Source organism: Diadema antillarum, unplaced genomic scaffold, assembly GCF_040938485.1.
Source record: "Diadema antillarum isolate AM-2024a unplaced genomic scaffold, OU_Dant_1.0 scf00000008, whole genome shotgun sequence".
Taxonomy (NCBI): Eukaryota; Metazoa; Echinodermata; class Echinoidea; order Diadematoida; family Diadematidae; genus Diadema; species Diadema antillarum.
The window spans coordinates 4,546,743-4,618,831 of record NW_027270897.1 but is presented as its reverse complement, the minus strand read 5'-3'; the positions used below and the strand labels follow the sequence as shown (position 1 = coordinate 4,618,831).

The 72,089-nt window shown below is 38.1% G+C and overlaps 2 protein-coding genes across 2 annotated transcripts; both read left to right on the top strand.

Moving 5' to 3' along the window:
* The first annotated feature begins 11,850 nt into the window (after positions 1-11,850).
* Positions 11,851-48,765, top strand: LOC139718189 (retinol dehydrogenase 12-like). Its single transcript, XM_071629672.1, has 4 exons — positions 11,851-12,037; positions 44,899-45,141; positions 47,932-48,237; positions 48,500-48,765. Exons 1-4 carry the CDS (start codon positions 11,851-11,853, stop codon positions 48,763-48,765), a joined length of 1,002 nt encoding a protein of 333 aa, XP_071485773.1.
* A 6,340-nt stretch (positions 48,766-55,105) lies between these two features.
* Positions 55,106-70,922, top strand: LOC139718178 (uncharacterized). The gene is made up of 7 exons (XM_071629661.1): positions 55,106-55,201; positions 59,693-59,775; positions 61,297-61,470; positions 62,139-62,288; positions 65,055-65,148; positions 66,557-66,875; positions 68,699-70,922. The coding sequence occupies exons 1-7, from the start codon at positions 55,195-55,197 to the stop codon at positions 68,871-68,873; spliced, it is 1,002 nt and encodes a 333-aa protein (XP_071485762.1). The 5' UTR covers positions 55,106-55,194; the 3' UTR covers positions 68,874-70,922.
* Positions 70,923-72,089: the final 1,167 nt, after the last annotated feature.

Genomic DNA, 72,089 nt, shown 5'->3' with positions numbered 1-72,089 from the left:
TCAGAACAGATTCACATCAGCAAGCAAGCACACTGGATATATAACGGGTGGAATTCCGAAGAATCTTACAATCTTCCATCTATCATATTGTGTATCTTTGCAATGACAAGACTTATTATCAACTTATAAAGTCATCATAACTTTAGGTAATTTATATGCGCTTTAATCAATGTCAATTTAAGAGTAAGAGACACGTCTTTAGCTTCAATGACTTTCTTATACACGACAAACTAGATACAACTTGTCATTTTCTAAACTCGAACATCAGAAATTTAAATCCAGTGTCTCATTAAACATTTCGAATTGAATCAAAAAGAAATCAAATTAAAAGTTTCACTTTCAACTGGAAAACGTTTGAAGTATAGTTACAGTATTTCAATTTTTCACCCACCAGCTTTTCACCCACCAGTTGCATGCCCGTTGTCTTCAATTTCACAGATAAATCGAGGGCCGCTAAAGAGGGCTGCAACCTTTAAGCCGCATGAGGATGGCAGGTTCAAGTTCTTTAAATTCCATTTTCGGGGGGTCTCACCTCTTTCCGCTGCGGATCATCGCTCCCCTGACTACGCATCATCCTGCGTATCATTTTCGCAGACGATACACAGGGAGACATCAGTGAAATGGGCGGGAAAACAGAGATGGAGGGACATACTGAAGAGAGATGAAAGTCTTTATCGAGAGAAAGATAGAAAGAAAGAGAGAGAAGATGGAGAACGTAAGAAGTAGCAGTAAAAGAAACTATTTCATCTTCTTATATACGATTCCAAGACAACACCGCAGAGAGATGGAAACGCTGTGAAGAGGAGAGAAAGAGTAACGGTGATAATAAGACGATGAGGTTAAAGAAAAAACAGCAGAGTGATGATGATTAAGGTGAAGGGTAAATGATCTAGAAAAAGAGGCAAGGAACATTTAAGTATTTCCTGCATAACACGTGACACATAACAAAGAATAAGTCAAATAAAGAACGTTGTCAATGCGCAATTGTTCAAATATGAACCGAGAGAGCTGACAGAACGGAGAGAAGAGAGAGAAAGGAAGTAGAGGAAGGGGGGGGGGGGGGAGACAATCAGAAAGGGAGGGGTAGAGGGGTGAGGAGGACGGATGTCGAAACGATACATATTTTCGCGACGTCGTAAATCTGGCTCGTGGTTGCTATTTCACAGTCAGTGAGCGCGAGCCGATAATATTGCATCACCGACTTTTCGTCACGGGTCGGCTGGAGCGTTGACCAAAATGTAATAATGAAATGGATGTTTGGAGAAGACGATGAAGGATAACGATACTCGGAGACTCCGTGATGATTGATTCGAAAGGAATGAGGAAAATGGAGCGGCAGAAACGTGCAGTATAGCTGCAGATGAGATAACAAGCATAATTCAAGGCGATTTTCCTTTGTCATTGCACACTTGCATATTACACATCACTACAACAGAAACAGAGTATTTTTGTTTTCTTCTTCTCCTTCTTTTTAGTACCTTTCTGTTTCGTTTCGTCGGTAAGGTCTCCTTGCTCTGTGGACTTCTGGAAACGGCCTCTAGAATATCAGCTGACTTTTGTGATATACATGCTCTTCCCCAAAACATAGTTTTGAGATTAATTTTCCAGGCTTGATAAGATAGGTAGTATGAAGACATTATATCCATTCCACACGATTAGCCTTGTTTGCTATAGAGATAGAGTACCACTGAGGCTCCATATACAGGCCAAGGTGGTCTCCAAACCTTTGTGACACTCCACACACATTACATTGTGCAACCGAACAAAATCTGACGCAATGTGTGTGTATGTATATAATTATGTAATATGATATGCCACTCTATAATACCTTCACCGTCAATGACATGTATTGCTCCCCGTGCAAAGCTATCAATTAATATTGAAACATGGTGTGACTCTTCCAGATGTTCATGTTAAAGGTATTGTTTAACTTTAGGAGCAGCTATGATTTAAAGAATGTTCGAGTTATGACATTTGATACATATGTGTGGGTTACTTGTATCACAAAACATCCTACCATATAAACATTTCGAAAGAGAGCCCACAACATAAGGAGATATCACTGCTAGTATTTTGCTCAATAAACCATAACTGTAGACGGTTTATTCTAGAAACTTTATCGTTCACAATTTGTATATTTAACAATATTTACCATTAATTATACTGAATAACAATTTTACATTGGGTGTTTTTATCCCTTTACATTTTAAACCATTTTGAAACACTAAAGCAGGGTTTTTGTTTCATCAGCAAATGGTATTAATGCCTTTAAACATGAAAAAAAAATAGTTTTAATAGATTATTCTTAGATATACAGAAATATGAACTTGATTTCATCTCCTCTATTTCCAATGCAGTTTTAAGGTGTTCGGGGTTTACTCTATCATGACTCCACAGGGCATGTCGTTTAGAATTAATGAATAAATTAAAATCAACGCGGGATGCGCGTCCAATGATATTGTTTGATTGACATTTTTTGTGGGACATACGACACAACGACCTATTCTGCTGAAATATGATTCTTCGACAATGAAGTGAAGTATAATGATATTACCGTAGAGGAGAATACTAGGCGAGAGAACAAGGAAAGAGAGGAGAAGAGAAGACAATGGACATGATGATGGTGAGAAGTCAAGGAAAAGTGATGAGGCTCCAGAGTGACGGGGGAAGGAAATTGAGGGAAGGGGTGCTGATGAGACGGTACGAGCAACGCACACTACACAAAAAAAGAACGTCCTGGACGCCTTGTAACCGCACTAGTCATATAGGGCATGTTTTGCGGTGACGACGATGTCGCCAGTGGTAGGACAAAATGCATAAGAGGAAAATGAGGAAACAGACAAGACGGATGGGCAGCCCGTTGATGTATTTATTATCAGATACTTTGGAGGAAACATTTACTGCAAGGTTACGTGTCTACCTATAATGCCAACTTCTTACTTCATTCTGTTTTCTTTGTCTCTTTTTTTTCTCCAACAGTTCAATTCAGTCATTAAAATATATCTTTTGCAAGAGATAAACGAGATGGCTTCGACCGCTGTTACAAAAGTCACTTTTTGAGGGAGGGATGGGAGTGTTTCGTCACATCCCACAAGTGACGTCTGTTTTAACCAAACGAATATTGGTGACTTCCTTTCTAAATTTGGAGATGCTTTGCTTTTGTACAGGTGTTCCACAAATTATGTTACATAATATATTTGAAAGCATGCGGTATTGTGACGTATGCTAAAAGTAACTGCTCATATATCTCTTCATGTCCGGCTCTTTTCACGAGGTTTTCTCTTCGTTTAAATGATAATGATGATAATAATGATAATGATGATGATGATGATGATGATGATGATGATGATAATAATAATAATAATAATAATAATAATAATAATAATAATAATAATAATAATAATAATAATAATGATAATGATAATAATAATAATAATAATAATAATAATAACAATAATAATAATAATTATGAATGAATGAATAGATAACCCTTAATACGAAACAAAGAGATGAAATCTAGACACGGAATACAATTACCAACATTGTGATATACACATTAAAAAAAAAATGGAGAGAGGACCATGTGACCAGAGCCTGAATAGAAAAGGTACCTGGGAATGAAAATAAACTTCAGTTGTTGTGATAACCGGGAAAGCTGTGCGACTATTTGAATAAAATCGAGATATACATGCGCTAGCCATTCAGGTTGATCAGGAATTTGCTGCATGCCTTGTATCAGTGTGTAGGCCCATATGTATAAAAACACATACGAAACATTTTTACCGTCACAATTAACCATGTAGCGCAAAATCCACCATGTTTTTTGTTTTGTTTTGTTTTTAACCTTTTTAGGCTCTGTGTGGCAGTAAAGATGGACTTAAAACAAACGAAGACGAACTACTAGTATCCTTTAAGAAAGATATCGGGGATGTTATAAACTCATACAGTTAATTGAACATTTCTTTGTCGTTGATTTAAAGGCATTATTTACCATTTGAAGATGAAACAAAAACATAGCTTTAATTCTTGAGAATAGTTCTAAAATGTGAGTTAAGGATAGAAACAACCAATGTAAACATTTAGATTAGTATAATCAATGATAAGTATTGTAGATATACAAAATGTGAACAACAGTTATAATAAGATTGTTTCTAGACTAAACCATCTACAGTTACATTTTTTTTTGTTGAGAAAGTAGTGATATCTCCCCATAGTTTAGGCTTTATTGTAAATGTTTTTATATGGTAGGACATTCCGTGATACAACAGACCTATAGTGTATACACATATGCATCCAATGTGATAACTGGAACATTTTCAATCACTGCTCCCAATGGTAAACAGTACATTTAAGGCAAATAAGCCAGAAAAGATTTTCCAGGTCTGCAAATGATGCCGATATGAGGTAAAGCTTAGTAAGGGCAAGTATAATTATAATGATATACTGATAAACGTTTACTGATACAGTTGCGAGTATAATGTGGTCCCGAAAGTGAAAATCAGTTGAAAATTATTGTTATATAATCTTCAAACGAGTAAGCGATCAGTGAGTGAGCGAATTTACAATTCTAACTTTTCACACAGTCAGCAAGTATTGAAATAAAACATGAATTTTTCTTCCACAATTAAATAGCATGGTGATGTGGATTCAAGTATATTTTGATATATAGTGATAGCATAAATTGAAATTTGTGTACAACTTTTACACAAAATCATCGATTCTCTCCAATGAATTATGAATATATAAAAAGTCAAATGAATGAAGCGCATACCACTCTTTGACATATTATTATGGTTATAGTTTTCATTTTTGCGTGACAGCCGAAGTCCAAAAATTTTGAAGATTTCTTCAGATACTGAAAACGTTTACATCAATATGACGTCCTTTTTCTTTGTTTTTTTACTATGTAAGTGTCAGAAGGATTCTTCAACTGACACGAGGAAACTCAATTTCTCATAACTTCAGCTTTGAATGAGCGTGAGCTCAAAAAGAGTAGTTTCAAGTGTGGTGAAACGATGGGAGCGCTGTGGCACAGTGGATAAAGACTTCCGACACCCGATCGGAGGACCCGAATTCGATTCCCGCCCAGCGCTTACGTCTCTGGACAAGATGTTTATACCCACAATGTCCCTCTCGACCCCGAAGTGTAAATTGGTACCTGGCGACGCTAGGGCAATGATAGTAGCAGGGCCCTCTGGAAGAGCAGTGATGGCAACACTAAAGAGGCTTCCCTGGATAATATAAGACTTATCATTATCGTTATTATTATCATTATTATTATTATTATTATTATTATTATCATTGTTATTATTATTGTTGTTGTTGTTGTTGTAATTATTATTATTATTATTGTTGTTGTTATTATTATTATTACTACTACTACTACTACTACTATCATCATCATCATCATCATCATCATTATCATTATTAAATCGTGTTTCAATGCGGTACTTCGCGGACATTTGGATTGTTTTGACTGGACAGCAAAAACCCTGAGTCATAACTGACTGTATAGAGGTGTACTATTGTCGATGTCAAAACAAGATGTTATCAATACATACATATGACTTGGATGCTTCATTAATGGTAGGTCGTGAGATTTGACAACACCTCAATAAAACCTGACAAACACGAAGACACAACGTGTGACTTGATCTATTTTTAAGTTAAAAGAAGAAAAAGAAAATAGAAACGTTAGGGATACACTTCCCTTTACGAACTGTAAGTGAAAATCTAATCCATTCTCAAGTTGGCTTTGATAAATAGAATAAATTCATACAGACAGAACAGAAAAAAAAGCTTCACATTTATTCTCTTAAAAAAGTTTTGGACTCTTCAGGCTTCGTATTCAAAAGTTATCTGATCTAATATGTAGCTTAGTGGTCAACATTTAACTTAAACATTAAACGTCCTGTTTACCTTTGGGAGAAGTGATTTAAAAATGTTCAAGATGTTATTATGTAGGTCAGTTGTATCACAAAACATCCTACCATGTACAATTTTTGCAATAAAGCTTAGAATATAAGGAGATATCACTATTTTTCTGCTTAAACCATAACTGTAGATGGTTTAATCTGGAATATTTTTTATTATAACTATTGTTCACATTTAGTATATTTAACGATACTTAACATCGATTAGACGTGTTCAAATTTTTGCATTGGTTGTTTCTATCCCTAACTCACATTAGTACTACCTTTATTTTGAATCACTAATGCTGAGTTTTTGTTTCATCTGCAAATGGTAAATTACGCCTTTAAGTAATGCATCAAGATGCTGGCAGGTTACTCCAAATGAAAGTGATCGACCAGAAATAATTTAATTTTTGCAGTCCTTCAAGGGTCAGCTAGATGGACTGAAAGAAAGCATAACTCTACTGGCCAATGAAAGCATAACTCTACTGGCCAATGAAAGCATAACTCACTGGCCAATGCAGTGATTGGATGACAGTTAACTCCTCTTATTATTTCTTATTTTGCCTACATGCAATAAGTGAAAATGAGTTGTGTAATCCAAGCTATTAGCTATATTGACTGGAAGTTTGGTATCTTTGCAGACCTGCAAACGATTATCGTTGTTTTGTTTTATTTCATGTTATGGGAAGGAGAAAATGGTGGTTTGCTCATTCAATGTGATCTTTTTATCATTTTCTTCACTGGAACCTATAGCAACTTGACATAGAGAGTACAGTCAGTACATTTTTTAGTTCCTTTCAGTGACACTTGGAAATTGTCCCACAATGTATACAAGTGATCAAACAGTTAGCGCAATCATTGTTCCTCACTGCTTGATATGAAATTCCCAATATACCCAGTAAGAGTTCATACAGGGAGGTGTCTCTCTTCCACCTCCCTGGTTTATAGCAACGGCATAAAGTGTGCATTGTTATCGCTAATGTGCGATTCTTGATTTGGGACAAAACGTCGGTTTACTGTACTGCTTCGGACAGCTATATACCAAAACGCAAGCTCAGAGAAACCTCCTGGGTACGAGAATACACAACTGAGAGTGACAGAACATCCCTCAGAAGTACACCGATAGATGACGTCAGATTAAAAAGTTTCTCACTATGAACCAATCAGAGCCGAACGAAGACGAACTACTAGTATCCTTTAAGAAAGATATCGGGGATGTTATAAACTCATACAGTTAATTGAACATTTCTTTGTCGTTGATTTAAAGGCATTATTTACCATTTGAAGATGAAACAAAAACATAGCTTTAATTCTTGAGAATAGTTCTAAAATGTGAGTTAAGGATAGAAACAACCAATGTAAACATTTAGATTAGTATAATCAATGATAAGTATTGTAGATATACAAAATGTGAACAACAGTTATAATAAGATTGTTTCTAGACTAAACCATCTACAGTTACATTTTTTTTTGTTGAGAAAGTAGTGATATCTCCCCATAGTTTAGGCTTTATTGTAAATGTTTTTATATGGTAGGACATTCCGTGATACAACAGACCTATAGTGTATACACATATGCATCCAATGTGATAACTGGAACATTTTCAATCACTGCTCCCAATGGTAAACAGTACATTTAAGGCAAATAAGCCAGAAAAGATTTTCCAGGTCTGCAAATGATGCCGATATGAGGTAAAGCTTAGTAAGGGCAAGTATAATTATAATGATATACTGATAAACGTTTACTGATACAGTTGCGAGTATAATGTGGTCCCGAAAGTGAAAATCAGTTGAAAATTATTGTTATATAATCTTCAAACGAGTAAGCGATCAGTGAGTGAGCGAATTTACAATTCTAACTTTTCACACAGTCAGCAAGTATTGAAATAAAACATGAATTTTTCTTCCACAATTAAATAGCATGGTGATGTGGATTCAAGTATATTTTGATATATAGTGATAGCATAAATTGAAATTTGTGTACAACTTTTACACAAAATCATCGATTCTCTCCAATGAATTATGAATATATAAAAAGTCAAATGAATGAAGCGCATACCACTCTTTGACATATTATTATGGTTATAGTTTTCATTTTTGCGTGACAGCCGAAGTCCAAAAATTTTGAAGATTTCTTCAGATACTGAAAACGTTTACATCAATATGACGTCCTTTTTCTTTGTTTTTTTACTATGTAAGTGTCAGAAGGATTCTTCAACTGACACGAGGAAACTCAATTTCTCATAACTTCAGCTTTGAATGAGCGTGAGCTCAAAAAGAGTAGTTTCAAGTGTGGTGAAACGATGGGAGCGCTGTGGCACAGTGGATAAAGACTTCCGACACCCGATCGGAGGACCCGAATTCGATTCCCGCCCAGCGCTTACGTCTCTGGACAAGATGTTTATACCCACAATGTCCCTCTCGACCCCGAAGTGTAAATTGGTACCTGGCGACGCTAGGGCAATGATAGTAGCAGGGCCCTCTGGAAGAGCAGTGATGGCAACACTAAAGAGGCTTCCCTGGATAATATAAGACTTATCATTATCGTTATTATTATCATTATTATTATTATTATTATTATTATTATCATTGTTATTATTATTGTTGTTGTTGTTGTTGTAATTATTATTATTATTATTGTTGTTGTTATTATTATTATTACTACTACTACTACTACTACTATCATCATCATCATCATCATCATCATTATCATTATTAAATCGTGTTTCAATGCGGTACTTCGCGGACATTTGGATTGTTTTGACTGGACAGCAAAAACCCTGAGTCATAACTGACTGTATAGAGGTGTACTATTGTCGATGTCAAAACAAGATGTTATCAATACATACATATGACTTGGATGCTTCATTAATGGTAGGTCGTGAGATTTGACAACACCTCAATAAAACCTGACAAACACGAAGACACAACGTGTGACTTGATCTATTTTTAAGTTAAAAGAAGAAAAAGAAAATAGAAACGTTAGGGATACACTTCCCTTTACGAACTGTAAGTGAAAATCTAATCCATTCTCAAGTTGGCTTTGATAAATAGAATAAATTCATACAGACAGAACAGAAAAAAAAAGCTTCACATTTATTCTCTTAAAAAAAGTTTTGGACTCTTCAGGCTTCGTATTCAAAAGTTATCTGATCTAATATGTAGCTTAGTGGTCAACATTTAACTTAAACATTAAACGTCCTGTTTACCTTTGGGAGAAGTGATTTAAAAATGTTCAAGATGTTATTATGTAGGTCAGTTGTATCACAAAACATCCTACCATGTACAATTTTTGCAATAAAGCTTAGAATATAAGGAGATATCACTATTTTTCTGCTTAAACCATAACTGTAGATGGTTTAATCTGGAATATTTTTTATTATAACTATTGTTCACATTTAGTATATTTAACGATACTTAACATCGATTAGACGTGTTCAAATTTTTGCATTGGTTGTTTCTATCCCTAACTCACATTAGTACTACCTTTATTTTGAATCACTAATGCTGAGTTTTTGTTTCATCTGCAAATGGTAAATTACGCCTTTAAGTAATGCATCAAGATGCTGGCAGGTTACTCCAAATGAAAGTGATCGACCAGAAATAATTTAATTTTTGCAGTCCTTCAAGGGTCAGCTAGATGGACTGAAAGAAAGCATAACTCTACTGGCCAATGAAAGCATAACTCTACTGGCCAATGAAAGCATAACTCACTGGCCAATGCAGTGATTGGATGACAGTTAACTCCTCTTATTATTTCTTATTTTGCCTACATGCAATAAGTGAAAATGAGTTGTGTAATCCAAGCTATTAGCTATATTGACTGGAAGTTTGGTATCTTTGCAGACCTGCAAACGATTATCGTTGTTTTGTTTTATTTCATGTTATGGGAAGGAGAAAATGGTGGTTTGCTCATTCAATGTGATCTTTTTATCATTTTCTTCACTGGAACCTATAGCAACTTGACATAGAGAGTACAGTCAGTACATTTTTTAGTTCCTTTCAGTGACACTTGGAAATTGTCCCACAATGTATACAAGTGATCAAACAGTTAGCGCAATCATTGTTCCTCACTGCTTGATATGAAATTCCCAATATACCCAGTAAGAGTTCATACAGGGAGGTGTCTCTCTTCCACCTCCCTGGTTTATAGCAACGGCATAAAGTGTGCATTGTTATCGCTAATGTGCGATTCTTGATTTGGGACAAAACGTCGGTTTACTGTACTGCTTCGGACAGCTATATACCAAAACGCAAGCTCAGAGAAACCTCCTGGGTACGAGAATACACAACTGAGAGTGACAGAACATCCCTCAGAAGTACACCGATAGATGACGTCAGATTAAAAAGTCTCTCACTATGAACCAATCAGAGCCGTCAAACGTATCTTGCGCTGACATCATCGATCCGTTGTCCACTGAGTGGGCGGAGTTTCTCACTACTGTCCACACTTTACAGAGAATCCCGTAGTCTGCGTCATACAGGGGCTACCATCAATAAAGGCGGATGGAGGGCAGAAAGTTATAGCCGACTAGACGGTTTGATGGTCACCTACACTTTGTATCAAAAGATTAGAATATGCGTCATAAGTGCAAAACAGAAGTAAAACTGAAATAATCTGGAAAATTTATCGGAGTGAGGGATAGCTGCGAGAGTTTTCCGTAGCCCCTCGAAACTAACAATAAATACAACTCACGGCTCACGTAACTCACGCTCTCCCTCTTTCTTTTCCTCTCTCGTTTCACACACAACAACAACTCGCACACTCAAACACACACACACATGCGCACTAGCTGAACACCGCTGGTTATTGTTCTCGTTCCCCTACGATGCTTACGACTGTGGACTACGAACCCTCGCGGCTTTATATGTAGCAGAACTTCCCACAGTAATCAAACTAAATTTCCTGTCTTGATCTCCTCAATACCAGTATCACCTCTTATTTCTTTCTTGATCAGCGAAATTTGCGGGCAATTTCACGTCAAGTCGCATCTACGTTGTGGGCATCATCATTGTTGTTGTTGTTTTTGTCTCCGCTGATGTTCAAATTCACTCTCTGACCTTGCTCCACACCTCAAATTAAAGTGTGTGCGCCTGCTGAACCAAAGGACAACATCTGATTGGCCCTCCTCACGATTGTAAGTTAAAGAGTACTATCGAAATGATATATCGCAGGCAGAGCTGCCATAACATCTTCAAGTGAAACGAAGTAGGGGCCAGATTTGATCGACACAAATTAGTTTTATCATTACTGCCCACTCCTCAAACACGGTGTTCTGATTTAGCATTAACCTGTGATCACTCTGACAGGAAGCTACAGCAGTGACTGTTCCAACCAGCGACTTATCTTATGGATGGATTAATGACCGGATGGATTCAGGTTTGTCTTTGGTATAAGTTCCAGTCCAAGTGATCAGATTAGGATTGATCGCAACAGATCGATTACGGACCCTTCCTTCGATGACGGTATAATTATTCGGCGGCCAACCGGGGAGGGAGAGCGTCTGTCCCTTTTGAATCGTCAAGCTCGCTTGACTGCTTCGGAGATCTGTCACTGTCTGTTAATCCCAACCTGTAAACCTGTTACACTACCACTTTTGGGGCTTGTGAATTGTCATCTTTTCCATCAACATTTCCTTTTTTTTTTCTCTCTCTCTGTAGAATTGTGTTCTTTGTTTCGAGATTCCTCATAGGCCTAACAGTTTGCAGAATCACTTCCACTCTGAAGTGACATTTTGTTTCAAACAAACTATTCCTGGACTTGTACAGTCTGTGTGATATCGCTTTTGGGTCTAAACTTCGCGAAAGAATATTGAAGCATCAGATCAAAACGGATAAATTTTGTGTGGATACATTTGCAGTCGTTGGAGCCCTTGTACTTGTTGTTGGTGTCAATAACTGTCAGTTTTGATAGGCCCAGGTAATTAGCCGACATCATGATCAGTTTGAGCACGTTAAGTTTAGAGAGAGTACCCGATTTCGGCCAGCGGGGAGATCTGGAATGGACCACGATCGGACTCATGCTCGTCGTACTCGTAGCCGCAATCTACTACTACGTCGTAAAAGTGGCGGACCGCTGCACCTGTTCGAAGCGGCTGGACGGCAAGACGGTTATTGTCACGGGTAAGTTTGCGGGTCTACACACATGATACCTTACCCCCATTTCCGTGCATCCAACGTTTACAGTCGAGAATGTCTCATTACAAATAGACAACGATGCTAATTAGCCATCAATGGTGGTTAACAGATTGATTTTAAACCTTGCCATATTATGTGTTATTTCTCCAGTGTTGCTGCAGTTGTTTGAATTTCTATACTCTTCGTATAGTAAGTGATATCAATATGAGGTACGTAGTGTAGAGTATGAGGAGTCGCCTCAAAACCGGGGGGAACCCGGCTATACCATCACGATCTCGACATGCAAGAAATATGTGTCATGAATGTGGTTTTGAGTATCCCTCAGTAACGAACCATACACCCTGGTGATAAACAAACACACCATAACAAGACACGTACATACAGCAAATACTATGTGACTTTCAGTATCGTACTGACGTCCCAAAGTATGAAATTTATTGATCTACATGACACGCACAGGGGTTTCCCTCAAATGCAACTTGCACGGTGTACGCCCAAGCGATTACTGAAGATAGAAAGAAAACGGTGCAAAGGAATTTTCATCTTTTGTCGCAATATTAGATAAGGAGGCCACGCAATTTACACATGCCAATTCAATGTGTTTAGTTGTCATCATGTGCAGATGAAAACACAGGAAGTGTGGAGTGGTAACAAAGAGGACAACTGGCTGTGGTAGGTACTGAGTGATGTATTACCGATGATGGTAATTACTTTGACGGTGTAAGGGGTCCTCATTATCCCGCTAATGAATTTCTGGCTCGACTGCAAACCGCCAAAACTGACGGCCACGAAGCTTGAAGGTCCGTGACGGGGATCTAGAGCTGCTGAATGGTCTACTCAATGCCATGAAACAGCAAATAATCTCCATCGAAGTAACATCCAAACATGATTGATAAAAATTCATTATTCATTCAGAGCATTAATGTTGATCAAACATTATATTAGTCCAATAACTCTTGTGGAAAAAATATATGACAAATCACAGAGAAAATTGCTATCATAGTATTTACATAAACTGTAATAGCGTATATTAATGTTTACAGATTATTGATAGGGAATCCTATGAAAACATAGAGACTTGACGTCTTCATGAATATTTGTATTTGTTTGAGTAGATCTTGCAGAAGGTGTGTAGAAACAGATTTTGTTACAGTGCACTGTCTAAAAACAGCGTAAGGTGGTAAACCACGCTCGACTGTATTGAAGTATAAGAAAGACTAAAATCTGGGAAGACTGAATAATTTTAGGGTAATATCAGTCATCTCTCAGCTCCATTTGGAATATTTCTGTTTCTTTTTTTCACGGCTTTTTGTGCCCCTGCTTGTTTCTTCACCCGTTTTCGTTCATCATGACAGACGAAACCACAGCCACAGCCGTCCAGTTTCACAGTAAAGCGTGGCGTATAATGGCGCCCATCCAGTCCTTTATACTGCAGCGGTGCAAGCGATATTACCTCTCCCCAAGTTCGGGTGAGAGGATACGTGAGCTTATACGTTTACCAGTTAAATAATGCTGATCATTTTCAGCATCTTTTTAAGAGATTAGAGATTCAAAGATCAGAAATTGGAGATTAGAGATAAAAGATTAGAGATTAGAGATTTTGGTCAGACATTTGGGTTTTTTGTTTTGTTTATTTTCTTTAATACATATGGGTTGTTTATTTTTCAGTGATGTATTGAAAGAGAATAGCAAAAAATCGGTCATTTTAACAGCCAAGCCTGGTATTAGGTTTTCGTCTCTCCTTCGCGATCGTCGTTTCGTCATTTTTGTCTCTTTTAATGTATTGCTACTGTCCGTGAAGCTTATAGATTTATTTGTGTAAATCAAGTTTAATTGGCATATAGTTTGTATCACTGTTCTATCTAATAATATAGAGACTGCAGGTGGCGAAAAATCGCTCATTGTCAGAATGCTACACCTCCTTGCCCTCCCCAGCCCAGTAATTGCAGGCATTAAATGGCTAGGCATTTGCATTTGTTTGTAAATTACAAGAAAGGCACACACGGACCGACGTAAAATTTCTCTTTTTCGTCCTGTTAAGGTCTTTTAAAGTGAAAGATCTACACTTTACAAGTTAAATGTTACTTTGACATAAAGAATACAACTACAAAAAAAAAGCAAAGTGGTACAAGTTTCGTTGAAATCGGAGATAGAATAAGACAGTTTTATGAACAGTTTAAAGTTTCGTGCTTATGTTTTCATGAATTAACGTCATTGGTCGCAAATTTAAGCGTAAATTTGATTAGAGTGTGACTCAATAATGCCCTCGATCCACTAGTCTCCAAGTATTTTTAAAACAAAATGCTAAGAGTAATAATAACAGAAAATAACTGAAAACAATGAAAGTTATGTAGCAATTAGAACCCATGCCGTTTATAAATCATACATTGCTCAGGTGCTTCTATAACTGTAGGACTACAATATTTTGACGAAAAAACGATCGATATTTTGGTCTCATTTTGAGATACGATATTTGGCGAAGATCTGATGGGGGCAAGTGACGAGTCAAAGGAAAACTTATGACGTTACGACATCATCACCTTCTAATTTGCATAATTCCTCATGGTGATCATGCAATACCAGTGCGCTGTGAAGACATGTGGAGCTGTAAACTTCCTTTTATTATTTCCGTCATGACAAATACTAAGATTCAAACTCAATGACTTTAAAACCTACAAAGAATAAAGCAACTCATATACAATAAAATCAATACAAATATGAAGAAAACACATGGCATTACAAGCTTGACAATCTTATGAATAAAATGCACACAGAATGAAATTAACAAGGACAGGGAAAATGTGAAAAATTTATTGATAAATAAGATAACCCATATTCAGCTGCACTGAGTAGGCCTATATAGTGCTGCTGGTCTTACAAGTATTTATGTTACGTGCGATTTTATGTGACAAGCGTATACCCATCAGTTCCTTTGATTTTACTCATGAGAGTGAACTTGAACTTGAAGGGAAAATTCACTTGAAGGAATGCAGCACTGCAGCGAAGACTTGAGCAATAAAACATGTCACTGGGGTTATCTCTGGAATGATAAAGGGAATATATCTGTAGTTGTATATACAATGAAGAGCAGAGAAGTGCAATCACAACAAACACAACGTATCTAGAGGATGATGTGAGCATTCGACGTCAGATGAAATGTTTTGAGTGCTTTCATAAATCAGGCATCGTTCTTCTTGTTTTTATATTGTTTTTACAATGCGAAAGGACGAAAATACTCCCATAAATCCCATCCCCCGTGTGTCAAAAGAACCACAGGTGTCTCTTATGCTGTCAAGTGACATTGGCACGTCAGTAGTCAAGTGATGTTCTAAATATATGTGATATTAATAGACTATGTCCTCGCATTGTTCATATTCATGCCAAAGGCAAAGAGGATTATATCAAACTGAGGTAGGGATACAATCGAAGACTTTAGTTTAAACACACAGGAGGAAATGAGCATTGATTTTATGTGTCGTTAAAGAAATCCAAGTCATCACTAATGTGCTATATTTGAAAATCAAATGAACCCTCAAATTGAATCTGGATGGGAAAAAATACAAAAGCAGAGTCTACAATAACAACAACAACAACAAATATAGGGTTAATGGTCAGGCGCTTCCCTGACCCTTGTAATAAGTATTATGTACCTATGTCAACTATGCCAGAGTTTGTTTGCTTGATTGTTTGTCATAATACTTACATCCGGTTCTTTGTACTTTATACCTACATGTTTACACTTTGTTTACATCTGCACTTAGACGGAGTGTTTATGATCTTTAACAAGAACATAAAAAACATTTTCTTATCGATTCTGGTCAAAACACAAAGGAGACATGCCGGCAGTGTGTTAGATACATAATCAGATATTTATCCTCTTGGTAAATTAAGATGAAAGTAGAACAGCATTGCATATGATATGTAGTGAATCAGCTATAGGACCTGACGGACACAGTTATGTAATTTCACCCATGGTTGGGCCCACTGCGCTGACAAAGCCGCCTGGATTGAAATCCATGCAGTAAGATTTTGGTACCACACCTACACTCGAGGCGGATGAGAGGCGTTTTCTCTCTGTACAAACCACACGGAGCTTAATTAATTGATGATGATTGCGAATCATTATTGTACATCTGATTTGCAGACGAAAGCCTGATGGCGGGGAAAAAGGATGTTTGTAATTACGCACGAAACTCGGCGTGACCGTCTGCTCAATGATTAAGCGATTTTTGAATTGCCTTGACAAGAATGTATCTCGGCCACTGTCTGGGTGCCTAATCAATTTATACATTATTGAGCTGCAATAGCGCAATGAATTGATGATAATTCCATCAAGTTTACCAGCAGTTCATTTAAATTCAGTGGTACTATGTCTTGAAAGTGTGCGGGGAGCTAATAACATGCGGTTTGTTCATTATTATAGATCATCATTAACCTGGGCGTCGTGTAACTGACAGGGTATAAGTTAACTTCACATCCAGATGATTATTATGAAAAGATTAGACTGTGCCAATTAAAACAGGTCAAATTCTATTAGAAAATGACCCAATAAATGGAAAATGTAATGGCAGAGTTTCACATGTTTTCATGAAACGAAACCATGTTACGAATTGCAACTTCATACGCGCAACTCTTAATTGGTCGAAATATTCTTTTTCTCTCTCTCCCGACAGAAAATAAAGAAACAAATATTTTGGTGGAAGCTTCAGAAAAAAATAACGGAAACATACAGGTTTTTATCTCATGACTAGAAGCATCGTTAGAGTTAGATTTTGGGTCGTGGGAGAATGTTCCTTTCTCGTTGTTGGTCGAGGTAAAACCTGGCAAGTAACTGCAAGCACTGTTGGCAAAGTGTGACAGAAATAAATGAGTTTGGACAGAATTCAGACACAGCAGTCATTCAGTGGTTATTCTTCCAGTGAATTGTTTCCGTGCACCTGCCCGCATGTTCGGAGTGTCCATTAACTCATATATTTGTCATCAGAAGTCTGCCGTACGCCAAAAATGTCGACAAAACTCGGACTAAGATTATCAAAGGGAATGCACAGTGAGAGGTAAAGATCAAGTGTCGCAGGTTATCGAAACTTAACAGGAGCATTTTCACCTCTCCTTTATTCCAAAAGCCTCGTACTCAGATTGGATATCTCAGGACTGCATGCCAGGAGATATCAGTGACACCTATTTGTTTCCAGTTAAAGTGACATATCATTTTATTTCTTCTTTGCTTATGATTTTTGTTTTCCATAAGGAAGAATTTGACACTCAAAAAAGAAGTCAAAATTTCAAGACTCACCATGGTAGTCATGAATATTCGTACGGTGAACTCACATGGTATATAAAGACACATAGTAGTCGTGTCATGGTTATCTTATTCTGTATAGCCGATTAGTTTATGATGCACTCGCTCATTCATTGTCAACTAATACTTCGGGCCCGTAGAGTGTTCTGACCAAGGGACGTGTGAGAGATACACTTTCGTGTTCTGACCTGTATTATGCGTATCGGTCTTAGCAAATTGTTGAAATCAGAACCCATTTCAGTATATTATGGTATCCCGTCTTCGTTTGATGATGTGAGCGTTCTTAGTCGCTCATGAAACCGATATCTTAATTTCCCTTGTCACGAATGATCGATGAATTTCACTCGCATGTAACACAAAGGAAGGATTTCTACAATACATTGATAATCAACTGACTGTCTTGTTTGACCTCCTGTATGTGGCACTTTCAATGATCAGACGAAGACCCGCGATACCCGCTATTGTCGGGTAAGAGCATTTCTTCTGGGTCTCCTTAATAATGGTGGGCCTATATTGGCAAGCATTTTCTCTCCGTACTAACCCTTGTCGAGGATTCTAGATCAGGAGTTGAATAGAACAGGAACAACTGCGTGAATTGAGTGAAAGTGAAGCGATAATGAAGAAGCTCTACGAGATGTAGATAATCTGCTTGGCCACGTCTTGCTTTCTTTCTTCTGACTTGGTACACAAAAAAGCGAGGTTCAATAAGTCGCGACAAGCAAACAAATGAGAGAACAATGTGCCCACTTTTACGAATCAGCGCCCAAGAAACCGCGAGAACGCGTCAACTCAATCCGCTTTACGAAATAGTTTCTTTTCTTTCTTTCTTTCTTTTTAAAGCATAAAATTGTGAACCTTAGAGTAAAATATATCGATAAGCCTTGTGAGTCAGAGGAAAGGTATCCAGAATAGGGGATATATCGTATCTTTTCGAGTTTCATCAGCCCGGAACGCGCTTGTTGATTGGCGGTTCGTTCCTCCTTGAGCTTGCTGTATTATACTGTGGAATCTCTCATTACGACTCTTGTGCACTGTTTTCTTTGTTTTAATAAAAAGCTAATTTTGATTTATAATCTTGGCTCGATGACAGCACCTCTGGTAATGACTAGAATATCGAATGGTTATCTTTACAATTCATCCTTATAACGTACCCCCACCCCCCCCCCCCGAATGTTACACCTAGAGAGGGAAGGTGATTTCCACTAATTACAATTATAATACAGATGTGAAAATCCGACTTCAATAAATCCCTCAACTACCAAGATGGAAATAAGAATTACTTAGTAGTGCACGGGACCCCGGATTTCAAGTCAGTAATGAAAGTCGTGAAAAATCCTTTATAGGTATCATTACGTAAGCGCACATGAAGCAAAAAACCAATTTGTTCTGCTGCACTTTACTTCTAGCAAATATTATAAAATGGATGTGTGAGTGCAGGCCTACTTTTGTTCAATCTCGTCCCAATAAGAAAGAGAAAGACCACCAAAAAAAGAAAATCACATATTTTGTACACCAGTATGAGGACGCGCTATATAACACTACAGGGCTAAATGGGTGACTGCACCAGCGCCCGCAGTACGAATTACTGTCCTTGTTGATCAAAAGTTGATATCTGTCAGACTTGAAAAGCTGACCAATGACCGTGATGGCCGTTCCTTTGTAATGATTGTAAACACTCAGTTGATCGCGAGGTTCTGGTAGCCTTACATTACCCGATGACTCATCAGCTGTTGTTTGCAGCTTTATAGCTCTCACATAAAATCCCACAAGCTCTCATAATCCTTTGCCTTGATTTGTCTCTTCTCGACTTAATCAGTTCCTCCACACCTGGTCGATTCCAGCTAATCCCTCCAGACGACTTCGTCAACTAAAACATTCCTCGCGAGGGAGAAATAGGCACGGGTTTCATTGGATGGGTGATCTCTTCAGTATTATCTCTTCATTTTATCGTTCCCTCGTTGCCTACAACTTCCTTTTGACCAGCGAGTCAAGTCATTATCATTCGCAGGCGTAAGATGTCTACCGGTTGTATAGGTTACACCTTACAATATCCACGGCTGCTGTTTGTGAAAGTGTTTGGCAGGTGATCGATACGTCCGATATCAATCTTATCAGTGATGTGGGAAGACGATATCCGCAACCGGCATTTAGTCATGAGAGACTTTCGGACAGTCGTGTGAACAAAATAAAACAATTCACTGATATCGTCGTTCAAGTACTCGTTATCTGTGACCTTGGTTACAAATGGGTCGTTCGTCATGAGACAGAGATCCCATTAGTTAATTCACACACTAATGAACACAAATTCGGATCACAAGCAATGCGTGCTGTTTGCTTGATTTATACGTTTGAGCTGCGTGATGGCACGTTATCATGATGATTAAACTTAAGTCTCCGCAAGTGAGTGATTTCAAAGCTTCTGAGGTAAACACAGTGAATTAGTTGTCATCTAACAGAACCTGATGTGGAGTTGTTCAGGCAGGCGACTGCAACTCTTTTGCAAAGCTCGAGTAAAGGTTTTGATAGTTGTGTGGACTGCTGTCTCACCGTTTGCTGAAAAAGACTAGTGATAATTTATTCGACAGCATGGCCTAATGGATTTGTAATGTATAGGATACGTAAAACAGTGTTGAATACAATCTTGAGTTATATTGAAAAAGAAAAAAGAAACCAAGTGATACTGGTTCACACACACACACACACACACACAACACCACACACACACAAATATTTTATGCAGGTAAACACCTTATTTATTTGTTGGATGTTTGGTTATGTGCCTTTTAACATTTAACATTCGTTATGGACTATTGTTAGGTCAGCATGCATGCTATCCTTTCGCATTATTAGCCCTGATGTGGCCATTCTCGATGTTTGTTTTGTTTTGTTGAGATGCGTCATGTACACGTTTCCCCATATTTTGCAGTGTCGTTTAGTAGATGTGTGACATAAAAAAAGCCATTTGGTCATTTTAGTCGTCCGTGTCATTTTAAGAAAAAATAGATCACTGTGTAATGTCTGCAATCAATACTATTAAAGGAAAAACTCCGAATGATTTTCCGACTTTTGCATTTGAACATAATATATCAATCGGCTGTACTATCAGGTACAAAGTTACATAATTTAGAGTGATTGGAATAAGGAATAGGAATAATTTCAAAATTTGTAACAAATCACAGTTAGCAAGGATGATGGACATAGCAGCTTCACCATAAGAATGCAGGATGGGCGCTCATGAAAGCAGAAACAAAAGAAAGCATCCATGAATTCTACGAAGATGAAATTGTTAACAAGTGTCATTATCATACATGGAATTACATTGCTACATTACTGGAATGTGTGAGTCTTCTATGTCGTCATCCTTGTTCAGTGTAATTTGTTTTGGGGTTTTCAGAATTGGTTTATCTGCTCAAGAACCACAATAAGTTCCATAAATGTATACATGGCACTACCGATTTATGTACTTCATGATGTGAAATCACGGAAATTGTCCGGAATTCCCCTTTAACATAATCATAACATGAGATCCGATTAACCACTGAGAAAGACTCCTCTTATTGTTATACTCAGCCCTTTGGACCATCTAACGTCAAAGAATAGCAGAGGAAAGACAACAATGAAAAGAAAAATCTAGTCTTTCCCCGATAATTAATCACCTTTCTGTCCATCAATATACTGGTCTGTCTATCTTCCTATCCATCAGTCTTCCAATCCATTTATACCTTCATCCATCTGTTTATATCTGCAATCGCTTCATTAATCTAGATCAGTCAGTTTGCGAAGATAAGACGGAGTCAAAAGGAAAGAAAGAGAAATAGAAATAAAAGAGGCAGAGAAATCCTCACCTATTTTCCCTAGACCGATTTTACTTGAGGCCAGATTTCGCTTCAGACAAGGGTGCAGATATCAATGGGTTTAGGGATTTAAAAGATAAATGATAAGTCAAAACTCATTCGTCTCTTACACGATATCTAGGCTCAGTCTCAGTCACGGAGAGAAAAGTCGCCCTGAATGTCCTTTTGTTCGCAGTTCATAAGGACTAGATGTCCTAACACCAGATATCGTCCCTACGCCTTTTGTGCATGGGTTGTCATTCCCTGGATTTATCATTGCAAACGCGTTGGAGATGCTGATAAAAACTTGGCGTCTTGGGAGGGGGCTAGATGCCACCTCCGATGGGGAGCGCAGCCGGGGTGGTGCACCATCATTTCCCGTCCAAACCTACCAGCGAAACGTGATCCCTCATAAAAGCATCGATGGAAAGTTAACATGTTCACAATATTAAAAACGCACCAATTTTGCTTACGTGAATTATACGAGCTTCACCTGCGATAATTATATGCCTGTTTAGAGAAATGCAGCAATTTGTAAAATTTGTTGTCATTGGATGTGAATATGTCATTGCCATTGATAAAATATGACAGTTTAAAGCTGGTTTTCTGTTATGTATCAAGAGCATCTCGGAAGAATAATAGAGGGGAATCATGCTAGATCTAAAGTCAACACAGAGTAGAAATTTGTAGGTGAATCAAGGCTACAGTCTCTGACGAATGTATAGACTGCCATGCATGAATTATAGTATTTCGTTCCAGCAGATCACAAGAAATGAAAACGATGTTAAGCTTGAAGTAATAACAAATTCAGGATGATTATGCCATTACAAATGAATGACCATCAACGTCAATAAAAACTGATCGATGTGTATTACTTACTTTCACAAGGTTGGTATCTTCAAGTTAGGAATTGTTTTCTAACATAATTCTGAACTAATTTCCTGTCAAAAAACACAGTAATGATTTATAGGAAAATATTCAAATATCCCAAAATCGATGTAACAACCATACACAAAATTTTAAAGGAGATTACTATATCCAACGAAGAACAAAGGACAGTTTCTGAGAAGGATATCGTCAGAAGGTTGGGGATTTACCGACCTTACACGAATAATCAAGGTGCTGTGACAAACGTATGGATCAAATGGACTGCTGCCAAAATTATCTTCCCATTGCTTTGTTGTCGACAGAATCGCGCTCGTTAATAAAGATATTTCCGGGCTGCGCAAATTACATAATCAGGGTTTGACAATTTTAGGTGGACGTAAATCCTTGTGTCTACAAAAGACGACAGGCGCTGAAAGTGTACATGAAACTCGAGTCTCGCCTCAACTTCTTCGAGTCTTAAACGCGTTATCAAGCTCAGCCATCGAAATACAATGAAACAACATAATATATAATGTCTTTGTTGTTATTTTTTTTACTCGTTCATTCAAAATACTTATTGTTTTGGGCGGGGCTAACATTCACTAAGTCCTGATATTATTTATTGTTTTGTCTCTTCTTTTTTTATAGAGCTATAGGCGTTTTCGTTTCGGATTACCGGTATATTTTCATGATATCTCTTGGTCTTTTGCCTTTCAGTGACTCTGTCACGACATATCCCTGAGTCTTAGGACAATCACTTAGGACTGTCAGACTTATGCTCGCAGACACAGACACAGATACTCAAGCACATACAGACATACATGCACCATCCATATACACATACAATAATACATACACGATAATTATGACACAGCACACAATACACACACACACACACACACACACACACTCGAAAAAAACATAGTTAAGTTACATCCTTGTCGTGCAACACTATTCTCATTGTCAGAAGAGGGCCACAATATTGTGGCCAAAAAAGAGCTGTACGACTATACCATGCGACAGTTGAATCACCTTTTCTCTAATTTTGTCGTAAACATACATTACGTAATAATTATAGAGCCTGATACGACAGTGATTGGGAACAGGATACTAGTATGTAGCGAACGTATATAAGATATTGTACATTGATTCACACTAAGGGTGGGGGGGGGGGGGGGGAGGAGACGATCAGAGCACTGGTTGGAAGTCCATGTCAGAGTGCGGAAATTTATAAATCTCCACATTTCTTTCCTAAAAAAACGGCTTCGCAGTCCCGTACGTGAACTGTTGGCTTTGAATAATGACGATTAATACCACTACAATCACTATGAATTTTGCTTAATGTAGATTGTAATAATTGCAGTTTCCTTATAACAACAAATCAGATTCTCACACCTGATTGGTTTTTTCCTGGCTGTCGCCATGCTAACTGCAGCCTGCGTTACTTGCAAAAATATCAAATCTCTGTACAAATTAGAATTGTGAATGCAACAAAAACAACAATTGATAAAGGGAATTAATCTGGGAGAGTACTTATGTTTTCAACACCACTTGTGTCTCTAATGGGAGAGGCAGGTCATTGTTACAGTGACTCATTAATCCTGGTTTCTGCAAAGAGTGACTGAGGACATGGAGTCACTATACCAGCAACCTGACATTCAGAACTTTGTTTTACCAAAAACAATTCCCTCGTCGATCAAGTCAATTGATGCTGTGAGATTGCAGATACACTGACATAGAACAGATGAAAGCCAACCAATTTCAGTTCAGTTCAAGTTTATTCTTTTCATACTATACATAATAGCACAAACATGATAATATCATACTGTGAATAAAAGGAAAGAGATGTCAACATAAGTAATATAAAGTATCAGGGTACATACATTACTTTTGATGAAAATCAAAGGAGTGAACAATTTGATTGTTTTTTTGTTTTGTTTTTTTTTTGAGGGGGGTGGAGATGGGGGAACCAATGAAAAAAGCAAAGCTTGTAGACTGTGGGACCCATCAAGTGCCATATGAATAAATAGGTGAAATGTGAAAGATTATTGAAATCGTGAAAATAAACCCGTTCAATTACTTTGATGCCACCACAAATTTACATTTGATGTGTAAAAGAACGGACCTCCTCTCTGTGGTCCAAAGTACTTCTTCGCTGTGGTTTAATTTTCTTGTCTCTCTTATTCATCACTGGTTTCAAGCGTTTACCTTCGTTCACTGACCCCATCGTAACATAAACCAAAATAATTACATATTAAAGTCCCAAATCGTATTCCATCAATATCAATTTCTTTTCCTTCCTTCTTTTTTTCTGTGCTGTACATACAGCGTTGTTTTTAACACTAAACACTTTCAAGAATTTTGAATGCAACTGTCTTATATCGCACAATTCGCTCTTGTTCTTTTTTACATTCAGTTGTATTTGCCAATGCCTACATAACCAAAAGCGAAATGATATGCCACATCATGTGATACCACAACATAGCACATTAGAATACATAATGATTATGGTGATACATATGACCCGCTCCACTTGTTGTACAACCCATACACGTATCTTTTTAACCTAAACAAAACTTAAACTCTCTTTTTTTTATCAGGTCATCCACGGTCTTTGTCCATACAGTCACAGACCTTATAGCAATCAATGCCACTGAATTAGTCAACTGACTTTTCTATTTCCTGTTTGCTGAAAGAATGATAAAGGACTTGATTGTCTATATGGCAACCTGATATGTTATCTATTGTGATGTTATACCTATTAATTAATCATACAATTAAGGGGCTTTGTGGATCTTTTTTGTTTTGCCCTTATTCAAATTAGCCTTGTGTGGGAGTCACATAAAAAGAGATGATGACACACAATGCACGGAAAATACATCCGATATCAAATTAAGCTGTTTCATATTCATATTTCATGACATCCTAACTTTCTTTATGTGGGGCTGTGGATCTTATGTTAATTAAGTAACTTTATTATCATTTCTGTAAACAAAGACTCCAAATCAATAATAAATTGAAAATCTTCAAATTTTTGTTTCACGTAAAATACTTCCGAGCAGAATCGTAATATAACTATTATTGTTTCTAAACAAACCAAAGTGTATGATGCGGGTTGTGTGTGTGTTTTTTTTTTTCCAGGGGCATAGTTTGAACATTCTTCGCATTTGGCTACTTATACATTGTAAAAACATCGATGTTAGACTTAACACCACAGGTGTTAAATCTAACACCGATCAAGTGTCAATAGAGGACCACACCCACAGGTGTAAAAAGTATGTTGTGATGGTGTTGAAAGGTGTTCACCTGGCACTTAATGGTGTTAATTTGACACTGCAGCTGGTGATATTTTTGACACTGCGCTGTGTATGGTGTTAATCCAACAATGACACCGCATGGTGTTGATTTGATATTGCTGGTGTTAATATCAATGGTATAACACCCGCCCAGCTTCAATAGGAGACCACACTAATTGGTGTTACTGTGGTGTAAATGTGTTCACACCTTTTTTTTTAAAAATCAAGTACTTTATCGGAAAATTCTTGATCGTCTTGTTGAAGTTCAAAATCAACAAGAAAAACAGTAACTAAGAAACTATTAAAAAAAAAATTTTCATATTTTGAAGTGACACCCGGAGGTGTTGATCTAACACCATAAACGAGCACCGAAAATTTAACACCAGCTCGGTGTTTCATATTTAACACCGGACTTTTTGCAGTGTATAAGGTCATTAATGAACCTGATCACCTGATTAGAAGAGCTGATCACGGTTTAAAGTCATACGAGTGCCCAATATCATAAGAATATTTGTATTTACGTGTTTAGGAAAATTAATGACAAAATGAGACAGTCATTCAGAGGATGGGCGGACTCAAAAATACAAACAACTTATGTTGAAACAATTTCCCCGAATTATACGCTGAATGATTAGTCCGTCGCTATTCATAGCGACGTGATTTAGATCAGATTTTGTTCCTACCACCTCCCCCCTACCAAAAAAAAAAACAAAACAAAACAAACAAAACAAAAATAAATGCATAAACCAGGAAAACTCCTCTTTTTTCGAACATACAAACTAGCCCCTTCTATTAACGTTGATTCTTAAACCATCCTTCGAATGGTGCTTGACGCATTTCACCAATCGAGAATTCGTTCACATTTGGAGATGACATTATGGTACAAACACACATGTCCAACACATTTGGGTCTGAAACTCTGTGTTATGAAGAGTGTATGTACTTTATTTTCTTCTCCTCTTCCCAGTAAAACGCCGTGTATTTCCCAGAAAGACATGATTGCAATACAAATGCAGTGACTAATCGCTCGGCGTTGCGGTCTGGCATGATATAAAAAACAAACGACTAAGAATAGACCATTGCCCGTTTTGCATAACATCCATCAACGGAGTACACAAAACGTGAGTCTTCAGACCAAATACAAGGCTGTCTCCTTTTTGTACTGAATCAACTGTCAACAAGAAATCTCTGTTTGTTCCTTCTGTACGTCACTGCATCATACAGGGTTGGTATTGCATGAGTCTCGCTTTGTTCTTTCAAACTGAAAAGAGGGTATAGAAAATAATCCTTGAAATATTGCACTGTACCTGCAACAATCATTGGACCGCGGTAGATAAATCAGCTACCAAAACAGCATTGTATGTGTGTGCCTGTGTTGTGGTGTGGTGGGTACGTATGACAATAAGACGAGTTGGGTTTTGCTTATGAAGTTTAGCGGCGCGGGACAATGTACGGTGTTCAACCATTTACAAGGTATAGGAGATTTTAGTCTTTCTGTGTGTACCTCAACTAATTTTCGTTTATTCCATACTCCCCACCATTTCTTCGTCTCCTCCTTCTCATTCTCCTCCTTCTTTTTCTTCTACTTCCTGTTTTCTCTTTTCTTGTGTTACACCTTGCAAGGAACTTTCCGAACTCGAATAGCCAATTAAGTCCTGATACTTGCCAAAGTCGACCCCTTAGAGCTCTAGATTTGCCCCGTTATGATTTTTTTTTTGTAATAAATAAAACACCGATTCGAAGTTGTCACGATAAATAGCATCAGAACTGCTGCTGCTGATAATTATTATACTATGCTGAATTTATCTGACGCTCGCTAAACATCAACAAAACGAGGAAATGCGGTTGCTTGGATGTCATGCAATGTGTAGCTGTGAATCAATTCATAGGTAAAGTCCCGCGGAGTTTATCCGCTGATATCAAAACATTATGAAATTCCACCCTGATTTAGGAAAGGAGTCTGTGGAATGATAATCGCATCTCCTGGCTTATTTACAGGAATATTAAGAGTGATTGCCTAGCGATGTTGTCTGCCATGGATCCGCGAAGGGGGTTGTCCAATGGACGTGTTGGTTGCGGCCTGCTACCCGCCGAGACGCGACGAGCGGTCGTTACTGTAGCCGGCTTCCTCGGCTCCAGCACTGCGGGATTTCAGAGAAAGATTTGCTCTGACAACACCCTGTCACGACAATCCATAACAGGAATTGCAAAAAGGAAACGTGGAAGACTTGAACACGAACAGAACCTCTATAAAAAGTTTACTCAAACGAACATAATCATGTTAAATAACAAAAATACAAGGGAAGGAGATGGGATAGAACTAGATGACCTGAGAAAATATCAACCTAGAATTTGAAGATGTTGCAGCCGGTCCATGGAAGGAACTGTGGCTGTAGAGGACATTAGCATTAAACTTGATCTTTATACAATTACAGATATGGTGAAACTGGTCGCTCTTACAAGAAATCTATATAGAAAAGTATCACCTAATCGGTGATGTGTTTGTCACCCAGTTTTCCGGAGGCAACAAAAGAGTCAGATCCTGACGGAAAAGAACGAGTCTTGACCATGGTAGGGATAATTTCCCTATTCCGTATAGACAAGATTCTGAGATGTATACATGCCGTCTTTTAAGTGTAATTAACATTCCTTTGAATCAGAAATACAGCCGTACACATTCACTCAAAACACAGGAACAGCTATCGCTTGAGCCCTTGTAATTGGGGAAACCGATGTGTGCATACCAAGAAGAAGGAGCTTATGCTTCGTTTCTTTGCAACAGAAAACTGCTCACAAGATGTACATTCAGGCTTTTTTTTTTCATTTTCCTATTTATGGTATAGGCCGGGGGATGATTCAGTCATCAGTTTATTTCTTTTATTCTGGCCGAATGACCTACGGTATGGAAAGCACATTGCTGTACTGAAAGCAATGTATGACTATATAAATAGACTAAACATGAAGGGGCGATAGTATAGACAACAACAACAACGAGAAAATGCAGTCTGATTCATTTCATTGTTCTTAACTCTACTTTGATAAAAGGAAAATGTGAGAGAATATATAGATATCCGTAATAAGTAAATAATATAGATATAGATGTAAATATATCATTCAAAATCAGTAATATTTCAATTCGTTTGCATTGCATTAGTTTTGTGTTATCTAATTATTAACGCATTAAGTCATCGCAATTTGTTTCATTTCCTATATTTACCCACGATGTCCCAACGAGAAACTCATTTACAACTTCCAGCTCAAGAGCTACCGCACAGGATGTTTTTAGTTGCCGAGTAGGAAGAAGTGAATGAGTTTGTTCTTCACACTCTAGCATGCAATGGGACTCAAACCTAACCGATGAGAGCGTTCAGAGAGATATATCTAGAGAGAGAGAAGGAGTTTCTAAACTTTTCTCGAAGCATTTTACACACTCGAGGGAAATCATCCTCCCAATAATCTATCGCAGCAAAATTTCCGTTTCATATTTTGCCATTAGTGAGTCACATTAAGTCTTGTCACGACCCTGTATTATCCACTTTCTCCTTCCCGCACCCCGAATCCATTTCTTAACGCCTAACGCTGAGAGGTGACTGACGGTGATACTTACAGGAGTCCTGTGATACCTAACGCCGACGAGTTTACTTCCTTCAAGAAGTAAGATGCGAAAGCCACAGCACGGATGTTCGATTCCCCTCCGAAAAATTAGCTTTGACGTCCTAATTCGGGGTTCTGGCTCCAGATGTGAAACGCTGAATTGAAGTTGAAACCCTTCTGTCGCTGCAGCAGGGTTTTACCGCCCTCTCGTTCATAAAAATGTGTTTTACCAGATAATCCCATACATGTGTGCGAATTGTATCGGATGGAAGAAAGAAAGTGGGGGAAAAGAGACTTGGCGAAAAGGTAACTCTCAAAGAGAGTGCCAAGTTTCCTTGACATTGATAAATGGAGAACATGCGACGATTAATGTATTGCGTATTTAGGGCTGATGCTCGACACAATACTTGTTGTAGTGACACATCGCGTCTGTACATCATCGCTGTTGCAAAAACGAATATAACCCAGGACATACGCAGGATGCAGTTGTGTCCATTGCCATACCGCAGAGTACAGATCGAAGTAGCATTCTAGATTTGATATAACTGAACTTGAAACCCGATTTGCACATTGTAAGGGGAATTTGAAAAATAGGTTACCGCTGTGTCATGTTTTGTTTCGTTGTTGCAAGCATACAAAACATCACAGGCGTATCCACACACCCGCATTTGCACCCACACATACAGACACAATCGGCAACACGGTGAAGGGGAGGGAGAATGCACTATATCCATTCGAATGCCCGAACCCTTAACCACACTGACAAGGCTTGATGCGCTGCGTCACCAGCCCGGATGCTTTGTATTTGTCAGACAGAAAGAAAGGATGACACCTCTAGGAGAGAAGGAGTTAGACGCAATCCCCTGCACTCGTGTCCAGGAGACCTCGTCTGGTGAGCTATGAACCTTCAGGACTCATCTACCCATTGCATCCTGATGCTCCGGTTACAGGCACGAGGTCTCGATTGCTAGTAAAGGTTGGAAGACATGACGAAAACGGAGATGAAAGAGGGAAAGAAGGATGAGAACACAACGAATAAACACTGACAATAAAAAGAGCATGAATTATAAAAATGAAGGAAGGATGGAAGTTGTAGATGACCGGATATGAGAAAGGGAGACAGAACGAATTTAAGGAAGACTAAAAAGACTTGGGACCACTTTTGCACAAAGCCAACATTTCTCTCTGGGTATTATTTTACTTATTATTATAGTGCATACAAAGCCTGGATTGTGTTTTAGAATTACATATCAAAACACACCTGCAAACTGAGGGATCCCGTCAGAGAAGTTAAACAAACTCAAACACCATTGCTCAATATACGGCACAGAAGACGTGAAAGCGATTGAAGTGTTTCAATTGATTTTACAAAGGAACAGGTCTGACCACAAGTAATTGCTGGGTATAGAGAGTGGAGGCAACTGAACAATTAAAGGCTTTGTTTCCTAACTTCAACAACCCTGACAGCGACGAACCTTATCCGATTATTCCTTCTTCTTTCTTCTCTCTCCCTTGCTCTTTATCCAGCCAGAAAGAGAAGTGGAGATCGGGCGAGAGAGAGAGCCGCATTGTCGTACCAACCATTGGAAGTACTTGTTACCATTGAAAGTACTTGTTCTTGGCGAATTTAATCTCCAAGCCGAAATGTTATGGGCAGCAACAAATTCCCTATTCTCGGAATGAGATATTGAAAAGAGGGAGGGGAGGGGGCGACCAAACGAATAAAATGTTTATGACGATAAACTTCCGTTCGCATGGGTAATCAATGCCAAGTTTTATGAACATTAAAATAAGAAATAGAGATAAATCATTACCGGTCTTCAATTACCCCGAAAAGAGAAACCCCGAGATGTTTTCATTTGACAAAACTGAAAAATATGGGGTTTTGAAAATCAGAAAACAACCCCAAACAATAGGAATAAAGGTACTTCTTCCCACAGCCTTTGCTCGCTTTGCAGCTTTTTGAAGGCACCATTGCAGACCCAGAAAGACTATCGACACAAACAAAAATATGTTTGACTTTTGTTATTTTTTTCCTTCACTCTGTTGTCGTAGAGTTGGTTGTTGTGGAGTAGTTATTCTTCTGGGACGCGTTTTGTTCGAGGGAAAATGGAGAGCAGAGTGTGCCCTTAAAAGTGCACCGGATTTCTAGCTTTTCATGGACCCAAGGGCTAACTCATGTGATACCGTAGGAGAAGAAAGGAGTCTGAGGTTGACTATACTTTTCTTTTCTTTTCCCTTTTTCTTTTAAACGGCAATGACTGAGTGGCTGAAAGAGACGGAAATTGAGAGACAGCCCATTCGAAGTATACCTTCACGATGTTAAAGGGATCGTATAGTTTTGGTTGAGATGGGGCTTCAGGTTTCCAACTTTGTGTGTATGTGTGTGTGTGTGTGTGTGTGTGTGTGTGTGTGTGTGTGTGTGTGTGTGTGTGATAATGAAAAACCACTTATGACATTATGAAAAGGCATATAATTCTAAAAGGAATTCAAAGTTTATTTGATGAAAATTGGTTTTGAAATGGTTGAGATATCCAAAATCAAAGTGATCCTAATAAAAAGAGGGACACACCTTTTATTAGGATCGCCTTGTTTTACTTTGTTTTGGATATCTCAGCCATTTCAAAACCGATTTTCATCAAATAACTTTGAATTCTTCGTAGAATTGTATGCTCTTTAACATTTCAGAAGTGGTTTCTATGTATCTCACAAAGAGTTAAAAGCTGAATCCTCATCTCAGCCAAAACCATACAATCCCCTTAAACGATTGGGTATAGGGTGTTGCTGAACAAAGTACTAGTATATACGGATGGAAAATAGAAATGTGAATGAATGATTCTCCACGTGGTATAATGCCAAAGAGCCATCCGAGTGTGAATGTAGTGATTTCAATTCTAATTTCAACGAACAAAGTGTTATAATATTATGGTCATTATTCATTATAGTCAACTTCAAATGATGAGACGATATGACGCATATTCTGCCAGAGCAGTGAGGCAAGCTTGGACGAGAGCTATCTGGGTGTGGGGTTGAAAATAAAAGTCCTTAATGTATAATCCAGTTACCACTGAGCTAAACTTTTGTTGGCTATGTATTCATGGCATAGCGCAAAGTACATCAAAGAGCGGTTTAAAAGACTTCTCTATTTATAGTGACATTTAAAAGAGGAATCAAGAATGGTTCGTGGTATTTAATAATTTTACTGGAGTGCTTCCCGTGGTCATCCATTACGGCACAAGGACGTCAATCCGTGAAAATTTGGTGAAGATGTCGCTGGTTTCCTCTTTATCATTACCAAGGCAAGCGACAAAGGACAGAACATTTGCATCCTTCAATATTGAGCATTGAGTGTCCCAAGTTGAGAGGTCGACAACACTAATATATTCTCTCATCCCCCATTGTTGTCACGCATCAGCTCGATATACTGATCTGTTTATCTGCATTCTGACAAACATATTTTCCCGTATTTTTTGTTTTGTTTCCATTTCATTCATTGATATACATACATTCCAATTGAATGACTTGAATGTTTGAATGTGCAAAATAAGCATACAAAACATAACATCTCGTGTCAAAGAATACAATAAACAAACTTAGAATTAAACCTTTTATGGAACCACGACTACCCTATCCTGAATGAACTCCTTTTCTTCAGCGTACCATTTCCCTTGAAAGAATCTTATACTGTGCTTGGTAATGTGATTGGCCTGTAATTCGGAAAGATAGCGGATCTTGTCCATCATTTTTTTTTCAGTGTTACAACGCCTTACTTCTGAGATGTCGATAGATGATAACCCATAACAATCACTTCATTGAAAACCTAAATCATCGATTCGAACTTGACCATTGCACGGAACTACCATTTCGTTCGCCCCTTGATTGACAATACCCTTTTTATTTAGGTATCGAAGGCAGTGTGTAAGGCACTGTTTTTCAAATGCATATGATATCCGATGAGCTTCATATGAGTTTTTTAAAAATGTGATATATGTGTGCCTTTGCATCAAAATCTGCAAGTATTTTTTCCCTCTTTTTTTTTGACGGCCGATATTCAGCGTATAGCGTATCAGACATCGACCAGTAAATGGCAAGAAAATATAGCCCCATGCTCATGATACTGTCGGGAAAGCTTTATATCGATACCGCATACATACAAGGGTGCTGAAAGTTTGAAAGAGCTCACAACACGTCATAACAAATATGATGGGGTCATTAGCACGTTTATAATGGTGCTGATATTATGTAGGAAAGCTTCTGGTAAGATGCCTGGTTCTAATTAGCAGGGAGAGTAATGATTTTGATTTTCTTGCTCACTTTATTCTATTAAATATGTTCACTTATGAGCATTCTCATTGTGTACAACATGGTTTCAGTGTTCCCTGTCTTATATAAGATGTATATAGCAAAGTGTAATATTTTCTGTCCCTCCGCAGACGTATACTAGGCCTACAGTAACTATAATTATCACTAATTTCAGTTCCTTTTGCTTTAGGGGTTATGTTTTTATAACAATGCTTTTTAGTTTAGCTTGATATGATATTATGACTGTCATTAGTATTTTGTACATAATGATTGAAACGTCGTACTGAATTCCCGTATCAGGACAACAGCCTCCCGAGGACAATTACCCCGGCTAAATACCGGTTAGTGATAGGGTTAGAGTAAAGATCAGGGTTAGGTTTAGGTTTAGGATTAGGATTTGGGTTACGGTAAGGATTAGGTTCAGGATTAGGAACATGGTTATAGGTCTAGGGGAAGGGTCTGGGGTAATTGTCCGGTTACAGCTCGTTATTCCGAAGGTTCTTTATTCCGATGGCTCTTTATTCCTAAGATTCCTTATTCCGAAGGTTCATTGTTCCGAATTTCATTTTCAGATTAACCGATCTTCGGAATAACGAACCTTCGGAATAACGCCACAAATTTTCGGATTAACGAACCCTTTTTCATTTTCGGATTAACGAACCTCTAGGTATAGGGAATTTGCGTGTTTCGGATTAACGACCCTTCGCAACAACGAACCTTCGGAATAGCGAACCTTCGGAATAACGAACAGCACCCAATTGTCCAGGGGTTAATTGTCCTAGAACTCTGAATTCTTTTAGGACTAACAAATGTATACATGGGTCGCTATCTTAGGGCAAAACGCGAACAATTTTTTTTTCTCCAAATTCCTCCGCTGCCGCTAGTTTTGACTTTACTGAACTTCCCAACTCCACTTCATGAGCATAGCCTTACATGTGGTAAAGGAACGAAGGAATCAAATATTTTTGGCGTGTGGTTTTTAAACGCGTCTATCGTATAATACTAGTTGGGTCTACCTTACTGTAGTAAAGTCAGCTGGAAGTGGTATTGAAAATAATGGGAGAGTGGGGAACGGGGATGCCACTAAATTTCATGATAAAGTTTTACACCATTAATATCGTCAATATGAACAGGATGTTAGCAAACAAAGTGCTTACCGACCTTCATACTTGCTGAGTGGGAAAAAGTCCATACTATAGCATCATTTTTAATCATCAGGACTTTCAATAAGCAGGTTAATGGTACCTATATTTGAAGCAGAATTGATAGGGCTGCAATGAAACATCAGAAGTTGTTCCACCTGCTTATCAACACAAACACACAAAACCTGGTGGTATCAGGATTACAGACTGCTTAACCCCCCCCCCCCCCCCCCCCCCATTCTCAGTAATACATCATTATATTTCGGTCAAGGATTTGTGTCAATCGCTTTTATTGTACATTTGTGAGGGACTTTTAGCGGGTTCTTTCAATGATAAATGCATTTCATTAGCAACCTATTATGGCTCTCTGAATGACGAGGTCTGTGATCGGTTACAATACCTCGCGAATATCATAGAGAGCTTCTGGCGGCTCAGCGTTTCTGTCAGAATCATGGGTGATGAAGTTTGCGTCTTTTGAGCCACATGGGACAAAAGTAGACCTTCCAATAGCTCGAAATTGTGTGAGCAATTGATATCTTTGGAGAGAACGTCAAACAGTTTCATCTGTTAACATCATCATTCTTGTGCAAGTGCAACAGTCGAGGGTGACATAATTCTAAAATTAAATCATGCTAACATTGACACAATGCATTCTCTCTAAGATGTACGTATGATGATCGTATATAAATCACAAGTCATTTCATTTAGCTGTACAGATGATGAAAACTTCTCTAGAGCAATCTATATAGCCAAGGAGGTAGGCTACTACATGTATTATAGACGAACTCGCCTAGTAGCTCCTCGGGCCCCGTTTGTATGCTCGAATGTGTATTTGTATTGAATTGAGATTATGTTTGTAAATTCCACAAGTTGTCTCAGGAGAGATCCTTCATAATAAGCAAAAATTCAAGTGAAAGTACCGTTTTCAGTCTATGACGTTTGTGCTTCAACGTATTTTACTGATCAACTGAACATTCGGTATCATTAATTAAAAAAAGAATACATAGTTGCACTTATAAACCGTACTTACAAAAAAATCGTACATTGTACTTATGAAAGTGTCAGAAAGTGAGAAGAAGATACCCAAAGTAGCTAAATGTAGTTTAGAAGTGAAAGTAATCTATTTGAAGATACGCTGTACTACATTTTCAACTGGTTTTTAAACTATGAAAAGTATGTATCATTTATGTCGAATGTACCCTGAGCATAAATGGAATTTGATTGAATACGACCCAATCCGCGTCATTTCACCAACATCTATTGTACAGCGAATCTCATTCTTCCAGTACTGCTGTTTAGGCCATACAATCTCTTGTCATCGCTTATTAAATGCAATCACAGCCGGGTGTTGAAGAACGAGAGTCAATTTGAGTTTGACAAATGTAATGATTTTAGCTGAGCTCCTAATAAACTTCACGGCATTTGAGGAATTGTGAGTTGATTGCATGGCGTTGACTCGCTGTCATCACTGCCAGTCAATCGTCGTTTAATTTTGATTCGGGAGTCGGGAGAAAGCTCTCTTTCTCGACAGCATGCAGACATACCCCGAGCCTGTGCCATCATAACATCTCACAGGCACGTACGTTTCAAGAGACTAGGTCACGTAGCGGCATTGACGCTGATATCTGACAGGGAAGATGGAATGTTATTATTGATTATTAACGCTAGGTTAGACACTATGACCTGAATCAAATTTACATTCGTAATAAAACATGAAACACACAAAGCATATCCTTGCCTTACAGAGTGTTTCCCATTTTCTGTGTCTCGATGCCCGTCTAGGTTTCTCATGGGTGCGTGTCAGTTCTCAATAAGCACAAGGCGAGGTAAAATAGTGGTGTTTATTGATGTTTTCCTCAGTGTGTGGTAGACCGTTCTTTGTATCATTTTCATTCGAACACTAAATTTTGGCGCCAGTCCTTTCACAATGTCTGAAACAACTCGTTCTCATTTTTTCATCTGTCGAAGGGCTGTGGTATCAACGCCCAATTGTGCTACGCCCGTTTGTCCCAATCCCCTTGTTTCACGAATCTAGATAAAGTTGATAATAATTTTCAACGCCGATCGACCTATACACTGATTTGACAAGGAAAAATCAATCTGAAATAAGCACTGATAGATAAGCATCAGACCATTGAAAGCTTGATTGTTATCATAATGAGCATCATTCGTATTGCAAATGTGGCCTGTAGGAACGTAAGCCGCCTGATTCGATGAATCTATTATACTACTAACTACGCCATTTCTATTGATAAGAACTATTTCTTCTTGACTTGTATACTTTAGGATATTATACAATGTGTATCATAACCACATCGATATTATCAGGAATGTTTGGACAATCTGTTTAATTATATCGATAATTGTATCAATATATAATTTTACACTTATGCTCGGTAATTTCTTTCTATTCTTCACTCTTTCCAGTCTCTCTCTCTCTCTCTGTGTTCTATACATTGTGCCAATATGTAAGATTTCATACCAAGAATAATATATCTAATGTTTAATACCTGTCTGAAATCCAGGAACATTTGTAAAACAAGGGTATGAGAGAATTTGAAAATATTTTCATCATCTTTTTTATTGATCTTTTCAAGTTGTTTAATATTTCTTTTATTTTAAAGGCTAATTTTTTTTTGGTGTGCTACAGACATTTTTTTTCCTGAAAAGAAGAAAAGTAGAAGAAAATCCTGAGGCAAGGAGGTAGGTATCGGCACAGAGCATGGGACCTGACCTTCGACTTACACTTGAACTCACTCATCAATCGTCTGTGCTCTTGTCAATAATTGTACGATCAGTTTATATTGACTGTTTTTCCTTTTTGAGGGGGGGGGGGGTTGGCGCAGGTTTAGAAGATAGGTATATTATACACAGTATATATCGTGCATTTGACACTGTGTCAGAGGGCTTTAGTATGATAAGAGGGTCTAATCAACCTCCTTGGCAAGGAGGGTGGCGTCTGTATCTGAAGGATCCTATACATACATGTATTTGTCTTTGCCACCATGCTTGCGAGATGATGAAGAACTTGTCATTCCCGCATTTTGCCTTTCTTCATTTATAACCGGAACTCATGGTTATGCAGAAGGAATTCTGGACGCAGCGCAGAGTTGTTCGTATAATTTGCTAGTGAAGTCCATTACACGTATCAGACTGTGAGGAGATGATACAGCGCTTGGAAGGAAAAGCAGTGTAAATAGTGATCAACGACTTTAACATTTAGAAAAGAAAATAGACCACTCACCATTAGAAAATTATGATATGCCCAATGTAACCTCTAAGACATTTTTGCCTACTTATTCATGCATTCAATTATTTTTCCATTTCCAACATTATGCATAAATACATGTACATAGAAGTTTAATGCATAATTTACATTAAACTTAAAAATGAATGAACGAAATGTGTAAGTTTACTTAACAATTTGCATTCATAACAACACTGTGTCATTATCGTGCTGTTGAACGTCTATTGGTGATGTTAACTGAAGAACTCAAGTTGTGGTTTTCTAGTTTTGGATCAGTACCTCCCGTTTTTGACAGTTTATATATAGACTTTACGGCGAAGAACATGCGGGGCAGCGACATTACTGAATTTTCAGAATTTCAGCAAAGACGGAGTCTTGATCACTGATTTTGATAACACGTTATAGGAATTGAACAAGCAGTGTTTTTCAGTTCGCGAAACCCTGCAGTATCTTTCTATGTGGTCGAAACGTGAAAGCCTGCGGGAATAATATTTATGATCTGTGACGTTATTTGTAGTTGAGAATCGGCAGAAATACTGGAACGGGGAGGAGTGAGCGGGTCGTAAAAATTATATAAAACAGACCTTGACATTTGTTAGTCTCTGGAGATATTTCGAAAGTTCATGGCCAAACGATGTTTCTTTCAAAAGCTACCCAACATTTTTCGACAAAGTGTCAGTTGCGCGATGGTTCATGTTTGATTTAGTTGTTTTTCCGGTTAAGAGGGACAAAAGGGCGGATATAGAATAAACAGGTGCTCGTGTGGTTGCATCAGATTTTAATCAGTTTGGAATTTGAAATCCGTGACGGTCTGCTGCATCATGCCAAAAATGGTGATGCAGTTTGTGGTGCTTAAACTATTATGTCCCTCCTGATTCAGATGAATGCTGATCGTCGACTATCATACATCCATAAACATAGCTGAAGGAAAAATCTTGACTCCAGTCTGGTAAACGGTGTGCTGAAACCTTAATACTCTCCCGATGCTGTATGTTGACATCTCTCATTTGAACAACTCTCCGAAGAGCAAACTTTCTTTATCAAATTTATGATTTCTACGGACGAATCTCAAGACATGAATTATATTTGGGTGTCAGTGTTTGTGAGTTTGAAAGTATAATATAAAACTTGGGCATAAAAGCTTCATCTTGGCAAGTTCAGTGAAATCCAAGAGTCCAGATTCCAGGTCCAGATCATGTCAAATGACGGGCTCATCATCAAGTATATATTCTGTCTGCCATCAGCTAAGGTAGCATGCCGGATATCACGCTATTATTTCAGATATGATTTAAAGTAATGTCAGGTTGATTTCTCTGTCCACACCATATCTAATTTTGTTATAATGGGAATATAATATATAAGTGTGCATGGCAATGTAAAGTATATGACAATGTAATATGCGTTGAGTGTGTATGATATAACAATACCTAAAAGAGTTTAAAAAATATAACCCATGAATTATAAACAAACGTATAGCACAAGATTCCTTATGGCAGCCTAGCTTTTGTCGAGTACATTTTGAGCGAGAGAACAATACCAAATGAGCTGATGGGAGATTCGATAATTAAGTCATGTTAGAGTTGTTTTCTGCGAGGAAATAGTTGCCATAATATATGAATATAACAACTTGTGAATCATGGAAGTGATTTATAAGTCTGAGGCTCTTAAATCTCTACGATAGGATGCGAAAATCGCAATGTATTTATTTTCCCCATGATTCAGGATTGATTTTCAAATGAAATGGTTTGATGTTTCATGATGCTTCAAATCGTTTTATTCGATCAAGAGTTTGGGCCATTTTAAATAGTTTTATAATATTTTCTTCAGCAATAATATTGTTCTAGTCTGGATATCTTTGGAGCAATAAGCATTGTCTGTATAGCGATTTGGGTTTCGGAACTGTTTTTATCGGGTTCTCAATTCAGTCGCAGACAGGGATTTTTTTTTTGTTATTTCTTTAATAGAATACGTTATCTGTTTTAAGTCTACCATTAACATCCGGTCTGATAATGATGATTAATAATGATGATGACTGAGCTTCTATAGCGTAAACCAAAATAAATGTTCCCTGTGCGCTTTAGTTATTGTTATCCGTTTTACAAACACATTTATATCACAAAAGCATATTTGCAAATTACATTCAATATAACAATGAAAATAACATGTTAAACATACAACACACAACATAAGCTGGACGCATTAATAATTATACGTAACTTACACAAAATATTTACTTTACAAATAAATAAGTCTTATAATATATATAATATCAATCAATAAAAAACATGATAGCTGAATCTTGCGAATGATCTTGAGTGTGCATTGATTGTGACTTGAAATAGGAATGAGTATATAATCTTCAAAGCGTAAAGCTCTTCTATTCGAAAGTCAACATATTTATCTAGCTGGAAACAGGGTGTGGACCGCTTACTTAGCAGGGCCACTCTGTTGTAGGTGGACGAGTCCTCCTCAAGGCTATGGGTTCAAATATCGTGATTACTTCTGGTGAGCTGTTTACTCTCTAAACTCGAGAGAAAGTGCGAGACGCTGAGGGCACGGACACCGCGTAGTGCCAACGACGCCACTTGAGATGAAGGGGGTAAAACGAAACAAACAAAACGCGTTTGGAGTTTCGAGTAAAAATAACATGAATTCTCCCTGAATTTATCACATTCGATGAGCTAAGAGTGAAGGAATCTTGGGAGGAGGAAGTTGTGTGGTTCCAATTATGAGTAATTCACGTTGTGCGCCCAAAACGTGCAGGGAGCATCATCGGACTAGCTGTAAACTAGGCGCGTCAAAAGTAATTTGGAAAAAAAAATAATGTAACAGATAAAGAAGAAAAGGGTGTGTCCAGTCTAGTTTGGAAAATGTCTGTTTGTTAGGATCCTGTAGGACTCTGTTCGTTTGTGGTTGACGTTTATGTGTTAATGAGATGCTTGCTATGATGGGGCTACATTCTCAGGCGTCTGGACGATTGAATTTTTCGTCTCGAGCTTGGAGACGTTTCCCTTTGAGTCTTAAGGCGTCTGATCATTTTAGATCCATCTCAAATCTTTTTCTTGGTTGTATGTCATGGTGTGGTGGAGGGGGGGGGATGGATAGTCATACCTTTAAATGACTCTAGAAGAAATTTGACAATGTGAACTAATTGATGAGAAAGGGCCATAGTGTACATACAATAATAACCATACCATATAGTGTCAAAAAACCAAGGATTTCGTTATTCCATTTCCATGCTTATGCAAAGTGACAAGATTGAACATATTTTGTATCAATGTGTGTATAGGATCACAAAATAATGGTTGAGTCATTTCTATTTAACACGAATTCAATCACTTTGTGAATTGATACCTGGGATTATACTACTAGATATTTGTGTTACAGGAAGTAAAAGTATCAGTTAAACATACATTAGCCGCCACATGCTGTGTGCGGCCCCCCCCCCCCCAAAAAAAAAGGCCATATTGAAGACCCTGCGTATTGCGGCCACCTGTCTAACTCGGCCAACGGCCAGCAATTTTGTATCGGGGAAGATTTTAACCTGTGTATAGCGACCACAGACCCATACAGAGCCACAGCCGAGTCAATAATTCAGCGTGATGATATACAGCTGTAATCATTAAAACTGTTATCGTTATGTGAAGGTCCGTATATCATCGACTGGTAGATTCCGTTTAGCCGAATCATTTTTATTAATAATTTCTTGTCCAAAATGCGCGTTAAATATCTTATTTATTCTTATGCTTCAGATTTCACAGATTGAATTTTCCCTTTAGAAACATGAGTAAGAACTCTAGACGATGCATTCATGTGAAACAATGTTGCTTTCACTTATACCATTTTCATTCATCCAATACACGCTTGCCCCTCTAAATTTTGGACAAGTTTACGTTTGGGGATCAGAAGGAATGTAAAACGTGATATAAACTTACATGTAAATACTTTAACTTTGGAATCAAAACTCCCTGTTCTCCATCGGCAATTAACCTTTCCCAAACTGCAGCCTTTCTGAGGTGAATTGATGGAAATATTTTTTTCCATAGTTGCAAAATGAAAGGGACTCTCAGGAGAAAGTAGAACGTGATCAGAAGGAATTTGAAGAGAGAAATAAAGACTTGCCGCGAATTTGATAACATTCAGGACTAGGAACCGCCTGCCATTCCTTGCAGCTATTTTCGCATTCCATAACACATCGACGGAAGCCGAGTTGGGGTTTGTGTCGAAAATAAATAATACAACAATTCCGGACCGTCCGTTGAGGTTTGACTTCCACAGTACCAAGAGAGGCGGAGGAGTCTGTGTGCCACACATTTGTTTTTCTTATGATCTTAGTTATATTTAACAGAAGTATTCCTTTCACAATCGTGAATGAATGGGTCCACTGTCAATCACATTCGTTTCTGGATGTATATCAGTCATATTATAGAAGTTAGATTTTAGCAAGGGTTTCGGGGCACCCTCTTCCCTCTTGTCTCGGTCATTACTCCTGGACAGTCATGAATACATCGTGCATACTTTAGAAACTGTGTATATGCAGATCACTGTGAATCATCTACTCACTTCTTTTGTAAGTATCATGAGTATGATATTTTATAAGGCACTTTCAACTTAAATTGAAGCGTTAGAATGTAATGTCAAGTTCAAGTGCTATATGGTTTCAGAAAATCGTTGTGAGTTGCATTATCATCATATGACATAACAATCATGACAATACGCAATGACATCTGTAATGATTAAGCATGTGTAAGCGATAATTAAAATGACAATTTGAAAAAAATTGTTTTTAGGAACAATTTTTATAATGTGCGTAAACTGTTTTACACGATTTCATTTAAAAAAAAGTCAAAGCCGCTCTCTGGGAAGCCAAAAATGTTTGCGTGCTCCTCTTGAGATAGGATACTATCATCATTCGACGCAAATGCCATCATTTCAGCAGCGGTATATTTTCATGAGGAGAGATGGAACGATATCGCTGAATTATTGTTATTTTTTTTCCAATATTGACTGTTCTTCCCAGATGTCGGCTGTTTCTGTGATGCGGAGCAACGAAACACTCCATGCTTATCCATATAGCCAGCAAAATACACGAGGGTACTTCACTTCACCTATTAGTCGCGGGAGTTCGCTCTGAATTGGCCAGTTTTGTTGACTCATCCCACGCTCACACAACAGCCATCATAACAATGAAAAACCAAAGACCGATAATTTCCTGTGATTATCGACCTCCACGACTGAATAAACTTGAGGATTTCTAGTGTTGTATCTTCAGTCGGAATGTTCATTTCCGCGCAGATGTGCTGATGAAACTAAGTAATGCCCACAACAGCAGACGTGAGAGTTATATTCTCTTGTCAAATACCCTTTTGCTACTCAGAGCGTGATGATCGATTTTCGTGTGTAGCTTCCTTGTTATGAAAAGTATGAGAGCCATTTATAACAGTGGACTCCTTGATTCATGTATGTTGCTGCCTTATCTTTCAGCAATACAAATATCAGAAAATGTTTCAAAACCCTTTTTATTCTTTGATATTTGTTATATTCTAGTCTTTCATGTTCAAGTGTCATACTATTCACAGGAATTGTCGAAATACTGCGAAACCTGATTTTCATTAACAATAGAAAATACAATGAACCTAAACAAGCAATCCTCACAACGTGTTCTTGAACCTGACTGCCGGGACTGTGCCCCCCCCCCCCCAAAAAAAAGCACCCAACGACAACAAACAAACAATAAACTAAAATAGAATATGGAGGGTGGGGAGAAACACTGAGAAGCTTGAACGAGGCTCTGCTCTATTAGCCTTGGAAAGTTAGTTATTGAATATTTCTATTTTGTTGGCCCGGTCGGCCCCGAGGGAAAAATTACTTCACAAATTCCTCCCGATCCGGTATGCGTCCGCTGCAGAGTACTTTCAACTACACGAAAATTACATTTTCTTCGGCTTCACTCAACCGTAGGACCAGATTCTTTACGACTTCTATGTGGGCAGGGAAGAGGACAGTGTTTTTGAGGACTTTGAAATGCTTCCAGTGCATCTGTACTTTGAGGTGGAATATCGGCCCCACGGGTATGACCAACCTGGACGCTCGACGTAGCGCACGGGCTGCGTCATCTGTCTGTACTGTGGCAGCTGTATGGACGAAGAAAAGACAGGCGTTATAAGGGCTAGAAGGATTCTTACGAGATTTAGACCAAAAAAAGCGTCACATTCCTTTGAAATAACAAACAATATCAGACCTTGTTTCTCTTCTATATCCCTTTGCTAATACAGGGGTTAGAGGTATTATGCATGAGACCGGTTTTTCTCGTCTTTTTTATGTGCGAAGTATGCTTCGACAATTTTGCTGGTGCCAAGGAGAAAAGTGAATGTTACGGGGTGTTGCTCCTCAAAGACCCACTCAAAGAGAGTTTTTAGAAAAGCTGAAAAAGAGGGAGGCATTTTTGGATTACTTGAACAGGTGCTTGTTTGGGCGTAATTTGGGGTGATAAGGGGTAGCAGAGAGGTGTTAACTAGTTCCGTCTTGTGGGTAATAACGTGTGTCAGCTCCACTTGGCCCGGGGAGATTGAGGCGAACAGGCTCGTCACGTCTCCATCACACGTCGAAGATAGGGGCGATAGCTTGGCGTGGTTTGCCATCCTCGTCATCGCACACCGTTGCAATCGCATGAAATCGGAAGGGCATCGACTGATTGCCATCCACAATCTCGCTACTCCTGACAACTCTAGCTTGGCACAGTTTCCTGCTATCTTGTTGATCGTCTGTGCCGTCACAGCAAATGTGACCGTAATATTTCGGTTTTTGACCACAGAACAATTAACACCTTGTACGAAATCCACAGTAATACTGTTCAGACACAACACAGACGTCATACAGGTGAACGGATTAAAAAAAGTGATGACATATGACAGTTCTCTCCTTGTTTTTGATTTGCTTTCATCCTTTGTGTCTGTTTATCTTAAATCCGGATACATCACTGTACGCCTTGTAAATGTTGTGAGAAAACAATTAACTGGTGTACTTGTGGAGCTTTTGAGCATGCATGTTGTTATACTTATCATTACACGGAATGATATAAGATGATATCACTTTTTCACGATTATTATGATAAAGAATGTCATAGCAATCACCAGTATAATACGGAATTTAAGTGTACGTGCTATTTTGAGGAATGTCGTAAAGTTGATTGTTATCCATTGCCATCATTGCTTTAATCGAGTTGAAAGTTACAAGTCTTTGGAATTATGTTGGGTTATCTTGCAGGGGCTAATACCGGTATAGGGAAGGAGACCGCCCGGGACCTGGCCTGTCGCGGAGCTCGGGTGATCCTTGCGTGCCGTGATGAGCTGCGAGGCCGCGAGGCAGAGACAGATATTCGGCTGACCACAGGCAGTGACAACGTCGTGTTCATGAAATTAAATCTCGCCAGTTTCCAGTCCATCCGTCACTTCACCAAAGAATTCAGCAGCAGAGAGGAACGACTGGATATTCTCGTCAATAACGCGGGTAAGCTGTGTAACAGGGGTGGTATTACATTTATCCATATAACATTCAATCTTCTCTGCTGTGTACATCACAGCCTGCTGGCAATCGGTGATGCAGTAATCGTTTTACAGCATCGTCTGTCGTCGAACCTGTGCAGTAATGGTATAGTTGGTCTTTCGCCAGTGATCTCAGCCATTGCGGACAATATAACTTTCACTATATGCGAACAAATACAAGCTACCCAATTAAACGAACTCTTTCAATTGAAAGTTTCTTTGTGCAACGTTAAAATTCCATCATCTTCACTTTGAATTCAAGTCCAGTTTGAATCAAACTTCTACAACTCTATTATATTATTTCTGTGCATTACAGTCAACTCGAGCAGAGAGTATATATAATACAGTTTCACTTTAAAATGAACGAGCTGCAGCGAAGTGAATACCCCTACATTATTATTTTCATATCTGAGACCTTTACCGGTACTTCGACATAATTACAGATTTTGGACTTGTGATGCTGTCAGTTCTGCTTCTATTTCGAGTCCATTTACTGTTTGTTTTTTTAATAGGTTGACGGTGTAATGATTGATTTACTTTAAAAAAAATTGTTCATGTGTGGCGTCATGGGTTGATATGGAGAATTAAAGAATTTTATAAAGAAATTTCGCGGTAATATCTTTCCGTCTTGCAAAGAGCTGATGAACATAGTTGTGAGTGACACTCAGATACTCTAACATTTAAGCTTTGAAGTATAAAGGTGTACTAGTACACAAGGCTTAATACGGAATTTGATTTAATAGTTTGTTTTCCATTACAATGTAAATCGAATGCATTGTACCAGGTTCTATGTTAAAGATTACAGTCATGTGGCAATTTGTACTAGTCACCGAGAGCACTGTCGCTCACATTAAAACTGACCGAAGACATCATTCGCCAGTGCCTTGACACGATCAAAGCAACTTTCATTTAAATTGACATTATCTACTGTCATTACCATTTTCATCTAAGGCACCAGTCCCTTCTGTTCCAATTTATGAAACCTCTTGGTAGACCTATATATACGTAGCGGTAAATGGACCGCGACACTCGCTTGATTGTTTTACTCTGTAACCAAAATGTTCTGCTCGTCTGGATGAAATTTTGAAGCCTTAGAATTGATGAAGTCATAGCAATGAAGACTGCCAATAGTCTGCTTTGCATCATAGATTATTGGGTGAATCCGCAGGATAGAAATTTAGACCAAAAGATATCCGTCCAAATACACCAACAAGTCCATATTAGCAATCACAGCGGGAAATCTCATTTAGCGGAAAACGTCATGAAACATTTATTGAAGAAGACAAGAGAAAAGGACATAAATTCCTCTTTCTTTTTATCTCTTAGCATCTCAATGTCACAGGACGTAACTTTGAAGGTTTCAGGACCAATCATGTTCCAGATAGCATGAATTAGAAGGGCAACGAGAAACAGACTTTCGATATGAATCACCGTTTCCATCAACCCTGTGATAATATCAGCTCGTAGTTTCACTGTGCTCTTACAGTATCCCGAAGGAGTCAGGAGAAGGAACGCTCTATCCACAACGAAGCCAAGCCACTTAATTCTTTCTCTGCAACACGAACACTTTATAGTGTAAGAACAATGAGATAGGAAGAGAAACAGTATAGTGCCGTCTAAGGTCAAGTGACAAATTCAGGAAGCACTGGTCCAGAGTCCAAACAGTCCAAGGGGTGCCACAAACCGTATCCTCCGATCTTGATCTCTACTCGCCATCCAGATATGGCGATGAGTTAAATAATCCCCTCTTCTGTTCGTCTTTTTCTCTCCCATCATTCCTCTCCGTATTCTTCTCTCCTCTATTTACTTTCCTTCTTATTTCTTTTATTCACTTTCCTTCTTTTTTTTTCTTATCAAGTTCGCTTCGTAACGGCCCCCATAGCCCCTCTCTTCTTTTTCAAGTAAACGGTAAAGGAGCGGACGTTTCCCTGTCAATGTATGAAGTAGGAATAAAAAGATGTCAAAATATATGGTCAGTTTCCATAAATTTGCAACCTGTAGAGATTATAGTCTTATTTCCTCTTTATCAGAGGGTGCTATTTTATATAAGCCGGAATGATGAGGTGTCGCAGGGAAGTTGATCAAATTAAACCATTTAATATAAAAAAAGGAGAAGACGCAAAAATTTATGTCTTCGTCCTTAAGAAAATTGACACCAAAGCAATTAAAAAAAAAAGTGGTTTGAAAATCCCCCCCCCAAAAAAAAAATACCCAAATAGACATTATTGATGATAAGTTGCGCACCATACCACAAGATCTATGTTGAAGAAATACAATAAAGTATTGATTGGCAAGTCATATTCTTAAATCCTAGCTTGTTCCAACTAAATCTGTGCGAATATTCATGATTTTACACCAACGTACCGTAAGATTTTACACCAAGTGTGTAGGGACCCTCTGTGGGTGCTGGAAGCGATGTTGTAGTTCATGTCTTGCAAGGTATAGGCGTGATCATTCTATTTCTCCTACTGAATGTCAAATCTATTCGTTCCTTTCTTTTCTTGCCAAAATCATTCACAATGTGAATGTTACATAGAGATAACCGTACATTTGTTTGTTTGTTTGTTTCATTTATTTTCTTCAACATAATTTGATACATATATCACATTTACATTTTCAGTGTTTTGTTCTGAAAAGGAACGATTCGTTGCTTTATTGTTTATACAAAGTTTGCTTTGTGGGCGTTTGAGTGTGTATAAAATGCCGTGTGTTCCTTAATATTTCACAACTCGTTTTTCCTTTCCTTTTTCAATAGGTGTCATTAATGATGGATCTCTGCGAACTGAAGATGGTCACGAGCTCGTCTTTGGTGTCAATCACCTCGGTCACTTCCTCCTCACCAGCTTACTCCTGGAGAAACTCAAAAAGAGCGCACCATCGAGGGTGGTCAACGTTGCCTCCTCGGCCTACATGTTGGGGGCGCTCGACTTCGAGAAGCTCGACGTGAACGAGGGTCGGGTGAAGTCCTACGCCAGGAGCAAATTGGCCAACGTGCTCTTCACACGGCAACTAGCCCTCAACCTCGAAGGGACTGGAGTGACGGCTTTCAGCCTCCATCCTGGTGAGTACTCTCTCTAGTGGCTTTTGCTTTTCTTTATTGCCACTCAAAGTAATGTCGAAAGGACTTCTGATCAGTTTCTATACTACTAAATTTATGCGTCTGTGAAAATTGTTTATTCTACCCTTTATAACTCATCAGCATTACATGAAGACTTAATACAGAAGAGAAAAAATAATACAAAACAAGAAAAAAACCCAAATTAATGTCATTTATAACAAGAATTCTATCTTTTTTTTCCATGAATACTTCAAACCCTATACAGGCTCCATCAACACCGAGATCAAACGGAACTGGGCCGGATGGTTGCGCGCACTTTCGCCAATCATCTCCTTCTTCTTCTTGAAGTCAGCCAGGTCTGGCGCGCAGACGTCAATCCACTGCTCCGTGTCGGACGACATCATCCCGCTCTCCGGCTCCTTCTTCAAGGGTTGCCAGGTACAGAAGCTGAATCGAACGGCTCGGAGCGATGAGCTGGCCCGCCGCCTCTGGGACGTCAGTCTCGAGATGACCGGTCTCAGGTCTTCGTGATGGCTGTCATGGAAACGTCCTATTGCGCTCGAAGAGTTGTGACATGATCTATAGAGAACAATGCCCGAGGCAGTGCTGCTTGATTAACAGCATTGATTGGCTCCTGAGATATTTCTCTCTGTGTATTAAGACTGCTCATGATCAGACTGATATCGCTTTGATATCGGTGAACATAGTTCGAAGTATTCAACAAAGCATCATTAGTCTTCCATCAATGCTTTTCTTTGCAGAAAGGATATTCATGTAGTAACCCACCAAGCAATGATTTTGTTGAGAATAGACAATGAATGCACGGTAAACATTGTGTATAGAGCTCTACATATAGATTAATGCATATATTACCAACTGAATTGAACAAGCTAAGACCTTTATTGGCAGCTGATGTTGTGCATCTAACCAAAGGTAAAGCTCACTTCTCCCTTACTTCGTTTATATTTTGTTTTTCGGTTATTTACCCGCCCGCAATGAGGGGAATCGTTCCGCTCAACGGCTTGGACTTATACACCCTTAATACTATTATTTGTTCATACTCATTCATAGCATTTGATTTCAGAATCGAAAGGTAAATATTCCGCACAGTAGATTGATTTGACATGAATTCCTCTGTGTTTTAACGTGTTTTTTGTTTATTTATGTGTATTTATTCTACACAAGAAATGTGTAAATAGTATGTATACTTTTGTAAATTATAAGATGGAATTACAAATAAAAATGTTGCAAAGTTATCACATGATTTTTCATCTCCCAACCGCTCAGTTCGTAACCTGATCTCTTCAGTCATTTATTCTTAAAGTTGACGTGACATGAACGCACGAGCATGAAAATATTGAGCACATTTCGAAATGAAACTGAAGGTATTACTCCAATTGTAATGTCTTTATAGCGCTTTTATTACTACTCGCTACTTGCAATGTGTGTAGACTGCTAAACATGCTGTTGGAGACAGTTTTCAGTAGAGTGTTCTCACAACATACAACTTTACATATATTTCTTTGTAAGTCTCATCGCACGTCACTGATTGCGTGTATTCACTTATCTATGTAGCTATCTATCTATATAACATTCACACAAACGTCAATTAGTCAGCTAGCTAGCTAGCTTTTCTGTCTGTCCATCTAGCTGTCTATCTTGCCTGTTCATTCATTCATTCGTTCATTCATTCATTCATTCATTCATTCGTCTCAAGAGTGCATAATGTGTGACAATATTCTTTGCAAACACAATGATAGTACATAGCATGAACTGCCGCAATGGATCGTATCATTTCCTAAGACATGTATTTCAGTTTCCCTGCATGTGTGACTTGTTATGTATCAGGTTTTGTGAAGACTTACACGACTACATTGTGTTTCTTATTGTTTGGGTACACAGTTCTTATCTTTGAACTATAGAAACCTCCACTGAAGATAGCAATTCGTATTGACAATCATGTACTTGCACCATGTACAAACAGAATAATAAAAAATGAAGAGATGAATAAAGAAGGGGGAAACATAAAGTAGAAACATTTTTTTTTTCACAGTGACTCTTCTCACCCAAAATCATGATGTTTATGGTCTTTTTTGTCTTTCGAAACAAGAGGGGAAATTGCATAATATGTTGAAGAATTAATAACCAGCAAGTCAGTTTTTTGCGCTAACGAGACTGGGTGAACTTATCTCTGAACATAATCGATGAGAGTGTATTTCATAGTGACAGTTATCCAGAATAACTACCTATTTATATTTTGTCATTGTGTGTCACTGACTCAAGGGACGTTAATTAGATTCATTGTTCTTTGGGTTTGTTTTCGATTTTTTTTTTCGTGGTGACTTTGCATTCAATAAATTATAAATTCTTCTATAATGTACTCATGCAGTGGTCGGCATCCTTACTTCGTGATACGTCTCTGTGTGTACACACACACACACGCCCCCCCCCCCCCCCACACACACACACATAATACATACACTACTAAAAGCTGCAAAGAATCATATAGCTATGAGGGAGGAAAGCCAGCGGCTGAAACGGATAAATGGTGCACTGTTACTTTGTTGGAATCATTTTAGTCTAAAATAATTTTAAAAAAGCAACTGATGTTTATAGAACAGTGATGTTTGCTTGAAATATTAGAAAGGAAATTCGTCGTTCAACAATATACAAGATGACTGTAATACATCAAGTAAAATTAAACAGCACAGATCGGCGAAAAGTTCCATTGCCGTCGGAAACAGACCAAGAAAGTTAAGGAACTGCATACTTAATAATTAGGCCTATGCTTTCACAGAACAGTAATAAGATCACAATCACGCATGTATTATTTTACTAGAAGTCAAAAGGGGTGATAATTCAATCGCTTTATAAGTCTCACATTGACTTTAATGAGTATTTTGAAAATCATTAAAATCTAATAAATCAAACCCTTCGGTTATTTCACCATTATACCGTACTGGTGACGGAAGAGTCAATTAAGATTGTAATAATATTAATAGTAACTGTGAATTTTAATAACTATTTCTGTAAACAATTGGAAATGGCTTTGTTTGTGTGTTTCGTCTATGAAATTCAATACATACATTATGTGAATGCTGGTATGTGTGTGCGTGTTTGTGAATGTGTGCATTGTTTTCTATTTTTCAGTTCAGTTCAGTCTATTTTTTTTTGTCCATCAAGCAAAAGGTGAAACAAAGTGCAATAACATAGCATAAACCGTGCTTAAAACAATCACATGGTTTGACTAATTTCAATCAAGGAAAAAAGAAATAGAAAACGAAAGTGAATCGCATAGTATAAATTATATTAAGATAAGTAACATAACTGGAACACCTAGGCATGCTTTGAAGGATAACAATAAAGCAAGTGATATTAAAAGGTTTGTCTTTAATGTTTAGTGTAAATCTGACTGAGTTCATTTTTTTCATTTCCTATCTGGAGGCAATGAAAGCACTATATGGATATAAAGAGTTTTCAGTACAAGAGGCTTTTCACCATCAGTTTCACACAAACAGACCAGTTCTTGTTTCGAGTCAGTGGGTGGCAAAAATCTTCAGTTTTGATATAAACCAGTAAGTATTGACTGGTGGTCCCCTCGTTTTTGAGTGAAGGAAGTATGTGATAGCTCAGGGAGACGGAAGAGTATTTCGCAAGTGATGTGTTAGTGAGTGTCATTCAAACGTCTGCATATTACTATTAGGGGTTTGCAAACGAAATGCTTCAAACAGCACTCATGGGGACACAGTGGTGATGATATATATCGTATACTAATATCATCTTGGTATTTTTGAGCTATTTCTAACTGAAACTATAGTTTTTCGTTCGAAAAGTAACATTTATATATATATATACATATATTTTGAAACAAGAAAGGGAAAACTGACCAGAAATAAATAAATAAATAGTGAGAACTTTGAGCAAAGAAAACCCATTTTCTTTGCTCAAAGTTCTCACTATTTATACATATACATATATATATATATATATATATATATATATATATATATATATATATATATATATATTCCACTATTTTATTTAAGGAGAAAAGAAGAAAAAAAAAACTGATAGGAATGGCGGAAATATAAGTAGACAATGGTATAATAAATTCAACAAAGGGACCAGCCCCGCCGACCTGACACGAAGTGTTGAATGCTTTCATGAGGGCGTAGTTCACTGAAGTATAATCAATGCTTTCCACAAAACCACCCGTAGGCAACGAGACGGTTGGCAACAACAAGGCAACAGCGCGGTGACCATGTAAAGAATAATTTCCCAGCTATACTGGTGAAGATTTTAAATAATGCGGCAATTCATTATCTTAATATTCAATTTTCTCTTAAGAATAAGAATCTGTTAATTTCATCACTAAATTTAACAGTACATCAAGAAAATTTGTAGTCATTATTCACCTCACATTAGGCACCTCTGCTATAGCGGATGGAGACTCCCCCCCCCCCCCCCCCCCCCCCGCGATATCTATAACAAGGACAGCTTCAAGCTTGTTAGTTGAATGGAGATCCATGAAAGCTGAACTTCGCTGACGAATGTTCCTGGAAGATAACTTACAACTCATGTAATAATATTTTTTATTCAAAGTGAGTCCACTAAACAACATGATGTTTTTTTTTTCAAATGTTAAAGAAAGGACCATAAAAGACCATAGAATTTCATTAATGTAATAGTTGCACAAAATGGCAATCTCTGTAAGTAAATTTGCTAATTCTTCACCTTAGATGATTATCTATTTTAGAATTTAGATTGATGTTAACTGCCTATATGGTAGGTATACAAGCGAATCAACGTGGCATCTATAACCACGGGTACAGTTCGTCGTTCCGAAGGTTCGTCATTCCGAAAATAAGATATAAGGTGTAACGCCACAAAAATTCGGATAAACTATCCCGTTTTCATTTTCGGATTAACGAATTAGGGAATTTACACTGTATGTGTTTTGGAATAACGAACCTGATTTCATTTTCGGACGAACGAACATTCGGAATAACGAACATAACCAATAACTGGCACAATGGACCAAAGTATAGTAAGGCCTATATAAGAAAGTCCCTAAAAACCGTAGCTCACAATTGCAGCTTTTCCTTTTTCCTGGGCTTGAAAGACGAAAAAACTTATGCTTGACTTGATATCAAAATATATCTACAATTCATAACAATGAGGAAAAATATGTCACCGTGGACGTGACGAAAAAGAGTTATTTTGACCAAACAAAGATTCAAAGTTATTTCCACTTTTCAGCCCTCTTGAAACGTATAGTGCATACAAAATTACGAACAACAGATAGAAAGAACTTAAAGGACAAGTTCACCTTCATAAACATAAGGATTGAGAGAATGTAGCAATATTAGTAGAACACATCATTGAAAGTTTTAGGAAAATCAGACAATCCGTTCAAAAGTTATGAATTTTTGAAGTTTTTGTGCAGTACCCGCTGGATGAGAAGACTACTGCAGTGTATGAATAACTTAGATGTCACATGCGTACAACAATATAAGGAAAATATAAAGAGAATTTCACAAAATTCCATCTTTTGAAAAAAGTACACATTCCCCTGACTCGTTACCGATAAATGTTATGGGTAATATTATCCCTGCCTTTAGAAAGAGGCAAGTCAATTTCTTTATACTGTTGTACGCATATGACTCACAAGCTGTAGTAGTCTCCTCATCCAGCGGTTCCAACACAAAAATTTAAAAAATTCATAACTTTTGCATCGATTGTCCAATTTTCCTCAAAATTTCACTGATGTGTTTTACTAATATTGTTGCATTTTCTCAATCCTTATGTTTATGAAGGTGAACTTGTCCTTTAAAGTTGCCACCTTGAGGAACAGACTCGACACAAAAAAAGAAAAGAACTTAAACAAAAAATTAATCTGGCTTTTCTGTGTTACAGAAATGTTACGGAGATGCTGATATCATGTAGATCCATAATAAGGGCACATTAACCAGACAAAGTTAACGTATATCCCCTATGTATTTATGCAACAGTATAATTAAGATTAAAAACCACCACCAGAACAACAACAGCAAGAACAAAGATCGTACGCAAAATTGACCAAACTAAGGTCTATATACAGTATATAAAAGAACTCTCCCAGTAAGGCTGATCTTTTGGTAGAATGACATCTGCATTGTATTCCACTGATTTAGAATATTATTGTGTTGATTGGAGGATGTTATATTCAAAGATTGTGCGTTAGATGAGTAGCATCAGGGAGGTGGTATCTCAATTATATTAATTTAACAGTTAGAAATACACGTACAATGTATACTGGCAAAAAAAAAATGACCCCCCCAAAAAACAAAAAAACAACAACAACAACAAAAACAAAAACAATTGAAGAAAAAGCATCTGCTCATTGACTTTAAGCATTTTTCCCCTCTCGCATTGGTGATATGAAGATGAGTGTTGACAGACAAGGGACTTTTCACAATAAAGCAGGATCGTGCGTGATCCACGTTATTGAGTACCGGCAGGCTTCCTATGTTTTCCACTGGCCGCATAAGATGTGTGAGCTGAGTGGCCATAGGGTAGGGTTGGAATTTTGTCAAAATGTTTTTCTTTTCTGTTTTTCCATGCCAAAAAACCCTCCCCGGTTCCGCGGCTTGCGGCCCTTGTTTTGTTCCGTGCTATTTGGCTCTCTATCAAACGTGGATGCCAATAATGTACGGATATCAACGTTGGGGGCAGCAAACACAGCTACAAACTACAACCGTACGGCACGGTAGTTCCGTACAATGCCCATTGCGTTTGGATCGAAAGCGCTATGCCACACAGTACATATCGACATGCATGCAGTTATATAGCGTCAACGTACGAAACTGTGTTTCATTCTTGTGCATTTATAGAATACTTCGGCAATACTGTGACTGGGTACTCAAAACCGCCTGCCAGTATTTTTGTGCGCTTTAACTGTCTCTGCAACCTATCAACAGTATGCCAGGTAATTAATATGTTCATGGTTCTTTTGTATCTTTTTTGAAACTCATTTCTTGCTTGTCTAGGCTCTTTCCTAGTTTAGTTAGGGTGAGTGTGATTGTCTTTACTACCGCAGGTTTATCCGGCCCGGCATGACCCGCGTACCCGCCCGGACCTGACCGGGAACCATAACCCACTAACGTTACGCAGCACTGACCCTGCTGACTGATTAGTGATACTGTAGTTTAATAGTGTTTAATATACGAGCCATAACCACGCCATCATTTCAAGCGATTGCCGACTTTTTTTTATTGTTATCATTTCCTGGCTATCTTGGGTTTTAGGGGTCTCAATATACACTCTCATTCCTTTTGTTGTATTTTTCAGTCTTTTATTATTTGCAATGTTTGTAATGCTCTGTTTGTCACTCATGAACCGGACGTCAGTTCTGTGGCAAAAGACATTGGAATGTCAATGATAAATAGATCTAGACAACTAACTGTTAGTGTTACTGTTAGAGCTAATGTAACAAGACAAAAAGAGACGTCAGGAGCAGAAAACCCTTATATAGAGTCTAGACTACATGTATTAATGTTAATACAACTGTAAATGTTGTGATGCTGTCATACTAGTCACTAATGCTAGTACAGTATTCATCGCATAATCGGGCATCTGATAATCGGGATCCTCGCTTAAATGATATACGCTTCCCAGAAACATTTCCAACGCACGTTATTTTCACTGGATAATCGGGCGGGGACCTCTGATAAACGGGACAATTTTTCTTCAAGCGATCTTTGATTTTGTTAATATTTTACACAAAAAATCTACCAAAATACCACAACAATATTTCAAAGATTCCGTATCAGTTGTCGTTTACAACAAACTTACAAAGCAAGCTTCGGATTGGTGTGTTTTGACCTCCGTCCATCCAGTACATGTACATGCATAGCCACGAAAGCGCCGTGTATAAGTATCCATGCCATTGCAAAGCACATGCCTTCGCGAACATTCTTCTCCCCTACATAAGCAAAGCCATGTGCTCGCTTGCAATTCCTACTCGACTCACATCCAATAAAAAACATGCCTCGCTCATACAGCCCAGGCTGTGTGCGTTGTTTAATCTCAGTCATACACTCTGAGGGCAAAGTCCATTGTTATCGCGCGCCTTCGTATCTTGTTATCTAGTACTGTCTTTGGTTTCATCTTTCAATACAGCTGTACACTGTGATCTGTGTGTACGTCACAATCTTCCTCAGTTGTGACTGGGCAAAAGTTACGTGATTGAAATGAGGGCTATGAACAGTTACGTATTCAGTGAAATGGGGGAGAGAGTGGGAGGGAGAGCGTGAAAGATGAGAAGGGTTCAATGTATGTGCGAATACATAACGTGTTATGAATCTGGGGTGGTATTCTGAAAATCTTCCTAAGTTTCTTCCTAAGTTTCTTCCTAAGTCAGAAACTTAGGAAGTGCCTAGGAAAGACAAAATTGGTATTCTGAAATTTCTTCCTAGGCACTTCTTAATGCAAATTAGGCCATCCTTATTCCCGCCCACGTCCTTTCCTAAGCCAATACGAAATGCCGTATCATAAGGAACTAACCGATGTCTGCCAATGACAATCGCATATTACTATGACGTAAGGTCAAATATACGAGTGCGCGGCATGTCCCCTTTCTCACGCTCATTTCGCGCATCAAAGTACATGTGCGCGCAATGACTGACAAGCGCGCCTATCACGATGCTTGCAGTTTGCTATTCTTAACAACGTACTTAGGACAGGGGTGGAGCTTTCCTAAATATTTTCCTAAAATTCTTTCCTTAGTGCATTCTAGAATACCAACTTCTTCCTAAGTCAGAAATTTGCATATTCCCTCCCCCTTCCTAAGTTTCTTCCTAGGTCTACTTAGGGAGAAACTTAGGAAGATTTTCAGAATACCACTTAGGAAAAAATCCTGACTTAGGAAGAAATTTCTTCCTAGGAAGGATTTCAGAATACCACCCCTAGACTATGAGCTGACATTGATTACGTGTACATGCGTGTTTGACAGAAGAATCGAACCCGGTTGAGATTACTCTACATCATTGCGAGAATGCAGGGAGAGCTGGAGGGTCGCGCCGAGGGGTAGCGTGTTGTGTATTCATGTACATGTACAGTACGTCAGTATGCATGTGTGTGTGTGTGTGTGTGTGTGTGTGTGTGTGCACTACATGTACATGTCGTATGCCGTTAGTGTATGGTGAGTACCCATCGCGAAATCGGGCACCTCGCTTAAAGGGGCCGTGTTTGCTACTCCCAACCTGTCCCGATTATGCGATGAATACTGTACTAGTACTACAGCTACAGGTGTAGCTACAGGTACAGTATGCATTGACCAAAGATCAATCTATAAATAATATCTGGTCGTCGGGGATATGTTCTGGATGTCAAAAAATGATTGTAGGCTAGTTCTAAAAGAAACTTTACAAAAAAACTCCTCCGGACAGACGGATTTTTTTGTCTACCCTATGCACTGACCCATGACCGTGATCATTGCTGACTGAGAGCAGAACAAAGAAAATTACTGACTTTGTATAATTGTAATTATTCATAATAAGTAGATCTAACACCCATATCTGCATTACCCCCCCCCCCCCCCCCCCCCCGCAAATTTGGAATGATTGCCCTTCACTCTGTAGCTTCTGTAATAAAGTGTTAGTTGGTAGCTACAGCTGTACACGTACTCTAAAATCTCCCGCTTGAGTTTGAATGTCTCCTGCTCTGGCTGTGTATCTCCCTCATAAAATGTATTTTCTCCCACAGAAGGTCTAGCTTTGTCATGCCAAACTTTAGTATTGTCATACATTAGAAAATTAAGGCTAAGATAGCACAAAAAGGTAGCACCAGAAAGGACCCAAGACTTAAGAGCTTCCAGTCCAGGGCCCTTAAGCGTGCCCTGGACTCCCTGGAAAGGACGTCGCACTTTGAGCTCTGGATTTGCACAAGCGTAACTGCAAATCAGAAGATGATGCAGATTGATCAAAATTAAGTTTAAAATGAGCCAATATGGCTGTAGAAATTCTGTTGGGAATAATATCTGGGACAAGAATGGCAAAATGCATGATCCATACAGTGTAATTGTCACTTGTTCTTGTTCTAGCCAACTCAGTGCTAATTGTGTAATATCTCTCTTGGCAAATTGTATTAAAATCTAAAATACCATGACATGTTCCTCCAACTGCTCTCTCAAAGCTAGTGGTGATCCAGTAAGACTTGAACTGTCCTACATGTCTTTGCCGAAGAGTTAGTAATGTATAGAAGAACATATGTAATACTGGTAATCGCCTTGTTCATTGCCGCCACTTACCAGGAAGAAAAAAAATCTCATGATGATGTTACAAACCATTGTACATGTTGTACACAAACAACTACTTGCACATGGAGAGTCTGTCATTTCACATACAGTGCACTCCCGTTACAACGAACAACGGTTATAACGAAATTTCATTATAACGAAGTAAAACTTCTGGTCCCAAAATTAACACCATTAAAGTCTATGGTACAAAATTCATTTATAACGAACACGATTATAGCGAAATTTCCGTGATAACGAAGTCTTTTCCGAGAGCCACTGACAAAGAAAAACAAAAGAAATGTGCTCCGTTATAACGAAATACAAATAGCTTTCGAAAATACGTAGCGGAACAAGCATTTATAGCGTCTCTACACAGGCGAACACTTCACACCACTGTGTGTTCTCTCCTTGTGTCAAGCACAGTTTCTGAGGGGAACTTGCGTATAATATTGTAATACAATAATCCCATCCCATTTCACATAGCTTTCCAGTGTATGATGAGTATTCAGCAAACAGAATATGATATATATCCGTGGTTTCCTTGTTTTTGTTATATATTGTATTTGTTCGGTTATAACGAAATTTCGTTATAACGAAATTTCGTTATAACGAAAGAAAACTGCCGCTCCCGAGCACTTCGTTATAACGGGAGTGCACATATTCCAAACTAAAACATAATTTTTACCTGTAGTCATACATTGTGCCAGTTTCTTTTAAGAAATTAAAAGTTTGTCATCAAAGCCTTGAATTGCACAGTTTTCCAGTTTATTATATGACTTACAATAGCTTATAAAAGCTTTTAATTTCTATTGATATGATACTGCACTCTACATCAATCAAATTAGATATACAGTTTGTATTGTCACATGCTCAGAGTTTCAGACATGTATTCTTCAAAGAAGTTGTGGAGTACTAGTGTACACCATCCAGAAAGAAGTTTTACATGTAAGTTTTATCATTCTGAGGAGAGAGATGAATTATTGACCTCTACAATATACCAGAAAGGAATCTAATTTCCAGAGTTGCAAAAGGGATAAATTGGCATTTTGTTCTTTGTGATAAATGAACATTACAGCTGCATATTTTTCATGCTCTTGCTCTGATTATTTCCATACACTGGTGTAGCAATAATGAGGTCAGCAGCATTATTTTGATTTTTCCATCATGATTATTTCATCACAGGAGAACAAGCACCGAGGGTAGAGGAGGTGAACTTCAAAGAAAAGTATCGCTCATTGAAGAGGAAAATGAGATTCCTGATTTATGTAAGTAGAAGAGGTCACTGAAGTAAATGCTTACCATAAGTGCCATAAGGATTAAGATGACTAATAAGTCTTGTTCTTGTTTCATTGCTAAACAAGCCCTTTTGCTGCTTTTTGCAGAAATGTATAACTTGGAGAAACAACAAGTATATTCTTTCACTGTAATAGTTGCACCATTCTAGATTGTGTCTCTGGCTAGTGACTTCAAAACCAGGAAGTCAGTCATACATGTACCTATTGTAGGTACCAGTCATGCGTAATACTGTAAAACATGATATATTCGCGGCATGAAATTTTCGCGTATTGGAGCCGACAGCCTTTTTCGTGGCATGAAATTTTCGCGAATTGCTACTGGCATTCAATGCATGTAGTGTAGACAAAAGCTTTCGTGTGCATTTTAATTTCGCGAATTTTGGCGCTCGCGAAATTCGCGAAATTAAAATGCACGCGAAAATTCCTCGTTTTACAGTATACCTGGTATATGAAATTTTAAATAGTAAGTGCGTGTAATCTTGTGAAGCAGAGCTGATTTTCAGGAGTATGAGAATGTCTTGTGATATGTTCAGCTGTCTGTTACCATGTGCAGTGATTGTTGAAGTGTAATGTCAGACAATTTGATTTTATCAAATTTTGTAATATTGGAAACATTAGGCCTACCTGTACTCACAGTATTCAAATGGGAGAAATGATCCTGATAAGTCAGGTCATTCACAAATTTTAAACATACATTTGCATTTGCAAGAAATGAGCGAATGATACCAACCCCTCGCGGTTAGCCACAGACTAGCAATAGTCAGCAAATGGTATCAACTAGGAACATTGTGCCATATGAGAAGAAGTGATGTTGTGCTTGATGTAGAATTGTGTACATTATTTTTGCATTTGCAAGAAATGAGCGAATGATACCAACCCCTCGCGGTTAGCCACAGACTAGCAATAGTCAGCAAATGGTATCAACTAGGAACATTGTGCCATATGAGAAGAAGTGATGTTGTGCTTGATGTAGAATTGTGTACATTATTTTTGCATTTGCAAGAAATGAGCGAATGATACCAATCCCTCGCGGTTAGCCACAGACTAGCAATAGTCAGCAAATGGTATTAACTACTTAGGAACATTGTGCCATATGAGAAGAAGTGATGTTTTGCTAGATTTAGAATTGTGTACATTATTTGTTGCAGAATTGAACAAAGGGCTCCATAGATGTCAAAACCATTGTTTTCTGGATAATTCTTTTGAGACGTGTCTCAGCTTCACCAGTGTTGGTGTTAATAAACGTTTGTTCCCTGTCATAAAAAACAGTCATGGACAAAGCTTTCTATGAGGAAGAAAAGACAACATACATGTAAGCAAGAACAAAATAGACTTGTAAAAGTTGTACACAAGTGTTCACAACAGTTCACTTGATAACAGTGGGTAAATAATTGTATTTGAAATAAGAGAGTAATTAGACAGGCATATTTTGAAGGGGAAAAAAAGCAAGACCCCTATCTACATAGGCTGATACCTCTTGTCCTCACCCAGGAACAAGAATGTTTTCAGGAGGAGCTGCGGAGGGCTCAGCGAAAGCTGCTGAAGATTTCCAGGGACAAGAACTTCCTCCTTGACCGCCTACTCCAGTATGAGAGGGTCATTGACCCCGGTACAGACTCAGACTCCACTCTGTCATCAGAGGACAGTAGTAAGGAGACCAAGAAAGTGAGTTGGCTTCATCATCACTAGAGTAGAATTGACAGTTCTCAGATTCTTGATTAACCCATTGAGGACAAGCTGATTTTGCTACAACACGCATTTCCCGTAGACACTTGCCCGAGTATACTCGAGACTTGTCTTCAGCGGGCTAATAAACATGTCATAACTTACTGAATAGATGGCAATTTTTGCATTATTGGTTTTGCTAAATATTGTTTGTTTGTTTGTTTGTATTGTTTTGTTTTGTTTTTTGCTGTAGGCCAATTTGGTGAACTTTTTTAAAGTTGTGCAAGTGAAAGCATGTACAGTACATGATTCAATTTTGCCACGATATTTTATTTGCATGTTCTTATGTTTTTGTGCTAGTTCTGAAAGGAGGGAAATTCATGAAATCGTTTTTCCTCACAAAGTCTTCTGTGTTTGCAGTACTTTTGTTTGGGCGCATTTCACTGAATGAACATGATAGTACATTCTGTTTTTGAATGTATGTCTTTGCAAGTGTTTTCGCATGACTTATAGGAACAGGAGAAAAAGGTTTGATGTAGATTTCCACAAGACAAAATATTTAGATATTTGCAGCAGTTTCACTTTGACACATTTCAGGCAATCAACATGACACACAATCTCTTTCCGAATATTAAAGTCTTTTGCATATTTGTCTGCATGATGTGTAGGAGCAAGAGAAGAAGGTTGTAAAGAAAAAGCGTCGACCCAAGAAAAAGCCTGCCAAGAGACTACAGGGCACAGCCCTGCTTGGTGGCAATCGAACTCCCCTCCCACATGAACTGCACTCTCCACCACAGGCCCTGCACGAACAGCTGCCAGTAAGTAGTCTCACTTAGGTAGCAAGATGAAATGGTTATGGGCAAGTCCAAGATAAGGTCCCCTCAGAAGGCAAAATTTTATCTTTGCTCAATATTGACATGTTTGGTATCATTTTGAAGCTTATGAGTTGAAGTTTTGATTTCCATGGAGGAAAAAATTACAATACGTAAATTTATGCAAATTTCAAGGGCTTCATTTGCATAAATGTGAAACACAGCATTACGTATGGGACATTTATAAAAATTCATATTAATTCAAAGGAAAGCAAATGATATTTGATTAATATGTGGACATAAGAAGTTCATCAAATAGTTTAACTTGGTATGAAAATTTAGGGATTATGCAAATGATTACGCAAATTACCTTGTGTCCTATCATGAGATGTCCCATACGTAACAAATTGAGGTCATTTTTTTAGGTTTTTTCTGAAATTGCTAAGGTTATATTAATGCCCTTTTGGAAAGTTCTAATTTATTGTTTAGAGAAATTAAATACCACAGAAAAAAGAAAAAAACAGTAAAAGGAATATTTTTTATAAGGCATTGAAATAATGTTACATATGGGACAAATGCGTTACGTATGGGACATCCTCATACATAATGCATGTGAATGCATGTAGCTAGCTGGGAAAGTCTCTCAGTACACAAATGGTCAATCATCCTGAAGAAAGCATCCCAACATTGTCGCCACTTTTTGAGTTATAGACACTTTAAACAATACATGTACTTGACTGAACAATTTTCAGAAAGGGGGAGGGGAAAATGGCAAAATACACAATGAAAAAACAGCATTAAAGGGATGGTATAATTTTTTGTAGAAATGGGGATTCAGTTTTCAACATTTAATGAGATGATTGGAAACCAATTATATGAATTACTAAAGAGCATACAGTCCTAAGACTAGAGGAATTCAAAGTTTAGTGATGGAGATCCAATTTGAAATGGTTGTGATATAAATATTTAAAAAGAATATAAAGTAAAATGATTTTTTTTTATTGCAAGTGATACACAAATTGTCCTTATTCAGGTTTCAATAATAGCCACGACAAAATTCATGGGTATACATACGAGGTGTGACTCGAATCAATGACCTGACTGCTAGACAGACATCATATATCTACTCGATCACTGGGGTTCCACGCAGCAGGTATTGCTTATTCATAAAAATTAATATTTCTTGTGTCAAGTCCTGATAAAAATAGGGCATACCCCACTCTCAGGTTGGTCATGAAAATATAGAATATGATTAAATATGATTATGATGGTAAATATTTGAGGAATATTGTTCCCTTGTCAATCTGGATCAGTATTTGAGTAGTTTCAACTGATTCCATTTCAATAATTATGCAAAAATTTGTTTATGGGTATTTTGCAAAATTATTTTGCAAAATACCCATAAATGTGTCTCTCCACACACTAAACGAATGGGGGACAAAGGGCATGCATTCTCAGGTTGGTCATAAAAATATAAAAATATGATTGAATATGATTAGGATGGTGAATATTTGGGGAATATTGTTTCCTTGACAATCTGGATCAGTATTTGAGTAGTTTCAACTGATTTTACTTCAATAATTGTGCAAAATACCCATAAACATGATCTTCACACACTAAATGAATGGGGGACAAACTGTCCCATACGTAACTGTCCCATACGTAACACGTCATGTCTGTCTTTAATTAGAACCTGTAATTAGAGCTTTTTACCTAATGACACGAAACTTACCTATGATAATCTTGAGTGTTGTGACTTTCATCACAGTGAGTTACAAGTTGTAGAATGAAATACTTTCAGAGAGTTTTGAGGTTGAAAAAAATGTTCAAAAAAACAAAATTTTTCTGGTCCCATACGTAACGGCACATATTTTCTCTTCTAGAATATAATTGTGAAGGTCATTTTTCTCCATTTTTTGCATGATTATACTTCTCCTAGATATCAATCACCATGATAAAGTTTGATATGATCAAAAGCCATTAACACTATTTTTCAGGTCATAAAAGTCTCTGAATGTCCCATACGTAACGCGCGTGTTATCTTGGACTTGCCCTTAAATTCATGTCCGTGGGGAGGTGAAGGTCTGCAGCTTGGGGAATGACTCATTTCTTCATACATGTCCAGTATTTGCTGTCAATGATTATAGCTTCCTTATTGACATTAGGAAATAAATGCCATACATGTAATGTTTAAGTAAATGTTCACAAGAATAATGGTTAACCTGTTTCCTCTAAGGTATTGTAAGGATATTGGAGGTACTAAACAGAATGCACCAAGTTCCTTTTGGCAAGTTGTTTACTCTAAATTAGTCCTAGAGATGGCTGATGCAGAAAAAAGCTCGTATTTTCAAATTATGCCTTTCCTGACAGCATAGAAGATAGTTGAAAATGTTTTTGATTGTTTCATCAGCCAGGAATAAAGAAAACAAAATTGTTTTTTCTTGTTTTCTCCATGTAAGAGCAAAGCAGTACTATCATGTTGTTTTTTTGTTCTTGGTTAAGATATCTAAGAGAATTGCAGGCACAGTCATCTCCCTCTCTGTTGAACCATGGTGGCCCGAAATAGCCTTGTGCAGATTATAGCTTAAACAGTGTCAAAGATTGACATGTGACAGCAGATTTAGTATGCAAGGTTGCATCAACTGTGCACCTTTGGGAAATAAAAACAGTTTGTAGTCTTTCTTGTCTTATTGTTTATTTATTGATAGTGTTAAGTTGAAACCTGAGTGAAACTTAAGCGAAACCTCCTTTCTTTACTTTCATGATGAATAGCTCCTGGCGGAACTCATGCGCAAAGCTGCCGAAGGACTGCCTATTTCTCAGCCACCTACTATGACTGTTCCAGGTAAGCCCTCCTTGATCCACTGTTGGGTCAGTTCCCCCTCCTCAGAGAATATTGAGGTAGTTGCTGTATTCCACAGACCTGTACCCACTACAAGTCAGATTAGTGCTAGTCCTAAGGTACCATGTGTACGTTAAGGAAAACATAATATCCAAGTACTATGTAGCCATCTATGTATATCTGTAGTTGGCGAATTATTCTTGTGAAATCACTTTTGATTGCAGATCAGTGATATGAAATTAAGTAGATTAGGTAGATCTATAGTCAATGCAGTGTGACTGTCAGTATTCTATCTTTCATACTGACCAGTGATATTTCAAATTGTAATCTTTCTTATGTATGACTACCATGTACATTTTGTTGTATTCTTCACTCTTTTGAAGTTCAAAGAGACGCAACAGTTTCAGAAATGGATTTTCTTGCATTTGTACGAAGGCATTGACTTTGTCCCAGAGATTGTGCCCTTGATACATTTTGATGAGTCGTGTTTCTCTTTCAATAAAGAATGCATGAAATCAGTTAATGTCATGTCCAAAACAAACAAGCTAAAGAAGTACACATGATCGTGATATTCATGTATCGTACTGTAAGTAATGGTATATTAACCACACTTTTTTTTCCCCTCTGGAAAAAGTCAAAATTCAGGGTGTGGTTTATACACTGTTACAGCTAATACGTACTGAATGTTTGCATAAAGTGTGCAGACAATGTTCAGTGTCAATGTTTGAAATAATGTCCTTTTTGTTTGTCATTCTACTGTATATTTCCTTCTTTTTTATGGCACAAAAATCAACACATTGTCTCCCCCCAAAGATTTCACTCAATTCAACCAACATGTCAGCAGTATCCCCACCTGTTACTGTAAAAGTGGTTTCTTTTGCGAAGGTTTTATTTTCGCGCTTTGAGGTTGAACCGCGAATTTAACATCACGCGAAAATGGTTTGAACTTGTCGCTTGTACAACGCTATCATTACCGACCGCGAATTCAAACACATGCGAAAAAGTCCGCACCGATGGAAACCGCAAAAGTTTCTATGCGCGAAAGAAACCACTTTTACAGTACATGGCAATATATGTGCTTCTTGGTGGACTGTCATTTTTTCCCTGATGGCCAAAAAAAGGGGGTGTGGTTAATACCCTGCTATTTACGGTACTGACTTGATGACTGACTTGATGTCCAGTGTTGCTTTACCAACATTCAAACGACTATGGTTTTTGTCCACATTTTGTAATCTCAGTAATCTGTAACTTGTTCCCTTTTACCCCATTACTGACATTCTAGGTTACATTGTACAGGTATTTTCTTTGTTAGAAGACATACTGTCTTGGTATTAGTTACATTATGCTGTTTTAATGATGTACAATTTGACAAATTGTTCTGTATTTGTGTAATATATTTTCAGTGTTCTACTGTACATATTCTCTGCCACAGGTTTGACCTCTCCACACGACCCACAGCAGCCATCTCTGCCCTCCCCTCACTCTCTCCTCTCCCCACACCACCACCATCACCCTGTCCTGCTTTCTCCTACGGGGGGTCTTGGGCTCCCTCCGTCTGCTATGCCACCGGGTATTGACCCCCGGGCCTTTGACAGGGGACTGCAGCAGCAATTCTCAATGCAGGGTCTCCTGGGCATGGGAGCAGGTCCTATGGGGCTGGGTGGAGTACCTCAGATGGACCTGAATGCCTTGACCGCTGCAGCAGCCTTGGACAAGGTGAACCAGGAGAAGAGCAAGAAAAAATCAAAGAAGTGAGTCCACTGATAGCTGATCAACAATTGTCATGGAGTATCAAAGTGTGATGCCATAGCCATACATGGCCACGGAAACTGGTTCTAAACCAACCTTACCTGGCCCCGAGTGTTTATGCGTGCACCTGGTTGCAGCCCAAGCTATAGCAAACAACTGTGACATCATCACTTCGGTACTGTACTGACTAAAACTCTGTCATACAGTGGCAGCAAAGGGTTGAAGGCACTTCCAACATCATAGATGGAACCGCTCAAAATAAACATGAACTTTTAACAAATTGGAAATGTAATGTGCACATGCATGTAACTTCTTTTATTTTTATGCATGTGTGTGTGTGTGTGTGCAAAATCATGAAATATGGAAATCCAGTCAAGCAGTCATGATTAATGAGTGATTTGCCCGTTTTTGCTATTCCCATTGTTATGGAGATAATCTGGAATGTGGCATGCAGTCCCACAAGAAGGGCAAGGAACATACTTCCCTGAAATCTTCAATTCTCCTGCAGTGCAAGTTGTACTCTGTGTCAATCTCACCATATGGCAATGGACTGTCATTCCTACAGTTCATGAATGGCTTGCCTTTGCATTCCATGTACAGCTGTATAATCAACGCTATGCTGTACAAGTCTCGAGTATGTTTTTTTTTTTTTTAAATTCACCTAGCTTAATGACATCATGCAAAGATTAGAGTGTGATGCGCTGCATCACGCGCACTCGAGGGTAGTTACAGTGTACAGTGGCACAACATCGTGAGTGCCTGAGAGCATGCTGCATCTCCACTAACATCACAAACTTACTTCTGTGCATTTTTTTTTTCAATTGGTCTATGAACTATGATATCAGGTGGTAAAACTTTGCATTTCAAAACAACAGGGCTGCTCATCTATCGGCTGTGCAGAAGACAGTGTAAATCAAAGGGATTGTTTGGATTTGTGCCTTCACGCACGGCTAGCTGCACAGAGCAATCGGTAGTCTGCCATAGGATAACGTGCCATGCAGTTACATGTATGCTTTTTTGCTGCGCATGTTTTGTACTTCCATGCAGAAAAATAAAGAGAGCACCGTGACTCATTTCTCTGCTTCTTTTTGCCTACATTCTTTAATAAACCCATTTTACAGTGTATATCCTTTTTATCAGTCATGTTTGATTGCATGCCATGAGTTTTACTTGATAGGCCAGAAATATGCAAGGTGTACATGTACATGTGTAGGTGTCAAGGTCAAGATAACACGTTTGAACTAAATGATTGTCATGACTTCTTTCACAGTAGGTTAAAAAGATTTGCCCTGACAGGGAATCTAACTTGTTTAGTTACTTTACTTATTTGGTACTACGGTAAAGGTGAAGGTGAAGTCTCTGTCCCAACAGTGATTACATGCTGATTGAAAAGATAAGGTTCCCTAACCTGCAAATATAATGAACCCTTCCATAACCCCATTGCTTTGCTGTACCAAGGATATTCAAATGAATGTGGAAACTTCATGAAAAGTTGTATTGCTAGGTTGATAAAAAGTAGGTAGCTGGAGGTATGAATTTGTGTACAAAGCACACCCATTTAGAGGCTGGACATACATTTCTTTGAATTAAGAGAGACTATTGTTTTGTTCGAGATTGATATAACATATGCTCTTTTTGGGTGGGGCAGTCTTCCTGCATGGACCCCTGAGTGGAGTTTGAAAACCCCTCCCCTTTGGAAATTTCAGATCAGATACCAATTGTAATTGTTTTGCATATTTTGAAGATTTTCTTCTTTCAATCTTTAGCATGTGGGAATCTGTTCGCATGTAAGAGACCTTTAGATGTCTCTTTCTCTCTACTGCAGAGACTCATCTGAGAAGCACACAGCTACATCTCGAAGTATGCCTTCATCACAGCAGACCATCCCACTCTCCCAGGCCTCCTCCTCCTCTCTGGTCTCCCTTCCCCACCCAGAGGGGATTCCTCTCGGCGAGCACAAGGAAGACCGTGTCACAGACCTCCCAGACTCAAAGGCTTGAGTCAAAATTCTCCACCAACATCTCCAGTGTTCCCCTCAGCTTCATCTGTGCAGAGTCGTGGCTAAACAATGACAAAGATGCCCTTCTGTATTGTGGTGGCAAAGATTGAACTTTAATTGAGGGACCACCTCACCACTAGATATTTTCTCCGACACTCTTCGGTCCATGAGGTGCAAGAGATCAATTTGTTGTGAGATTGTCTTGTCCATTCATTCATCTGTACATCTCAAAAACTTAGTGTGATGCTTTGGATCCTCCTAGCTCAAATTGGGCATCACAAAGCTGAGAGGTTTAAAATACTTTTTTCTCCAATGTTTTTCTACTCACATGGGTAGTTGTGGTCCACAGTGATTTGAATTGTATAGTCTAATGTGAATTTATGTCATATTTTGCAAGATGATAGGAAATGAATTATGCATTACTTATTTCTCTTTTATGTTATTATTCTTTTTGGTTGAAAATTTGTGCTGGTTTTGATTACTGTAAAAGTGGTTTCTTTCGCGATGGTTTTGTTTTCGCGCTTTTCGCGCTTTGAGGTTGAACCGCGAATTTAACATCACGCGAAAATGTTTTGAAAAGTCGCGCAAATTAACCACGCACGGAAATGTTTTGAACTCGCCGCTTGTTACGCTATTGCGCACATGCACACACAAAGATTCTGTGCATTGAGTGTATTGATGGTCAACACACACACAGCGATACTGTGCAATGTAGGTACAAGCATGTTATAAAGTACTCGAGAGACGGGATTTCAGGTAAGCCTGCATTTAATTTTAATTTCTATTTAATAAATAAAAGAATAATTGGATTATAGTTTGGGTTTTCATGTTCAAAATAAAACAGTTTTTGCCGACCACGAATTTAAACACACGCGAAAAAGTCGGCACCGATGGAAACCGCGAAAGTATCTGTACGCAAAAGAAACCACTTTTACAGTATAGCAGTGGCACATTAGAAAAACTGATCTGCTCTCAGGAAGACAGATTAGGAAGTACCAGTTGCCATTTTAACAACAGAGTTCTCAAAATATCAAACTAAAAGCAACAACAATATCAGACAAAGATGCAGTCTACCTCGCCTAAGTCAACCTTGCACAAGTCAAAAAATTGGCTAAGTGAAGGAAAATGTTGTACCTTTGTATGGGTATTAAATGCGATAACTCATGTGTAAGCAAAGGATTTTCTTTTCTTTTTTTTTTCTTTTTTTCTTTTTTGTTCTGGTCCCTTTGGCGAGGTTGACTGTATGTATAGTAAAGTATGTGATGAGACAAAAGCAGGTATACATGTGTGAAGATCATTTGCACACTAAATGTAGATTTGGAACCCAGTATGTATCGGTTGTTTAAATGTCATACAATAAACACAAGAGAGAGTCAGAGAGAAAGAAAAAAAAAGGCAAAAACATGGCTAAATGGCAAATGTACTATTTAGGAAACACTGTGTAATACATTGGACATTTCTCTCGGTCTATCTCTTTTCTCTTTGTATTTTTTGTTTATGTATGTGCACCGAGTATCAGTTTTATGTGTTGCATATTTGCTACATGTGTTGCACATATGTGTACCTCAGTCATGCGTATGTGTTTATTCTATATTTGTGTTCAAAGATGATATCTCACATAGGGCTAATTGTTGTAAGACTCTCCAAGAGTTGGTGGGATTATCTCAGATCCCTACTATAAACACAATCTCACATTGATATCATATCAATATTGTTCATCTTGGGTGTGTTTGAGCACTCTAAAGCAAACCAAAGTGAACTGAACTAAAGCGTAACATACTGAACTGTGCCAGATTTGGAGTGTTCGAGCGCTCTGTTGAGAAAGCGTACCTCACGAGTTATTTTCAGAGGAGGTCACACATTTTGTAGCAAGAGGGTCATTCACTTGGAATGTTTAAACTACTTACAGATGTCCCGAACAAAGAGAATGAACTATTTGCATTATGACATGTGTACATGTTACGCAAATTCTTCACATGCGAACTTTTGGTACCCTTTTGGAGCTCAGTGGGAAGTTTTCCACTTTGGGCTTGGTTCACTTTAGGAGTGTTCGAGCTGTAGGTCAGTACAATGTATGTTCTACTGGAGTGGGATTTTAGTGTGATGCAAGGTGCACTATCAGTGGTATTAGATACAGGCAGGCACTTCAATTGGAAAAACATGTACTTTGTATCATGTTTTGTGTGAGTAGCAGTGGAGATTTTATGTGCCCTCTGTAAAAAGCTGAACACGCCATGTATTTACTATATTGATGTATTGTTTGTAAGAATTTCATAATGATTTCATAATCTGCACTGGAGGAGTATAGAGTAGTTTGTGGGGTGAGCACTACAGCTAACATTCGATTTTATGATTTAGCATATACCGGTACTGTACTACATTTTGTGTGTGTTCATGAAGACAATCAGCTGCAAAAAATCCTCATTTTATGTGATTTTTGAAAAATATTTCAGGGCTTGTTTATATACGCACAGTATTGTTCACAATGAATAATACACAATGACACTTGGGACCAAGTCAGCAATGTAGTTTTGTAAGGTTTCTTTATGTATCCAACGTAGAAACAGGTTTTTCATGTTCGTAGTAATAATAGCTGAAGAGTCGTAAGAGTTCAGAAACTGGTTCCTAGTCTTTATGTAGACTATTTAAACTTGTGGGTTTGTGTGTTAAATATCTACCAAGTACAGTGTATGAGGATAGCTTTATGTGGCAGAAGATGCATTGTGACAGAGAACTGTCCCATTGCCCTCTGTAAGATGAAAAACACACTTCTGTACTGATAGTCTACTAAAACTGATGTTTGTACAGAGTTGTACAAACAATTATATTGTTCATGTATGTGCTGTGTGTATCCTTCTGAAATGTTTCGGTATTGTCTCAAGCAAGTTGTCACAATGTGTCTCTCACATCTGCTTAACAGTATATGCATGGAGGGGGTTACTTGATAAGCACTGGAACCTATTACACACATCAAGTAAAAATTAGCGAGAAGTATCATTGCCAAGTTGTCAAATAGATTTTTTATTGTAAATACTAAAGGACTGTACTTTCAGTATAGACAAGAATGTTGGTGCAAACACTGTACAATAATTTGTATGACATCTTATGCTAGAAAGAACAGGATTAAAATTGAACAGGAATTAGATTCAGTGGAATGCAGAGTGAACTGTCTATTGCACTTTGATATGCTGGAACCTCATATTTCAGCAGTTACATC

Coding starts and splice junctions, on each gene's coding strand:
- LOC139718189 (XM_071629672.1), top strand. CDS start 11,851: ATGATCAGTTTGAGCACGTTAAGTTTAGAGAGAGTACCCGATTTCGGC. Junction 12,038..44,898: donor CAAGACGGTTATTGTCACGG/GTAAGTTTGCGG, acceptor GTTATCTTGCAG/GGGCTAATACCGGTATAGGG. Junction 45,142..47,931: donor TATTCTCGTCAATAACGCGG/GTAAGCTGTGTA, acceptor CTTTTTCAATAG/GTGTCATTAATGATGGATCT.
- LOC139718178 (XM_071629661.1), top strand. Junction 65,149..66,556: donor TAAGCCCTCCTTGATCCACT/GTTGGGTCAGTT, acceptor TCTCTGCCACAG/GTTTGACCTCTCCACACGAC. Junction 66,876..68,698: donor AGCAAGAAAAAATCAAAGAA/GTGAGTCCACTG, acceptor TCTCTACTGCAG/AGACTCATCTGAGAAGCACA.